We start from the raw sequence: 72,089 nt of genomic DNA, 5'->3' as shown, positions 1-72,089 counted from the left end.
ATCAGGGAAGTGAAAAAATGAAGTGGTAAGTAGTAACACAAATTTTGGAAGCTGCAAGAGAAAAATAGAAGACAAAAGGAAGAAAAAATAAACACAATTTTGAAGAACGACTCAAAAGAGAGTGGCACAAGGCATAGTTCTGGACCTAACCCTTTAAAAAATGCCTGTCTGTATTCATGGTGGCAGGGCTGAGCGCTGATAGCTGTCATGTTTGTAGAACTGTTGAGGCCCTTTAAGACGTGCTGATTTTTTAAGAGCTTTGCCTTTCTCAGAACTGCTTAATAACTGCAAATTTAAGTAGTCCAAAACACATGATAGCATGAATCATGGTTCCTGTGGTAAGTCTGTGGTAAAATGTTGTGGCAGAAGTAGTATAACAGCTTATTAGAAGGTGAACATACACTTTTCATCCAAACATGGATATAGCAAAGATATGTTGAAGACTGAAAGTCCGTTAATCAAAAGAATATGTTTCTGTTGGAAACATAAAAACCATTCACATACCCCAAACACAAATTAGTGCACCTACCGTGTTGGCCATTCCTATTAAACAAAGTCTTGTTTTGTTTTGTTTTCTGTTTTTCTTCCAGAGGGAGATAGAACTTGAAGTTCTGAAGTGTACTCAACCCCAAAAATATAATGTTTTCTCTTTAACTACACAACAATTTCATTAAGTTAAACAAGGTCACCTAAAGAACTGAAATTTGCCATTCAATAGACCATCAACAACTTTGAAACATTTTATATAGAAACATAATTTCTGACTGAAGAGTTCTTCAGTTAAAGGTAGAGGATCATATTCCTAGATGGCATAAGAATGGAGTAGGTCCAACTATATTATTCTCATTTATGATCTTGAGAGTTTTCTGAGATAGTATCCTAACTGAAGCTTGAGATACTTTTCTATTAAAGGCCTCCCTCCCAGGAGACTTAAATAGTAGTATACTTTTACTTTTATAGTCTTTAAAAACAAAACAAAACAACTTAAAAAGTAAAAGTGATAGGTTCTTATTAAGTGAATAAAAAGTGGTATTTCTCACCCTAACACATTTTACAGCTTTAATTCAGACTTCCTTTCTTTTCTTTACAAAAGAAATGGGCAGCCCTTAGCCCCTGTGCAGCTTGTGTGGCTGTTGTAATCTCTGCCAGCCACCAGCAAGCAATCTTCAACCCAGCAATGCCAGGCAGAGAGGTGTTAAGACCTGTGATGATGAATTTTCTGGTGGGACAGTGGTAGGCTGAAAGCAGAGGGGAAGCTGATGACATGTCAGGCACAAAATACTGTTATGTTCCTAGATTTTGTTGCCTCAGTTTCTAGGCAACAGTGAGATATCTAGTAATTTATTAGTGACTTCCCAAAGTCCTGGCTGAGGTAGTTTAACTAGTGCCAGTTAATAATTCTGTTGCACAGGCAGATCTCCTGTGTACAAACCCACCTTCTTAATCAAGAAAAAACCACGATTCATTCCCTCACAAATATTTCCTTTCCTCAGTCTCTTCACAGCAATGCAATCATATTCAACAGTGGGCCTAAGTAGAAGAGCCAAGCACCAGGTCTTTCAAGATAGCATCCTAAATGAAACTTGAGATACCATTCCATGAAAGGCTTCAAGATCTTTGGGATAAACAGTATTCTTTAGGCTATAAATACTTATTTTCCTATATGAAAAACTACATGCATTGTTTGCCCTGTCAGAAATGTTTTTGTGGCAACTCCTGGACTGCCTTTCCTAATGGTGTAGAAAAATAAAAATAAAAATAAAAATAAAAAAATGGTTTATCTGGTTTAAATTGCAATCTGTCTCTCACCTCAAGTAGTCAAAAATGTTTTCTCCACCCCACACAGGTCTGCAGCAGAATTTGAATGTGAACTGCACCATAGTTTTCAGCCTTAAGATCTAAGGTGCAGGCCAGGATATTTGGATTTACACCTGACTTCTGCATGGGAAGGTGATGCCATCAATTAGTGAATAAAAACAGACAAACTACCTCCAGTTTAATTAACAGACTTTAGCCTCAAACCCAATTCAGAGACTTCAGGTTTGGGGCCATTTTGTATCAAAGGGGTGGAAAATGCAGTTGCATTGCTCCCTTTAGAACTGCAGGGCAGTTACTTGCCCACAGCGATGTAAAGCTGGCATTGAACGGTCTTCAAACAGAAGTGCACAGTGCTGAATTCCCCACAGCCCTGAATCATTGCTACATAGGTCAATTTTACACTAGAGCATTATTCCACTGACTGACTAGTACAAGTCAAATCACAGTGTTATCTAAAATCTCCATTTTCTGTCTGTTGTGTAAAGAGAACAGAATCTGCAACATGTTTCTGAGTAAAGCTTTGTTGCTCAAAAAGGTTGTTTTAATACTTTTTTTTTTTTTTTTTTTTTTTTTTTTTAATCTATACTTGTAACATTTAACCTCTGAGAAGGAAAGAATAGTCTTGGTGTTTAGATGCTATGAGAGGTGGTTTTGCTAGTAGTCCCATATAACAGAGCTTATGCAATGCTTTTGTTCCCAGAGGATTTTATTCCTATGCAGTTCTGTGTCTCTCCCCAAAAGGTCTGAGCATCTTCCCATAGAGAACACAATGCTTGTCTTTTTCGTCTACTACAATGACAATGGTAGCAAGTCACAGTTGTTACAGTCTACATGGAAAAACAGTAGCAGAGACTGAACAGGTCAAAATAGATATGGCTTTACCAAAATCACAAAATTTACACCGACTGAAGGCTTGACCTGCCATCAACAGAGCAGTGCAGCTTACACTGCTGTGGAAGGGAAGGGAAACAGCAACAATTTAAAAAATCCTTGTTCCCCCATGGTCAGAAGTGGTATGCTGGAATCATACTAGCATGCAACCACATTTAAACATAGCTATGGCCAGCATGGCTTGAATTCTAATGTGGACAGTGCCTAATTTAGGAAAGACACAGGAGAAGCTGAATGTAAATGTGCATAGGGGAATGTAAATGACTGGCACCAGTGTCACTTTCACTTTGTTATTAAAAGCAGTCTCAGTGCTTTGGAAGCAAACAGGCATCAGTGCAGCAGACTGGCTGTTGCCTTTAACACAAGGCCAGAAAAAAAACTCTAATTTTAGCTCTTTGTGAATGTACCATTTGAACAAGACACCCCTATGAAACAGGAAAGGAATCTCGCCATTAGCTCACCATTCTCTGAATACAGGCAGTTCCAACCTGAGGTAGCATCATGGATTGGAGGCAGTTACTTAGGTTTTATGCCATGCCAGTGGTGTTTTTTTTTGTTTGTTTGTTTGTTTGTTTGTTTGTTTCACCTCTGGCAGCAAAGCTATAAAGTGATTGCAGAACAGGTTTCAGGTGAGGGTCACTTCTCAGCTGTTAGAGGTCACTGTCATCTACAGGAGGGCAGGACACTTTGGCAGCTGTGTTTTCACCAATATTTCACAGTGAAAACTTTTCTGTCCCATGGCAAATTGCCTGAATGTTTGGTCTGATGTTCCCTCCTTAGCTCGCTGCCTAAACCAAGGATGGGGGAACCAATCTCCTGGGGCTCTGCAGAATGGAGGTGAATGGTCCTACCTGCATCCCATACACCTCTGTGCCCTAGGGGAGACAAGACCAGGGCAGGTGGACACAGGACTGAGTAATTCACATTCACCACAGAAAGGTGATCTGGCTGGAACTGATGGGTCAATGTCAGGTAAGGTAATGAAAAAGGTAGGTTTTATATCACTTTTATTCACCTTCATTTGCCTTGGATGTTTTCCAGTGCAGATAAAGACCTGATCATATTTATTTCTACACATAACAATGCTTTAAAAATATATATGTATAAATAAATAGTACTATATACATCTTAGAAAAATGTGCTGCTATATGACTATGTCATTTTTAACAGGGTGTTAATAAGTGTACAGGTTGGCCTTGTCACCACTTCTGAAATAAACTAGGGTTTCCTTTGTTGAAGCTTTTATTAGACTTTTGGATTGGAACAGTGCCAAGATGGTCACAGGATCGCATGACTCAGAGGGTTACTGAGATTTAAAAGAGTTTTAAGAGTTTAAAACAATAAAAAATAGCTCTACTGTGTCACTTTTAATAGATATAAATGTGTTACACAATTCAGACGCAGAAACTCCTTTCAGTAATGAACAAAGATCACCATAATAGCTGACATTTCTGAAATGTTTGAGAAGTAAGTTCAAGGTCATGTTTAAATGCAAACATGTTACGCATAGCAATTATCATGTGTTTGTTGTATTTATTGGTACAAAGTATTCAGAGAGTCGTGCATCAAGTAAACTAATGGTCTATTACTGAGCAAAGTTTAACGTCAAGCAATATGCTATGAATTTTAAAGCTTTTTTTTTTTTAATGTTAAACTGAAATTGTAATGAGAAAAGTATCTAGATTATGAAAGATTTACGAAAGAGGAGAAGAGGGGAGAGGGAAAGGAGAGTAGAGGGAATTGTTTTAAAAAAAAATCTTTTTCTTAAATCTTAGTGTTTCAGTCCAGTTGTATACCTAACAGGATGGAAACTACAGAAGTGATTCAACTCTTGTAATGTATGTTAGTCTCTTAAACATCCCAAGCCAGGTGAAATTCTCCCCTCTTCATTTCCAAGCCTGTACATTTTGACCCAGTGTCAGACTGAAACTGTGCTTGGCCTTTCCGGGAGCTTCTGTGAGTAATGCAAAGTCTCATCTCCTGACATAGGATACCTTTGCTGGAGGCAGTTTCAGTATTTATCAGCCTGTCGTCGCTATGGGCTACAACCTGCTAACAAAAACCTTGGGCTCTGATTCATTGTCAGCGGTGCTGTTATTTAACAGGGTTTTAATTTAACCAATGTAATTGCCTCCAAGAGTAGTCTTTTTTTTTTTCCTAACTTTTTTTTTTTTTTTTTGACAGAAGATATTTATTGATCTTATGGTCTTTTTCTTCTACTTGATTCATATTTGTACTGTAATAAAATTTGCCTTACTTTTCTTTTAAAATCCCTGGCAAAACATTACTAATATCATGGTAGGGACAAAACACACCTGTCCAGGAAGATACATTAATATCTATGCTGGGGGATGTCACTAGACCTGCAGACAAAGTGAATGGGCTGCGTGTGTTCAAGCCATCTGTAACAGCAACACAGCCACATGGACTTCATCAGTATTTTGCAGTGTGGCCCTACCCCACAAAGCTCCTAGGGGTGAATTTCACTCAAAAAGAGGAAACAAGTGCAAAACCCAAATGCCATTGCTGTGGTTATTAGAGATGAAGACAATGAATCAGATTCAGACCTGAAGGCCTAGACTACCCCAGAAGAATTAGGCGTATGATTTAGTTGGGTCTACAAATGGGGTTCAGCAGTGAAGTGCAAACCCAGCAGTGGGCTCAGTAGCTCCACCAGGGAATTAAACAAAATGTTAGTTCCCAGCAAATAACTCTGAAAGACGTGATTCAGCAGAGAATTTCTATACCATTTAAGTATTTTTCTTGGCCAGGAACAGGCTGCAAAGAGGTATCCTCTAGGAATCACAGAAAATACTAACCTCTAAATAAAAGGAGAAACAGATTTGCCACCCAAGAGATGCAACCAATACATTTGCACCCAATTGGGGTCCATCTAGTAAAGGATTGATTGCTAGGTTGGTACCAACTTTAGTGTTTTAAAGCCCTGGGAATGACTATTATAGCCATTGCAACAGGCCCTGCCTTCTTCCTGTGACAGTTTTTATTGGCAGATCTCAGTGTGCTTTACAAAAGGCGTCATGATCATTAACTCCCTCTTACAAATAGGATGAATAAGGAACAAGCAGGGAGGGAGGGGGCAAGATCTCTCCTGAGTTCAAATAAGGACTCAGACACAAACATGCACAGTGCCAGACCAGTGATCAGCTGTGGAAGATCCTAAGCTAACGCCTCTACTAGTCTGCTTTGGGCCTCTGGTTTTTATTTTTAAAGAAAAATCTTGCACACAAATGTAAGACTAACACATAACTACTCACTAGCTGGTAGAATTGATGGATTTTCTACAAAGTCTCATGGTTGTCACATGCCACTCTTTTTATTTCTCCCACAAAAAAAAAGATCACTGCTTACTAGACAAAGAATTGTTAATAATGCTAGAAAAACCTGTATCTATTTAATAGTATTTCATTTTGCAAAGCCACTCCCAAGCACAGTGGCATAATTTTCATTTTTAAAACAAAGCGTTTAACTTATTGGTCGTGGCTGCAGATTATCTCTAAAGATACTGCAATACCTGGAGGTACTGGGGAAGGCCTTTTTAGAGCTGTAGTTGATGAAGCCACAGGAAAACAATAAGATCTCCATTTAATTATTATTATTAATAATAAAACAATAATGATAAAGAATAATAATAAAAAATAATCCAGCCCTAGTACTGGAAATAAAACAGGAAAACGTGAACTTGGGAGACCTGAACATTGAAAAGAATTAAAGTAATGAAATACATATGAACTTTTACCTATTTACTTACTTCTTTATGGGACTTCCTGTTTCAGCAAACCTTGCTCGTCATTTCTGATGACTCAAGACTAGTAATAGTGTAGCTCCAGAGCATAGGTTCTTTGTCTGTTTAGTTGTGTTTTGTTGTTGTTGTTTGCTTTGTTTTTCTCCAGCTTTCATTCTTCTCAGGTGTTACTCATGGAGAATCATGGATCTGGTGGGTAAAAATATACTGGGGAGAGATTTCCTGGGAACAATGTGCTTATGGTGAGAGGGGTTTGGTTCTCCACAGGTCTTTTATTAACATATTTCTACATTACTGTACCCAACTCAGGTAATAAACCTACCAAACAACTCTGGGATAAAACCAGGGGGGCAGGGAGGAAGCATGGGTACAAGGCAATGCACTAGTTTGTGCACAACTTAATTTCGAATGGTTATTCACAGCTTTGTCAGAGTCAGAAGGCTAAAATCTAGGTGACAATACAATTATTCGGAAATCAGTGACTTAATTCTTAAATATGTGCCATGTCTCTGAAAAGCTGTTTCTTTTATCCCTCACACACTGCAAGGAACATATCAATACGTTCTTCAGAGGAGATGGATGGAGAGCTTAATTCACTTTGCAGATCTATGGAAGCAACACTTTAGCACTTTGGCACAAACTGTCTCTGACATTGAAAATTAGTAAAGAAAAGAAGTGGTAAAAATGTCAGGAGCAGGAGGACTTCATTTTTCTCTTGTTTAAAATGTCATCTGTTATCTGCAATCAATGCAAGGAGACAACATCCTATACCATAATGATTTACAGTATGTTTATAGGCACAGATAGAAGTAATCACAGGGTTAGGCGAACATCTCTTGGTGAATTCCTCAAGTGTCAGAAGTGCCTAGTTCTGCAGTTCCCTCTTCCTAAGAATGCAGGGGAGATAGGCATCCATAACTGTGTGATTTCTGTATTTCCATATACAAAACTGTAATATCTGCAGCCTATCTGGCCTCAGCTGCGTATAAACATCCTGTGACCAGATGACTATAACTTAAAAAAAAAAAAAAAAAAAATACTGCCTTTGACACTGAAGAAAAGGCAATAAATATTTTTCACTCTTTTTATATCTAAAGAAATATGTACGAAAGGAAATACACTCATGGTCTTGGTGCTAGATTTAATGATTTAAACTTTCCATTGTTTGGAATTTCCTGTTTCAGTTCTTGAAAATAAAACTTCCAGTACTGATTTTTGTTCTTTCCCAGCAAGAACGCATTGTCCAAATCTTTTAAATGGTGCTGAGATGACTAAGTGCCAGTTTATTCACTTCCTTTGTGTCCACCAGAACTTGGAATACTGTGGGCTATAATGTCTTCTCTGCCCCCAGAATTCCTGTTTAATATTCCTTAGCAACAGAATCCTGGATGTTTTTCCAGCTTTGGTGGCCACACTACTCCACAGTCATTGCCTGCTCTTTTCCACGCAAAACCCTATGTGAATCAGGGAAGTGTTGCAACTCCAAGTTATAGATGGTAAATTAAAATAAAAACAGCTCAGCATTTAATACTTCAGAGAATTTTTTCCAGTCTAAGGCCCAGATCTTAGAGGTAGAATAAAGAATGAATGCCAGGCTTTTTGCATCTTGGACCAGTGCCAAAATAACTTGTTTGCCCTTCCTGTCAGTGAATGAATGATGGTTCTTAATAAATAAAATAATTCCTGCATCTTGCAGCCACTCCCCATCACGTTAGCACAGTGGTTCTTAAGAAGAGTTACTCATACCCTCCCCTCAGCTGCGGCTGGTAGCTCCACGTTCTACAGCAGGAAGAAACAAGGTGTGTAAATAATGTTCAAAATTAGAGATGGACAATTTTCTTTTCTTAAAGTATTGGTTTTTTTGTTGGTTTTTTTTTTTTTGGTTGGTTGGTTTGTTTTTTAAATAAAGATGTTCTAAGTTCTTACATGTGCTATTTCTTGTAGAACATTCACCTCCAGTTATTTTAATGAAAAATCCAAAGAATCATTTGTCTTCTTTTATCCTCTAGAAAGGTTTCCCAAACCAAATTAGTCACAAAATTTAAGTCCAAATCTTTCACACTTTCAAATACTCTATCCATTTCTTTCTGGCAAGCTCTTTTGTCTCTTGTGTGAGCAGTTACAGAGCACCTGAAGCTCAGTACAGGGAGCTGTCCTTTCTCTGGCAGCCGTGCTTGCAGTCAGCACATCTGTTCATGATCCACTTCATAGCCAGCTCCTGCCCAGCACCTACCAGGTAATGATCTAGTTCATACCACCATTTTTCCCCCCAGAGCCTGGTATGTTGTTAGTGTTACAGGACATACAGTAGGTTAGCGCTTGGATTTAATTATTGACGTAGGTCTATTTTACACATCCAACAGTTCCCTTCAAAATAAAACATATGCCTTGGTCCTTGGCATTTTCTCAATGCTCGCTTGACATCTCAGTATTTATTTGTTCCCAGCTTGCTACTTGCCTGTAGGGTAACCTTGAACAAGTATTTTCATTTGTCTGTATTAGTGCACTGTTTCTTCTGGTTTTGTCTTCAACCACTTCAGAACAAATATTATTCAGGAAATGTACAGGCTGTTTGTAAAAACTGTCTCACTGAAGCAAAAATATACATTAATATTATTAGGGGAAAATAATATGGGCAATAAGTAGTAAATAAGTGGCATGGCCTGAGTTATAAATGGTGAGGTCCTGCCTTCTGCTTATTTTACTACTCCATGCCAATTTTGAACAGAGTCTTGAATATCCTCCCAAAATAGACCATAGAAACACAACACACAATACTCGGGGGAAAGGAGAAAAAAAAAAAAAAAAAAAAAAAAGAAGAAGAAAAAAAAAAAAAAAGAGTATAAGAGCATAAGCTAATGCAATATAAAAATCAGGATTCCTTCACAACTGTAGATAATATTTCAACCATGTATACACATTGCTCAGCATATATCCACTAATAAAATCTAACTTAAAGATTTATCTATGGAAATATGTACCTGGAAATTCTTAGTATAGAAACATTTTGAAAAACAACCATGAAGGCAGGGGATCGTTTTCCTTCTGTTAACAGTAAAAGCTTCAGGATCTCAAATGGATAAACACTCTGCAATTTGAGCTTGGTGAGTCATGCTTAAAAAGGCAGAAGTGTGCAGAGAATCAGCCGTCTGCAATGCATGGGTTTCCCTAGTCTCACTGGACTAAATTGCAAAAGACAAAGCAGGCAAAAAATGCAAAGACTCAAGACACAATGTGTTCCTCTTTGTCTAAGGACACAGAGATCACTCTGGTAATCATCACACAGAGAAGGCTGCAGTGAAGGAATGAGCTATGAAGCTATGAGTCTTTCATTCAGAGCAATGTAAGCAGGGCACCAGAGCTTCACCCAGGATCAAGGGACAAGGATTAGGCCCTGGGACAGCCTAGAAATTGACTTTGAGATCAAACTGAAGGCTGAGCCTATAAATCATTACATCTGTGAGCCCATGCTCAGGTAGAGATTTCTCTGAAGGCAACAGCTGCAATGTAAGAAAATGAAATTAAAGGAATTATTCACCTGTGTAAAAGCTCCATCTCAAATGGAGAAGAGAAAGAGCTCTGCATGTAGCAGAGAAACCACATAAACTTTTACCCCATCCAACCACTCCCAACTTTCAAAATCCAGCTTCACCCTTAGCTTTACCTCTATCACCTTTGTTTCACCCTTGATCCTGAACTTTCCTCAGCTGCTATTTTTCCTGTATCTATTAATCTGTCTCAGATACCCTCTGTGACTGTCACCTTTGTTTAAATTCTCATGTATATCACTCTTCTCTCACCTTGAATGCTGCATTCCTTTTTCTATGACGTTCCCAGATCCAGCATGTGGCATCCATACAATGATTCTGCCTTACTTCCAGGGCATTCTGAAAGCTCATCTCATCCTACTCTCAAATAATTCCACATATCTCTGTATCAATTTCAAATTGCCTGTCCCACTACAAATCTACTGTTCAGTTTAGAATTTTCATCTCTTTATTATGACCCATTTCCTTCCTCAGCTATTTCATGGTTGTTTCTTTGTTTTGTTTTGCTTTTAATAGAAAGTCACTATTGTTTAGAAAATTCGGTTCCACCTGGAATAGCTTTTCTGTCTATTGTTATCCCACTGAATTTTTGAGCCAAATTTATATCTCCATTTGAAGTCAGTGAGATTTTGTCCATTCGCTATTGTTTTAACCCACAGATATCTCTTAAATGGCAGAAGGAAAAACATATTTTATCCTCTTGATTTCTCTTTCTACAATTCTGAAATTGTTATTATATATATACATATATTACATAGAGTGGCTTATCCTTTCAAGTGCTCTAGAAAAGATATATATGAAATTGTTGGTATAAAACAAATTTGTCCTCTATCTCTACTTCCGTAAATCCCTGTGTTATCTTTGGCTACATGATACATCTTAATCATGGAATTACAGCTGAATACTAAATATTTGTACATGTAAGCCCCAAGGAATGCTAAATTTCTTTTTTTTTTTTCTTTCAACTAGGCATGCTATTAATTAATGCATAGCAAAATGATTAAAAGCATTTTTCAAATAATGAACAATACAGAGACAGATGAGTTAATTGATTGATTGGTGTATGAGCAGGGTCCTAATGGACTAGTATTTGCATATTAACACAGATCCAATCTCTCTCTCTTAATGAGCTGCTTGCCACATTTTGTCTTCTTTTAAACAGCAGTGAGCATGATAAAACAAATAAACCCACTGGATTGCTCTCTCTCAAGGGACCAAAATACAAGCTTAAAAAGGCCTCTCTCCAGCACTGATTTATAGAAGCACTTTGTACATCAGTGTAGTGGGTACACAGGGACAGTCACGCTTTATCGCAGGTTCCTTGTGAAAAAAGCCTTTCTGCAAATCCTGGAAATTTACAGCCACTGGTTATAAGATGCTTACAATGTGATTTTCCCCACAGTGATCTGGTGTTTGTCTCAGCTGGTTCTGCTGTGCAAGAAGACAGAGTGAGATGTCACAGACTGGCTCATTCCATCTGTGGCCTTTCTGCTGCCATCAGCAGCAGGGCTGTGCATGTCTGTCTGATCTAGCCTTCTACAAGGAAGAGACATGAATCTTTTCAGGTAGGCAAATGGTAACTTTTAATCACTGGGCTCACTGAGAAGGATTTCAAACCTTCCAGCATTAATAGTCAAAGGCTAGATATGGGCAGTGCCATGAAGACAAAAGCAGCAAATGCATTTCCCACCAGGAACATGTCCACAATAGCAGGGCAAATCTGTTTTCCTTACAGAAGCAGAGTTCATTCTTGCTTGGTCAAGAATAATTAAAACCAAAACAAAATGAAACAAAATATGTTCATGGTTTTTATGCCTGTCTATTGCTGTCACCAGGAAGATCTGTGCGACTTTCCATGCAGTATCATGCACAACTGCAGGGCACAAAGATCTGCTTAACACCATACACATACAGCAGTACATACACGGCCATACCCATGACTTCATGTTGCGAAGTTAACTGGCAATCTGAGGGGCTTCTGGGGCCCAACTTAATATCACAATATGGAATTGCACCACTGTGCCATATACCAACAGATCTGAAGCCAGCTCAGAGTTCTGAACACACCACTAGTTTGAGCGATGTAGACATGCCCTTTGTGTTCTTGGCCCACAGCCTCCATTAGAGTCAATTGGCACAACAGTATTATAGTCACTTCCCTATTTACACGGGATGAGGATCTGGTCCATTATGTGCTTTGGCCGCAGAGAACAGCTCTGCCTTCTGCTCAGCTGGCGGGCTGTGAAGACAGCAGTTGCTGGGTTTTGAACTTGGCATTCAGGGTCAAACTGGGTGACACTTCAAAGCCGCCAGGCTTGGGCAAGTTTCCAAAGTTTCTAGGAAACCCATGCAACCTCCTGCTACCTGGGATTCCCTTGGATTTTTTTACTAAGCTCCCATGGCTATTGAGGTCAACATTTGCTGTGGATGCATGGAAAGGCTTGTCCAAGTCCAACCCAAACTGGTGCATTATGGGCAAGACCAGCTCCCAGAGCTGGATGGGAAGCAGCAGGGAGCCAGCAGCTCAGGTGGGATGCGCTGTCTTCAGGATGAATTACCAGATGATGAACTAGCTGCAGAGTTTGAATGACTTATTCAGCCGCGAAGAGATCTTGCTGCTGTTTTGATTGTCATGGTTCTTTAGATAAGAAGGGTATTTTCATCTAAGGGGTACACTTTAAAGTGACCTTTAGAAAATGGGATCATTTGTGAACCCTATGCCAAACGGATTTTGGCCCCTGTTTGAGCAACATAGTTAATTAATTCACTTAGTTTTTTTCTTAATGCAATTTTGTTTCCTGTGAAAACAAATATATTGTTTGAATTGGATTATCCTAAATTTAATGTAAATCTGTGTTAGTTTAATGCAGAACATTGTACTGGTCCTTTTCTTTCCTATACAGATGCTTTTTTAGATTCTATCAATCTACCCGTCCTAATCATTCAAATTCTAGAAGAAATCGGAAGAAAAATCTCAGAAGAAAAAACAAACAAACAAACAAATTATTATTCTAATAATGTTTGTGTTATAAATTATAATTACAGGTTGTGGATTCATGATTAATTGAGACCATAAAGAATTTTTGGAAATCAGTGCTGAAGTATTTTGTTGCCGTAATAGTGTCTGTTAATATCTATCACTTTTTTCAAGGAAAAAAAAATATTCTAGGCATGTGCATCCATCTATCTATCACCTGTCTGTCTGGGCATGATAAATGCAACAAAAAACAAAAAAAAACAACAACAAAAAAATGACATTGATATGAGTTTTCCATTGGATTGATTTCCATCAAACAAGAAATAAACCTAGAACAGGGGCCTCATCTCTACTCATAAAAACAATTTTAAGTCCTTTTTTCTTTTTTTTTTTTCAGTTATTAAAAAATAGGAAGAAATATATACAGACCTGATCTCACTGAAATGCCACACATTTTTTAGATCAAATCTAAAAACTAAAACAAAAACAGGAAAACTAAAGTCTGCAAACTTATTTGCTTTCTTTTTCTAATCTTCTTAAAGGAGCTGCTGAAACAATTGGAGCCTTTTAAGATTTTGATGAAATCTTGTTTTCCAGATTTTTGCAGAGCTGAAAGAGGCATAAAAAAGCATGGCTGATATTTATATATTGTTCCATTCATCTCTTTGTTTTTGACCTGCTTTAATATTAAACAATTCTGATTACACATTTAGCTGGGGAGAAAAAAGAAAAAAAAAAAAAAAAATACTACTCCATCTCACTGTGCTAAGGTGTTAAGGAGGCTGGTGGATAAATTCCCACAGTGTGATGTATCTGTGATCCTGCTACTTCACAGGCCCTTCTCTCCCTCTAGTCTACCCCATGGCTGCATCACATCTGTGCATAATCAGGCCCTTAATGGGAGGAGCAGAAACCTTTCTTTTACACTGCCTTATCTCCATATCGTTTGTTCATGCCAAGTAGCAGCCTGTGAATGCCAGCCACTTTTCTCTACTTCTATCTCGCAAAGGTTGGGTTTTTCAGTTCCAATGGGGGAAACCTATCCTCCCCAAACAGCTGAAGAGATCTGTATCCAAATATACATGTAAACAAACAAAAGCCATCTGTAGGGAACATGCAAATGTTTTTCTCTGGAGCTGCAGTCCCTACACATGTCCTTGAGCCCTGAGGGCCCTGCTGCGGCTTCTGCAGAGGTCCTCCCACCCCCGGAACCAATTTTAAGTGGTGGAAAAGCCCTTCTTGGGGCTGGAGGGCATGGTATCAGAGTAGATTTCATCCCTTTGTCCCTGCTAGGACAGGTAATATGGAGAAGGGATGAAAAGGCAACCTACCCAGCAATGGAAATCCCCTGCTGCTGCTGCCCATCTGCCTTGGGTTGCCCAAGAGGAGTGAGGGGAGGAGCAGAGGTCAGCTGGAAGGGTAGATGTGTGCATGTTTGGAGCTGGATGGAAAGAGTGTCCATGAGCAGGGGAAGAATCATGTGTATCAGTGGGAGTCAACTGTTCAACTGCAAAAAAAAAAAAAAAAAAGAACATGTAAGTGTTTCTGAAGCCCAGCCTAAGAACATCACCCTTATCTAGGTGTTTCCTCTCACCCTTAAACCTTTCCTCCACTTAAATTTAAATCTTCCTGGCACTATCTTCAACTCATGGCCTAATTCTTTGCCCTTCTACCTGATAAATCTTCTTATAATGTCATTTCCATTCTGTCAGCACTTTTTATTCCACAAAGAGGACCACAGACTTGTCTTGGTCCACTGTTCTCAGAACCATTTCTGTGTTGTTTCCCCATGGAGGTTTAAATGATGCTACTCCTGTCTGTGTGGTCCATTAGACACCGGGAGGGGTATGTGCAGTTCTGCTGGTGTGACTCCTCTCCAGTGTCAATTATATTTTAATTGCATCCTGTATAATAAAGAGGTTCAGAAACACAAACTATGTAGCCATAAATAAGCAAAGTTTAGCTAAATTAAATTTTATATTCATTCTGAGGTACTCCAGACCAGAATATACTGAACACTTACGCAACCTCTGACAAGTAAATTCAATGTAAATGTATGAGTTTATATCTTATCCTCTCATTAGAAATCTAATTACACTGCCAGGAATTTGGGTCATGGTCTGTACCATTTCATTTCTGTGAAGTGTCCAGGACAGTTGCTGTAGGTAGTAGGCCTTTGGAGTGACAAACTGCTTTTCCAGTATGCTCACTGTGAACAAAATAGGGCCATAAACAGTGTAATCAGGCAATGCCCTGTCACAGCATGGCAGATAGGAAATATGAAGTATTAAACAAGAATCGGAAGCTGCCAACACAATTGTCATCAAACAATTAGCTGTTGCAGGGAAGACTCACAGCTGATGTAACTGCAGTGATGTATACTGCGATACACTGACAGAAATGATCCAGCAACATATCCTTCTAGGCTGATAACCTTTATTAGAGGGGATATTTTGCTGTCCTTTTATGTACCACATTACAGGCTATAGTATCGGACTGGTATCCTCCACGTCATGGAATTATTGTACTGAGACAGGGATGCATCATCTCAAAATGTTCATCAGTTCAAAACTCTGCTTCTTTGGGAGAAGCAAACCAAATTACCAGCAACAAGAACAAACTACATAAGAGAAGCTGGCATTTCACTCCTTTGCTAATGGTTATATTCTGATAGGTTATATGTCAGGAATAATTAGACAGTTTGGCTTATTTCCCATCATATTTTCTCCCCGGTAAAATACAGTATAAGCCAGTCCATAAGAAATGGACATTTTGGACAGAACTATTTCACTAAGACACATGAGGCAGAGTGGTCTTTTATAATTCTGAGTGCAGAATTAAATGTAAACACTGTTTACATTTGAATGTGAATGCTCATAGCGAAATATCAGAAAGGTGTGATTTGGCTCCTGCAGATCTCCGGAGCTTTCTGTGACTGGCATTTCTCCCTGGGGTAATTTATAAACTAATATTCCCTGTTGTGCGAACATTGGCAGGCTTGAGGAGAGAATAGCTCCAATTTTCACTCTAACATGGCTGGCTCACATCCAGAAACTGCAGAAGGAATTTGCCACAAAAATGAGATGAAAGGGAAATTCTTACATATATAGTGTTAATGATACTAGGCACAGTCTAAGCAAAGGTGTATAAAGACAGCACATAGATAAATGAAGGTCTATAATGTGAATTAGCAAGGCATTTACATTAACTGTGTTTACATCACAGCCATATATAATTTGCATGTTGAAAAAAAAAAATAGTATAAAGAAAATGACATAAATGAGAAGAACAGCTTGCTAAACCACAACACTAAGTGGACCATGGAAGCTGTGTGGATTCTCTTTTTAAATATGGGAATTTCTTCATCTAGGTCAAAGGTTTCACAAGCTACATGAATCAACAGATATAGTAGGTTTGAAGATGTATACTGAAGCTCTTTGGAACTTCTTAAAATAGAGCAACTGTTGAAAGAAGATACAGTAGCGTTACTGGCTGCCTAGACACCATTCTATTTTAATAAGTGTCAAGGATGCTTTAGGGCATATCAAAAATAAATGGCAGTAAGTAGGTAGGAAGCCAAGCTTCTGTGACTTCTAGCAGAACTGCAATGCAAATAAACTCCAGTGAAGTCTTTCACAACCTCTCCAGGGTTATCTCTGCACCATTGTTTCCAGTCAACAATTTATAACCTCAGATTTGCTGATTATCCTTGTCTGGACTATAGACTCCAGCTGCTAATGCTTTATACAATGTCAGACTTCGGCAAGTGATTAACTGACTAAACTTACTAATTTCACTTCCTCAAAACCATAGTAGTAGGTTTTCTTTAAAAGATTTAATTTTCTTTTATCAGTTTTACCTCTGTGCAGTTCCACTGACTTCAATGAAGCTGAATACCATGTATTAAAAAAAAAAAAAAACTTCCAAAATGAGGGAAAAAAGATATTATATCAGGCATTATCCTTCTCTCCTGCACTTCCAGTCTTGCAGTCTGGTCCCATTGCTTCACATAAAAAGTGAAAACGTTTTCAAAAAAAAAAAAAAAGCTAGTATTTTAAACAACATAAATACATTTAACCGTTTATATTCAATTATTAGACTTGTTTTCCAAATTGTTAATAAGATTAATTAGTGCTTCCCTATTACTTATGTAATTATTATTTTTTAATTCTAATTTTCTCTATGTAATATACAGTAGAGTACTTATTTCTACGTTACAACAACTACATGAAACTCTGTATATGTATAGGCGCATGTGGAAGAGATTTTGTACAAGAATACATTAAGCATACCAGAGAAGATGTATACTCAAGAGGGAATGTTTCAGTAATAGTGAGGTGTGATAAGGAAATTTAAAACCCCTTGTATGATCACAGTAACATTGATTTGTTTTTATGCAGGAGACTGTGAATTGGTGTCACTGTAGAGAACAGTTAAACACATGGACAGAGCTTCTTTAAGGAACATTTTATTTCCAGCTATGTACATAAAAGATGTTTTATGAGAAGAAAGTTGCTGTAGTCACAGCCTAGCAAACCAAACTTATTAATTAACTGCAGTCTGCACCACTTGCACTTAGCTACGTGCCTTGGCTGACAACACAGCATTCAGTGCTGGTTTGCAAACAAATTTAAATATTCAGCGCACAGCTTCTGGGAAAGAGGCCATCTTTCTTCATGCTGTAGTTTTGGGATGTAACATTTATTAGTGACTTATGTTTATTTCTACTGGCTTTGTGATGCCAGGAGAGTTAGCAGCATTTTGCATCCTCTAAATACATGTATAGGAATGGGGAAGAGAAACATGAGGGATGTAGCAGGGGGAGAAATGTGAAGAGATGCCTGTGCAATGATGGTTGGCAGCACGGCTCTGCGGTCTGGAAAAACAAATTCTGTTTTGTAGTAAACATAAAGGTTTTAAATTCTCTATGTTGGAATGGAAATAATCTCTATTGAAAAAGTTCAAAAAATTAATAAAAGCAAACCCCTTCCCACTCTGAATATTTAATAATGAGCCTCAATCTCAGTTTTATCTGTCTCTCCTTTTGCCACTTGACCATTCACCTACTGCCAGGCTCAAAACCTTGACCTCTGCTGTTCCAACTCACCTTCCCTATCCCTTTTCAGATACAAATGATGTTTCTGAAAACATCTTCCTTTCCAGAAAAAAAAAAAAAAAAAAAAAAAAAAAAAAAGATGCTCCTATTATTTATTATTATTATTTATTTTAACTTATTTATGTATTTATTTATTGGTTCCTCATCCTGAGGAGAGCTGTATTTAATTTGCTAGGAAAATTGTGAAACCTTTTGTCAGGCTGTTTGTCATGAACTCTTGTAGATGACTGGTGTTAACTTCATGCTGCACTCTGCGTAAAGGGTTCATGAACAGAATGACACTTCTTCATACAAATAAATGCATATAATTTTTTTTTTCTTTCTAAAACATAGTTCCTTAAGCAATGTCTTGCTTAGTCCTTATAACATTTAGAACAGCAAGTTGAATGGTATAGAAAGTAAAAAATACACATGAAAGTGAAAAAAGAAAGAATAATCCTAGGTTAGGCAGAGTAAGGCTGAAGTACAAACAATTCTTTAGAAACTTGACCTTATTCCTGGATGAATAACATTCATCCAAAGTGATTGCCATAGTTTAAATCTCTGGACAGTGAATAAAAATAATGTATAGACTCATAGCACCTTTGCTAGTTAAGACCAAGTTTTCAGAAATTTTCCATGTTTGATCTGAAGTCATCAATTTGCAGCTTATACTTCATGAAATTCATCGTGATTCTTGTTTATGTGTATACCCTCTCTTACACTCATGCTTCATCTGTTTTATACTAGCCAAGACTGAATTCATATATTCTAATAAAATTTGTGAAGGAGGGTGCTATGATGGTACAACGTACTTGTAGTGATAAATGAAGTGATCCTTACAGTGTATAAACTTCAAGATGATATGGTGTGCATCTATAAATGTTAGGTACCATTATATGCTCTTCTAGGCCATGGAGACCATTTCTGCTCCTTAGTGTCTAATATAATTTGACTCTAATTTCCTCTACAGAAGGGATTAAACTGGAGTCACCGCCTACCTCCACCTCCTAACACCTCTCAGAAGTATTTGATGTATGAGTTAATTTATTCTGTCTCATAATTAATCATATTCTCCCTCATTGTAAAAATGTACAATGTCACTTACATTGCCTGTGTTCATTTTACCATCAATATAGTAAATGACATTTCCTGTAATTAAGTAGAAATATTACATTAAACAATTAAGATGCACATCTAACAGAAGTAAGAAGTGGAACAGAACCAATTTGATGTGAGCATGCCAATGCCCACCAAAATTTTAACCTCTGTAATCCACACTTGAAACTGCACAACAAAGAAAATAAGTACACGTAAATGGCATTGCTGGTAATTTGGAAAGTTTGGCAGTCCATCTTGAATCACCTTTAACAGCCCCCATAATTTTGAGAGAGTGTTTCATCAAAAATATAGCATAACTGCAGTCAGACCACATTGTTATTTAGGTTGTCCATGGCACGAGGAGGAGTTTCAGGATGCTACTTCTGTTTTATGCCATGGTCATTATGGTTTTCATCAAGGTCATTATCCTTTCATGTTCTGTTTAGAATGATGGTAATAAAGATGAAAGATACCCAAAATGTGCAGGACCCACTCTAGGGAGATCCTTGATTTGATTTGAAAGTACTATAAAAATGTTCATCTTTAAAATAAATAAATAAGTAAACAAAATAAAATCAATAAAAAGTCAAGGGGTGAAGGAACAGAAACATAGTTGATGAAGCCGAGAAATGCTGTAATGAAAAGAACTAAACTGGGGGGGGGGGGGATTATTATGATTAAATAAATACATATATAAATAATGGTTAGATGCCTCTATTACCTCCTTTTCCCTTATCATTTTTAACATAGCTTGAAGAAATTTCTCAGACACAGTCTGTTGAGCTAGTAATATACCACACTAAAAGCTACCAAGAGACAATATGTTGAATGTCAAATCTATACCTTTTAAAGGATATTAGACAAATACTTTGAAGAACTGGAACTATCATTTTAGGTTAGACCTGCAGAAAAAAAGATTGTGTCTCTTTCTAAATCCTAATGCTGTCTTTGAGAGTGGTCATCACCAGAAGGAGGCAGAGGACCCTTCTATTACACAGGTGTAATATAAACTGTATCTTCTGTCAGATATCATCTGTTTTCATACAGCAATACTAGTCTCATTTAGATTAAATTGAGCCCTGGAGCACAAGGTTAATGGCTATTTCAATAAGCATTATTGCATTGCTTGTTTACCATTTGTTGTAACTCCAGGAACTATTGTTATCTATGGAAATATTCAGTCTCACTTGGAATCCTCCAAGCATCATTGGTCTCATTTCCTTTGAGAGAGATTTCTACCACCTAATTACACACTGTAGAGAGTTTTCTTATAATGGTTTCCAGCTTGTCTTTTACTTTCCTCAGTGTTATTCTATTTATCAGAGAAAAGGGACATTCTCATTCTACAATGCAAGTAGCATTCACTGTTTCATATGATTTTGGTACATTTGCTTATTCCTCCATTTTCTAAATTAAACTATTTCAAATTTTCAATCTCTTCTCTAGTAAATTTTTTTCTGGTTTGCGGTCATTCCCATCATATGTCTCTGAACACGCTCTAATATATGATATACAAATTCAGGTCTTGACTCTGCAAGATCCTGTACACTTCTTGTGACCCACCACATGCCTAAAGCACACAAATATTCCCTTTTCTCTTGGTAGGACATTTTGTATAATTAAATAAAGGTTTGAAGATGTTGCTGGTTAATGTCTCCCGATATATATAATGTATCTCCCGGTTGTGCCTACAACCAAAAATACACATGCAGTTTTTATTAGTCACCCTAGAAGGACAAACTGTGCAGCTTTTGATTTCAGCCACATACTCACATGCTTAAAAATAAGCCCACTGTTAAGCCTCTGATTCTTCAGATTAATACCAATCTGCATATGTTTGTTTCTGGAAGACCACACACTTACTATAGGCATAAACTATGGCAATAATATACATGGGGAAAAATAAAAAAAAAATAAATAAAAAAATATGAAAAACCCAACTGAATTATGAAACCAAATTACAGCTAAATACAATGACAATAAATACTTTTAGCCACAGGCAATAAAATATTGTATCATTAATAAAGCTAAGTGGAGAAAAATTTTGCTTGTCACTTTCATTTATAACTTAAATTTTATACTTTAGCCTTACTTGCTAGCTCAGTGCATTACACATCTCTCAGGCAATTCCCCTCTGGCCCCAGCAATCATGAGTTACTGTGGTTTCAGAAAGTGGTGAACTGGGTAAATGGAAACTGATTTTCAAGGATGAAATAATGGTCTTCAAGACTGTAGAATTTTTAAAGGAAAGACAGTTGAGACAGAGAGACAGCAAGGAATTGATGATATGGAGGTTAAAATTGCAAGTCCTTATGGGTGTGGGAGACAAACTGAGAGGAACTTATGGAGCATACTTTAGCTGTTCTGAGATTAATCATTCATGAGTTTGCACATGCCACCGATAATAGCTACAAATAGCATTGCTCTTGACCTTTCTAGTGACCCAGACACCAAGCCCATTCCGTGTCCTAGCCTTAACAGGCCATTCAAGAGACTTGACGAATTCAAGAAAAGGATGAAAAAATAGATAAAAATACTACTTAATTCCATCACTTAGTTCCAAGGGGAAAAAAATATATAAAAGAAAAAATAAAAGAAAAAGAAAAAAAAGGAAAGGAAGAAATAGTGGTAAATTATCTCACAGTTAGATATGCAGCATATCATATACTGGAGCTAGTGAAGAAGCACCTCAGAAACACTATGTTTTGTTTTCTTTAGTAGATGTAGATTGGGATAACCCCATTTATGGCCACAAACAAGAGTTATGGCTGTTTGGGATCTTGTCCTATACATTCTTGGTGTCTCTCTACTTCAAACACCCATTCGGGAGAGATTTATTGGTTAGAGACCCAATATAACAAGTCCTTCTCATATTAAATAAATCCAAAGATATTTGAGGGACAGGAAAGAAACAGCTGAAGACAAAACTGTCATTACAACTTTGAAATGAAGCAAAAAACTCAACTGCAATCTTTGAGAGTAAATGAGGTCAACAGATGCAAAAACTAATGGGTAATGTAAAGCTTCCCCTGAGATCTTTCTTCTCCCTGTTACAGAAACTAATCATACTAACTATTGTCCTTTCAGCCACTTGAAAGAATACGGCACGTCTACTAGAACCAGACGTTAATTTTAGTTATGTTATGAGTGATTGAGCAATGAAATAGATCATTTATTATTCTACTGTCTTGTTTTTGTTTTTGTTTTTGTTCTGTGCTTCTACATGAGTTCTCCTTATGCACACACTGTTGTAAACTGCAAAGTAATTTATGGTTTATTCCTCCAATATGTTTCATAGTAAAGTTGAGAATTCTGTTGCAGTAGATAACATTTAATCTAAGGGAGCAGCCTAGAAATAAAAATGAAAAAAGAAAAAAAAAAAGGGGGGGAGGAGGGGGGGAGGAAATTCACAACAGCTGCAGATGAAAGACAAGGTAAAGATTCTGAATAGTCTTGGATGGACTGTCCGAGGGACTAAATAAAAATGTTGTCTATGACTTTGGACTTCGGCACTGACACCCCATAACGTCTATTTCATTTATCCAGTAGTAAAGAAACCCTCACAAAACTATTCCAGAGCAAGAATCCTCACAATTCACAAATCTATAGATTAAACCAGTGCTATTAACAGTACCACTTTATCTGAAATTTCTGTAAATACATCTACCGCACATACATACAACAGCAACTATAGTTGTTTCTAGATTCCTAGTGATTCCCAGGATTATTACTTCAGTTTTCTTCCAACATTCTTTATTTAAGCACTGACTAAAATATGTGAGACTTCCTTGGATCAAGAAAGATTGTTAATGCAGGCTGGAGACCAAAAGGGAAAAATTATTATAAGGATAAACAAATGCATTTCTCACCTGTATCATCTGAACCCACCCAGATTGTAAGAAGCTTATGTTAGAACTTATGTTAGGAAGAGTTACTATTTGCTACACCTACTAATTGGTTTCATTTTTTCAGATAAACCTTTAAACAGAATTTAAAAGTGTCTCTTATAACCTGAGTATAGAATATACTTTTCCTTGCCTATTGCCTGGCATAATTGGCATCTTTATGCATTACCAGGTTATAACAAACTAATCCATCACATATTGTAAGTATATACTGGGGTTCATCCTTCTACTGTAAAATATGCATATATTTAATCTTAAACCTAGTCTTAAATCCTTTAAGTAAATATTTACATGTACTTCTGTATTTATTTAAAGACCTGAATATTAATCTTAAAGATAGAAATCTGCTTATGGAAAACTGAATAATTCAGTTACTGACAGATACTTTCCCATAGGGTTTCATTGGAAATTACCATTGACTTCAGTGGGTGTGTATCAAGCCATTAAAAAGCTGCATGAAAATTAGATATTTGAGTCACATAAATCCGAATTTGATTGAATTTGAATTTATTTGAAGAAAACTTTTCTGTTTGAAACCATGTGATTTACAGAATCACAGAATCACAGAATTTTCTAGGTTGGAAGAGACCTCAAGGTCATCGAGTCCAACCTCCAACCTAACGCTAACAGCCCTCCACTAAACCATATCCCTAAGCTCTACATCTAAACGTCTTTTGAAGACTTCCAGGGATGGTGGATTTAGAACATACTTATACAGCAACAGATTCTGTATCATTAAAAATTGTTTGTATTGGAATTTTGTGATCTGTATGATTAAACACTTAATAATGAGGTCACAGTTTAATCGCTTTGTCTAATGAATAATTTGTCAGATAGTTACAAAAGCTGCCTTTTGCCTTTATACCTTATTGATTCTTACTGAATTCTCAGTGAACAACTCCACACACTGAAGAGAAGAATGTGTCCCCTGTTCCCTGCCTTTTTTTTTTTTTTTTTTTTTTTTTTAAATTCAAGGTCAGTTGTAACTGTGTGTATTTCTTCATAATGAAGAAACAAACATGAACTACAGAGTGACCAATCCAATGAAGTCTTGAAAATGGGTTCTCCAGGCCACCTGCAGTTTTAACTCTATTGATATAACAGATTGCAATAGTATTTCTGCTATTGTTAAAGCAAAACCTAGCGTTAATGTATCAAAAAGCAACTCAGTGGAATGCCTCACCCATTTATGAATGACTGGCTGAGATGTCCTTTTTGGTAGTCATTGATTTATGGATCAAGCTGTCACTTTTAAGCTGTGGTGATGCACCTGTGATGACTTCCAACAAGCACATTCCTGAATGATCTTTGCTCTAATTATAGACACATAGCTGAAGGCAAAAAAAAACAAATGAAATAATCACAGAGCAACTATCAAACAAGGGTACAGAAAGAGAAATAACCATTTACTATGAAGATAATCTACCGTATAAACTCCACAGTCTTGGTCTTGGGTACAATCAATGGACCTGTAAGTTTAAAATGGAAAAAAATATTCTGAAAACTGAGAAAAATATCTAGTTTTCAAGCCATTTGATATGTCTCTCATGTAAGGACTATCCTGGACTGTCCAGTCTTATGGTAACTTAATTTCATCTGAATATTCCAAGGGCAATAACATCTTCTTAGTTCACTTTACATTGTCTTATTTTCAGTGTGTTTTTCTCCATTTCAACTTGTTTTAACATTTGCTTTCAATATTTCAACCCATATTTTCTGTTTTACAAATGATTTTTTTTTTCCCATAAGTCCTCAATTCAGTTAATTTTCCCTGCCAGCAAATACCTGCTTATTATCTTACATAACACAGAGGTCTCAGAAAGCTTGCCTGTTATGAAGAATTACCTGCATCATGGTTTACATCATTTTCATCTCTACTGATCACCCCAGCATCCACATAAGCATTTTGCTCCAGCTGTGCAAAGTATATATTGTCCTTTCTTCCTCACTGGCCAACAGTCTTGAACAGCCAAATGGCCTAATCATGGGCTTATATAATTTGCAAATTAGTATCACATAATATCCTTGCAGATTGTTCTCATCATCTCTGTGATTTGCATGTACTTTTCTTGATAAGACTCATTAGACTTCTACAGTTCAGGATGCAGAGTCCAGTTTCCCAGGCTTAATGGAGCCAATAGATATCTAGTAAACACAGTCAGTAGAGCATAAGATGCCACACCTCTTTTCCTGAAACTAACATCAAAAATACATTGGAGGTAATACATTATAAAAATACCTCTGCCTCTCCATTGACTTTAAAGGGAGCTCACTCACCCACTCAGCTACAGACATTTATGCTGCAGATTTCTAAATTTTGTGGTGCCCCCCCCCCCCTCCTTAATGACCACATCCTTGTTTCCAGTAGCAGTCAGCAAGTAAAGTAAACAAGAAATGACAAAAAATTCTAATCAAAATTTTAGGCTATGAAATAATTGTCTTAAGAAAGTGGTGGAAAACTATTAATAACATCAGAGACTAACCAGTGTAAAAATATGTTTCTGTGATTAAAAACATTTACCATTGTGAAAGCCTCACATAAAGCAGTTTCATGCTACTGTCTAAATAAAAATTACTAAAGTAGTTAAAACCCACAAATCTTTTATAAATATATTCCAAGTTTCTATTCCATATCTTCACATCACCATAGGGTAGTTATGCTGACATAGCAACTGTAGTGAAATGGGAAAATGAAATAATAGAAACTGAAACTACACCACCAAAGTCTGACTTTATATTTTTCTACCCATTTGAGATGAAAGCTTTTATTTAATTGGCAATAATTACCTTTAATTTTCAAACACAAGCTAATTTGCCTCCAGGCAGTTGAACATGAACACTGTTAGGATGAATCCTCTGTCTTTTGAGCATCTTGAGTGAAATTTTTATTTTATATAAATGTGTAGTGATTTATCTGTTAGAAAACCCTTCAGATTCCTCAGGCCTGTTCCCCACTTTAGATCCTAAAAGAAAAAAAGATAAAGATAAAGATAAAGATAAAGATAAAGATAAAGATAAAGATAAAGATAAAGATAAAGGAAAATGAAAAGAAAAAAGAAAAAGAAAAAGAAAAAGAAAAAGAAAAAGAAAAAGAAAAAGAAAAAGAAAAAGAAAAAGAAAAAGAAAAAGAAAAAGAAAAAGAAAAAGAAAAAGAAAAAGAAAAAGAAAAAGAAAAGGAAAAGGAAAAAGAAAAAGAGAGAAAAAAAGAGAAAAAGAAAAAAAAAAAGAAAAAGAGAAAGAGAAAGAGAGAGAGAGAGAGAGAAAAAATGTTTACTTCCCCAGATTGAAAGAAAACACGAGTATGCATTTTACTTCAGATCTTTCCTTGGAAGCATTTATTCTCATGCTCCAAAGACTACTAATAGTTATAGTCAATCCAGAACAATGAAAATAATTAAGCAATATGCAGAAGTAATACGTTCTTATTCATAGTAGTACTGAGATAATAATCACTCCAATATCATAGAATCACGGAATCATTAAGGTTGGAAAAGACCTCCAAGATTGGTCCAATCGTCCCCCTACCACCCATGTCACCCACTAAACCATGCCCCCAAACACCATGTCCAACCTTTCCTTGAACACCACCAGGGACGGTGACTCCACCACTTCCCTGGGTAACCTATACCAATGCCTGACTGCTCTTTCTGGGAAGAAATTTCTCCTAACTTCCAACATGAAACAGTAGTCCAGTAATGTCCCAGCAGTACTTATTCACAAAAGTCAAGTTTTAGTTCAAGCTTGAGTTAGAGGAAGTTGGTGCACTATATTTTCATTTGTGTAATTAAACAGTACCCCACTACCGGAGATTAACAAATTGTGATTGGAGTTTTTTGCTTTGGGGCTCAAAATCATGCAACATTATTTCAGCAATGGATTTGATACACTATTCTAGCACCCAGGCAAATAAACAAACAAAAATCAACTAACAATATTGCCCGGTTTTGTGGCAATGAAACCATAGTATGTTACCTTGAAATTTAACAGTCAAATTACAATGGAGGTAAAGGACATTTATGTGCAGACAAAATAAACAAGTAGTGAGCTGTCATCTAAAAATGATCTTCCTCAGAGAAGAAAAAAATGTGTAGGTTAAGAGATCAGTAGAACACCTCCATGGCTCCATTACAGTTGCTCAGGGACTCTCAAAGAAGGCTAAGCAAATCAGATGGACATTAAGAAGCAAATTAGATGGACAGGAACTAAGTTGAAGCTTTCTAGGGAATGAAAGAGATCAGTAGAACACCTTTTAGACATTACTACAGTCTTCTTTGAAATGTTTGTAGCAGCTTGAGATGTCTCAGAAACACAAGAAACTGTTGCAGAGACAAGGTGAAATGCAAAACAAAGTTAAGAGAGGAGAAGCAATTACTGAAACTACTGTGAAAAACATGATAAAGCTCAATGCTCACTCAAAAGAAGTTATTCTCAGTAAGTTTTTGACCTCACATTAGGCTTCCTCTATGTATGTAAGAGTCTTTCCTTACATAGATTCATGGAGATCACAGCATAGAAGAAGAAATAGAAGAAGAAATAGAAGAAGATAACCCTAGTTGCTAATTTTGTGTTACAGAAATTAAAGGATTAATCACATTCACTCAATGACTGTGTGCTCATGGCACATCCTTAGGAAACAGTATTGTTGCTATCTTCTCCCCCTTTCTGAGAGCTCATCTGTGCTACATGGCCTTTCATTAATTAATAGTGGATGGGCTAAAACAGCACAGTGGTGTCTCTGACAAAGACAAGATGGTCCAAAGTACAGACTGAAGTACTCACATTGTAGAGAAGATGGGTCTGTTTTCATTTGTTCTGTGGGCCAAGGCACGGAAACTCATATCTCTTAAGCTAGTTCCTGAACTCAGAGCACAACTGTGGCATGCTCAAAAGCAGTATAGTATGGCACCATGCCTGAGTGGAGCCCTCAAGAGCAGAAAGACAGAGTATAAATAATTTATAACAATGTCAGGAGCATTTTAGCTGTACAAAATGTGTAAAAGAGCATTCACGAAAATAAGGATCAGGACCAATGTATCTTACTAGATACATGAACAATGCTACTAATCTTCTCCAATACAAAGAGAGGGATTTTTAATGACACCTATTGTGTTTCATTCCCTTTGATTTAAATAATAACCAGGAGACTCCTAGCAAAATGCTCAAACACCCTAATGCACCATTAGGAATACAATTAAATCACAGCAGCGTTAAACATCTCATCAAGAGCTCAGCCAACCTACAAAATTACTTTTCTATCCTTTCATTCCCTAGAAAGCTTCAACTCAGTTCCTGTCCATCTAATTTGCTTAGCCTTCTTTGAGAGTCCCTGAGCAACTGTAATGGAGCCATGGAAGATTGACAGCATTGACAGAAACCCAATTCAGCCTGGCAAAAGTATTTGTCATGCAGATACATAAAGATGCACAAAGCTATAAGGCTTTTTTAGGCAAGTAAGATAAGGGAGCAAGAACAGACTGCAGCTGTGTAGGTACTCTTGTACTTTGACGTACTTTGGATAAAGCAAAGTCTGCCCATCACATATAATTTGCTGTGTCCCTCCCAACCCCTTTTCTCAAGAACACCATGCAAACAATGCTACCTCTGAATCATATATATCAGAGAGAGAGATTACTTCCCTCACAGATAACCAGGGAATTAAAAAAACAGAACCGTGAGTCACAGCTTTTCTTCCAGTCTGTGTCTGAGGTCTTTTGCTGCTGGTCCAAGGCAAAGTCCATAGAGCATTTGCTCCATGGCCACTTCTTCACCGTGACTTTTACACAGGCAGTGGGCAAGTTCCAGCCAACAGACCTCTCTGGAGTACTCTGGCTGCTAACGCAGCTTCCCTCTTGCCCCACTGACACAATCTCAGACCAATCTATAAATAACAAAAAGAATCACTCAGCACTGAAATAAACACCAGGGGCCAGATTGTATTCGTGTAACTAGGACAAGGAATGTATTTGTGCTGATGGTGTTTGTCTTACAATCAGATTGCAGCAATGGGCAGATGTCTGTAACACACTGACCTAGAATACCAAGGAGAAACAGAAGTCAGCCACTGTGTGATCTGCGCTTAAAACTGATAAATGACAAAACCAACCATGTGTTCCTTAGCACCCAACAAAGTTAATTCCTTAGCACCCACTTTCTGAGAAAACCACAATCAACATTTAATTGTCATGGTTTCTTTCTTTTCTTACATTGAGTTTCATCTACTCTGAAGACCGTGCAGCTATACCATTTCCTTGATCTTCAACACTTTGGCCAACTGTTTACTCAGCCTCCCCAGTACTGCTTGAATCATCATTTTGATAAAGATCCAGAAAAAGAGTGGCTGACTTCCCTGCCAAGAAGCACCCCTGAATAAAATAAAATAAAAATGCTTCACATTCCCTCTGTTCAAACACTGCCTGCAGCCGCAGAGTGGGTGACATTACTGAGAACAATGACATCTATTCAAATTTGTAAAGCAAGTATTTGATAGACATGCTTCCTCCAACACAATAACTTCACTGAATGAGCTGTTAGCTTATCTAGCTTTTACGCTTTGAAGTATACAGCTTGAAAAAGTCAAGCACATACCAGCAGTCCTAGACTTCAGTTTATTAGCTCGAGAAATGTTTTAAATTTCACACAGAAAAGGACCAAAAATGTGACAGCTTATTTTATTTACACAGCTTCTGATGATTGAAGGAAGTGACAGCATGCATTAATTTACCATACAGTTACGAGGAGATCTGCAGAGAGCTATGAATTTCTAAGAAATGTCTCTCTTAGTCCACATTACGTAATCTTATTCTTAGTTGTATTCACAATTGACATCCCACAACACTTAATCCTATGGAAGATGTCATTTAACATGGATACATCATGTGCATTTGTCTAAAAGATGAGTGCATGCTGATCAGTGGTATCTCACTATATTTAGGTCTGCAGACTATACCATGCTGATGGCACTAGAAATTATTTTACATACAGTTATTCAAAGGATGCTGGTTATGACAGATTTCTGTTTGGACAGGACAATTCATGAAAAAAAAAAAAAAAAAAAAAAAAAGTAAATAAATACCTTACTGAATAAATAAATAAATAAATAAATAAATGTTTTAAAGCTACCCAGAAGCTACTATCTCAATGGGAAAAAGAGGGAAGGAACCAAAGGAGCTGGCCTTAGCTGAACCAGACCAATCTTGCTTTGGGAAAGAAGATGCTTTTTTTGATAAAAGCTAAGAAAATATCCTTGTTGTAATTTGTAACTAAACTCACAAAATCTAAATTATATCAAATGAGAGTTGTTTTGTGCAAATTTCAAATAGTTTGTAATGTTTTCTACTTTTTTTAACTTAATGGAGCTGGATTATTTTTTTTATTTTTTTATTTTTTAAGTTGGGATTGCCAACACCACAAAAGTATTTATACGGAAAGGGAGAGATGACATCTTCTAAGAACATCAGGAGCATTAAAAAAGATTTGCAAACATAACAAATGAGTTTACAAACTATTCACCAAATGTTGCTGTTGGACCTGTAGCAATTCCAGGCCAATTTCCATTAAGTGAGTGCAGCAACTCCACAATGAATACAAAGATATAAATATATATCTTATCCTGTTTAATATTTATTAAAGCAGTTCTCAAGAATTTCTTCAAAGATCTCCTAATCTTTAATTAGCTAGTAATTTAAAGTATTTTGGAACATTTAATCCCAAACAGTTATGACTATATTGTGATATAGATACTGTTTGCATGCACCATTTAACAATAATCTCTTAGTTAATATGAGTTGATAATATTTTGAGCTGATTTTGAGTGTTCATCTATTGTGCTTGGGAAAAAGGTGGGAGTATCTGTTTTGTTAACTAAGATAGTGGAGCCAACATTCTTATTTTGTAATGAAAATACAGATCCATCAGTGATTTCAGATTCCTGTATCTATGTCCAGTCATCCTCAAATCAGCTGATTAGATGCTTTAGAAATGGCCTGTATCATTTTCTGCAATTACATATATTTTCAAATATTTTATTTTTATTTTTCCATGCATAATTTGTCAATATACTACATATTCTTTGCAATTATTTTGGAGTATTCTGATTTTTCGTTATTATAGATCATATGAGAGTTGTCCTCAACCTCCAGCTGCCTAGTATTAGTCCAGTAATGAATGTGCATTACTGAGTCAATTAAAAATCTATTGAGGTCTGTTGTAAAGTTTGCATTGATAACAACTGGTTTTCTGCAAATAAAAATCTTTTACAGAACAAGAGGAAAATCAGTGCCAACATAGAATATTAATATAAATATTAACTAATAATATTTTTAATATTAAAAACATCTTTTTAAGACTATGACAAGAGCTAAACATCACAGCAATGCCAATTTTGAGGAGGAACACAGGCAATATCTACACTTGGATAAACATTAAAAACAGCCCTTGAATTGCTTATGTAGTTTCACTAAATAGATGGAAAAAAATGGCTTCAAGCACCTATACAAGACAGATCATTAAAATCTAAACAGCTATAATTTCTGTATTCAAAGACTACAAATGCAATAGTTTTGAATGATATCTGTGTTATTTTTCTCCAGTACATTACAGAGAGCTTTCAGCATGCCTGCAGGTATGTAAGTAATCATTACTTACACAGAGAAGGTCAAGAACCATCTAAACTACAGGGGTTCATACAATTCAAACATTTTAACTCTTCAACTGCTGCTGATGTCATTATGAAGCATCTTATCAAGTGAGTCAGTTGAGCAGGAAATCAAGAATTCTTCAACTTAAACAATCCCTCAGCAAGGGTTGACCTGCGCAGAAGTCCTGTTTAATGAACTTGTAAACTGCACTGTAAAGTTAAAGGAAAGTCTGACTGCTCGTTTGCTCATTTTCCTTGTTTATATATTCTTTAGGAAACATCTGCTAGCCATTCTGCTGCTTCTTTTTTTTTTTTTTTTTTTTTTTTTGTTCCTTTTCCTATTGCTATTAGTTATGGGAGTGAAGGTTTAGGCAATCTTTTAGTCTTTAAAAACTGGCATTTCTGGGTTTACTTGAGGTCACCTAAGCAATGAAGAAACCAACTGTTTGTTGGAATGTAAGCAGGGGAAATGATTTTTCCCCAGGGGGTAGAGTTGTGAACTGGTTATATGGATGGAACAGAAGGGTGCTTTTTTTAATGTTTTGCCCCTCTTGCAACTGTGCCACCAGACGTACACAATTCTGAGCCATTAGGATGACTGAAAATGCAGTTTGAAAGATCGACGCAAGCCTGACTGCAACAACGCTGACATTTTATTAACAAGTGTTATATTTGTGAGTTGTGTAGCCCCAACTACACTCTGGAATTTAAAAGGTCACTGCAGACACCAAATAAGGCTTCAGACTTTTAAGACCTGCTGTGAAGGACAGCTGGCAGGGCACACAAAACTCTGCCACAGGGTGATAAAAGAATGAAGTGAATATTTTAGCAGTGAGCTGTCACTAATTAACACAAAATTTATTTACTTGAAAGATAAATATATTTGGAAATGGTAAATGCTCCAGAAAGAATGTTTGGCCATCAATTGTGCAAGTGTTAGCTAAGTAGGAAACACACAGGACGTGCCTTGGCTAGGATCTGAAGCATCAAACCTGACTATCTCCAGACTCCGAGACATGAAGTTGTTGAATCGGTTGATGATTTCACACTGACTCCAGAAAATCTTCTGGGTACAGTGCAATGACCTCTGATTTATACCCTTTTAAAATGAGATTTATACCCTTTTAAAATGAGAGCAGAGTGGCATTTTCTGAGCGTAACACCTAACAGTCACACTTCCCTGAAACTCCGCAGCCCTGTGGCACTGACCTGCAGGTGCTGTGAAATGTCAACACTTCAAAACAGCAATACTGGAGAATTTTAATCCAGTGGACAACAAATATGATAGATTAGTAAAGGTGTTTCTCCTACATTTGGCTCTAAGTATTGGGCATGACAGCAGTGCTGGTACTGCTTTTCCCTTCAATCATGGGCAGGGATGCTCAGGCTCTGAAGAGAGAGGTGTAAAAATGAATGAATTCTTTCTTCTTCAAGAATATTTCATATTTGTTCTTTGCTCATTGAGACTTTTAGTATATCTGAAATTCTCACTTCTGTGTTTTTCTCCTTTATGAATGTGAAATAAAACAGGACTGGGGCTTTTTCTGCTAATACAGAATAATCTTATAACGTTCCTGCTAACTCAAGTGACAAGTGAAAAAAGGCCACTGAAAAGATGAAGGCCATGGAAAGACCTGTACAGATATACTGGGACCCAGGGGGACCATACAAATATGAATAATTAGTTATTATAATTTGAAAGTTCTTCTTTGGGAATAACCTTTAAATGCTTCAAACATGATCCTAGGGATTTCCTCTTGAAAGAGGTTCAAGATGGCCATGTTTCCCTAACATTAAGCCAAAAATGTCTCCTTCAGAATTAAATAAATTTGAACCCTGTGGTAAAATAAGGAGAACTAACTGTGGATTCCTCCTAGGAAGACTACATCACATGCCAGCAAATTGAAAGCATGTGTGTGGACACCAAGAACACCATGTTTGGCCACGATGGAAAATCATGTTCTCCCAAACTCCAGCACACAGGAGTTGTTTACATATACTCAGCTCTGGTGAGGCCGCACCTTGAGTACTGTGTTCAGTTTTGGGCCTCTCACTGCAAGAAGGACATCAAGGTGCTCGAGAGAGTCCAGAGAGGGGCAACGAAGCTAGTGAAGGGTCTGGAGAACAAGTCTTACAAAGAGCAGCTGAGGGAGCTGGGCTTGTTCAGCCTGAGAAGAGGAGCCTCAGGGGTGACCTTATCACACTCTACATGTATATTAAAGGAGGCTGTAGCGAGGTGGGGATTGGTCTATTCTCCCATGTGCCTGGCAACAGGATGAGGGGGAACAGGCTAAAGTTGCGCCAGGGAAGGTTTAGGTTTGATATTAGGAAAAGCTTTACCAAAAAGGGTTGTTAGGCATTGGAATGGGCTCCCCAGGGAAGTGGTTGAGTCACCATCCCTGGAGGCCTTTAAAATACGTTTAGATGTAGATCTTAGTGATATGGTTTAGTGGAGGACTGGTTAGTGTTAGGTCAGAGGTTGGACTCAATGATCTTGGAGGTCTCTTCCAACCTAGACAATTCTGTGATTCTGTGTTCATGTGCAGTGGCCTCTTCTCAGCAAAAATACCTTTGAGAACTGCCATCCCAGGATGCAGACGTGCAACACTGAACCTACTCAAGCTACTCAGTAAGAAGTTAAATTGCAGGACAAGTGGACCACACAGTAAGAAACTGTCTGCACATGTACATCACTCACACTTGTAAATTACCAAAACCTTGCAGGCAATGGAAGACAATCATTTTAAACAGACTTGATGGGCAGCCTACCCAGTCATCAGAGGAACTGGAAAGCACATACACAGGAACTCCAGGAAGGAATCCAAGCCAGTGACAGAGACATGGTGCTTATCAAGGTGCTGACTGAATGGATTCTACTGTGTTAACTGAGAATCTATCTGCTTTTGCCAGATGTTAAATAATTAACCTCATCTCAGCATGACATAATTTATTCTTAATGTCTTTTTTTTTTTTTTTTTCAGACTCTTGTTTCAATTTAAACAATTAACCAAAAGCCAAGAAATAGATGTAGGCCTTTCCATATGTCATCACACTTTGTTCCCAAGTGAGAATGTATATGAGAACTACATATTAGAAAACCCACCAGTAAGATTGCCTTGGTTCTTTGGACCACTAGTATCAACTGAAATCTGTTCAGTGCAAAAAGACTGCAAATGGAGATGAACCTGAAACACTGCAGCAGCACCTCAGGTCGTTTACAACTCCGGAATTATTCAGTCTACAGTACCATTTAGTGAAGCTTTGGATGCTTAGAAGCCATTCATCAGAGAAAATCCACTGGCACATATCAGTGCTCAAGAGCTGCTCCTCTGCTGGAAGCTGTGCAAATAAGAATATCAAAAAAATTCAATATTATCCTAAGACACCCTGTAACAAAGAAATTCAGCAGTCACAAAATCTAGACAATGGATCACCTTTTTGAGTCTCTGGAATAACACACACAGGGAAATTGAATGGAAACATGAGATTGTCCTTTTGTCTGCTTTTCCCTTACATATCTTAAATTCTAAACACATTACACTATACAGTATAATAAAACCTCAGATGCACTAAAGCATAGTCTATAGGACTGAAAAGAGAAGCAAAGAAGTGGGCAGTCTCAGAATGGTTTTCTTTGTAATTGCCTACTGCAGTTGGAATGAAACTTTCTACTTAAATCACAGAATCACAGAATTTTCTAGGTTGGAAGAGACCTCAAGGTCATCGAGTCCAACCTCCAACCTAACGCTAACAGCCCTCCACTAAACCATATCCCTAAGCTCTACATCTAAACGTCTTTTGAAGACTTCCAAGGATGGTGACTCCACCACTTCCCTGGGCAGCCTGTTCCAGTGCCTCACAACCCTTTCAGTGAAGAAGTTCTTCCTAACATCTAGCCTAAAACTCCCCTGGCTCAACTTAAACCCATTCCCCCTCGTCCTGTCACCAGGCACGTGGGAGAACAGGCCAACCCCCACCTCGCTACAGCCTCCCTTGAGGTACCTAAAAAGAGCGATAAGGTCGCCCCTGAGCCTCCTCTTCTCCAGGCTGAACAAGCCCAGCTCCCTCAGCCGCTCCTCGTAGGACTTGTTCTCCAGGCCCCTCACCAGCTTCGTCGCCCTTCTCTGCACCCGCTCAAGCACCTCGATGTCCTTCTTGTAGCGAGGGGCCCAAAACTGAACACAGTACTCGAGGTGCGGCCTCACCAGAGCTGAGTACAGGGGGACGATCACCTCCCTAGCCCTGCTGGTCACGCTGTTCCTAATACAAGCCAGGATGCCGTTGGCCTTCTTGGCCACCTGAGCACACTGCTGGCTCATATTCAGCCGACTGTCCACCATCACTCCCAGGTCCTTCTCTGCCTGGCAGCTTTCCAACCATTCCTCTCCCAGCCTGTAGCTCTGCTTGGGGTTATTGCGCCCCAGGTGCAGGACCCGGCACTTGGCCTTGTTAAACTTCATGCAGTTGACCTCAGCCCATCGGTCCAGCCTATCCAGATCCTCCTGCAGAGCTTTCCTACCCTCAAGCAGATCGACACACGCACCTAACTTGGTGTCATCTGCGAACTTACTGAGGGTGCACTCGATGCCCTCGTCCAGATCATCGATGAAGATATTAAAGAGGACCGGCCCCAGCACCGAGCCCTGGGGGACGCCACTAGTGACTAAATTATGCTTTACTGCTGTTTGGTTGTTGCTTTTATTTATTTATTTATTTGTTATTATTTCAAAAGTGCAGAGACACTGCCAAAATTAAATATTTAGACTGCAGTCAGTGTTAAATGGCAGAAGATGATGTGCTTACATGTAGTACAGTATCTCATTAAATCATGGTCTAATCAAGCCATAAATGAAACATGTCAAGGCACTGGTTAGCTAAACTGTCTCATTATCTGATCTCCACTTTCAGAAAAATTCTATAAAGACCAACATTAAAAGTGGGAAAATTTTTGTTTCAAAGAGAATATCATGGTGAATAATGCATAGTTATGGTAGCAGGTTACTTCAATGTCCTCAGGAAGGGTTTGAAGTTTAATTCTGCACAATGCATTGTACTTCAGAGAATTTTCAACTTATATTAGCTTAATAGAAATTGAAAATAGCAATGAATCCACATCTGAACTAAAAGGTTCCATCCTACCTATTGATCTGTGTTCTGTCGAATCAGTACTTGATTCCAGCAGTCATCAACCTCTGACTCTCAACTTGCAGACAATATGTCAGGTCTGCCTCTGTGAAGGTCTTACTCTGTCCTATATTTCATAGTACATTCTGAACAAAGATGTTGACACTACTGAATGTAGGAAATCCATTATCAGTAAGTCCACAATTCTTTGCAGCTTCCTTTCATATCTTCTGAAACCTGCTCTTCTTCTTTGTAGAGCCAAGGCTAGAAGAGGAGACATGAAGCACAGAGAAATCTTTCTATCATGGCTTTGCTTTAGAAGTGAGAAGAAAGACATTAACAGTGTTGGCATGATTGAGGTGATACATGTATAAACTCATCCCATATTTCTCCGTAAATTAACCTCATTAGAAATCTTCAGCATCTTGTGTCTCCTGGCTACTGTCTCTTAATAAATAGTTCCTACTAACATCTTCTGCAATAATTATATCATCTTTATATCATAAATATATCATAGGATGGCAACCAATTCTTATGTACATTGTAGGAAAAATCTGACAGACAGCATCTTACACAGGAGAGGTTGAGGAAGAGAGGCTGAAAATTCTTATAAATATTATCACGGGATCTTTAAATGTCCAGATGAACTAGACTTGACCTCCATCATTAGCATATGCTCCAAATAGCACAAAAAATACGGATAATAAATGAAAGCAAATACTATTAAGTATAAGAGAAAAGTATAAAACACTGACCATTTTGGAGAGCTGCAGGACTAAAATGACTTTTTTATAATGTTGGACAGTTTTCTCAAAATAAAGGTTTAAGTTTCATAAGCAGAGAGCTTAACTTCCAGCATTACAGAAGTAATTGGGAATTTTGCCATTGACTTAATGGATCATGTTTTTTTTTAAAGTGACTGAAAGGGAGGAAAGTGTGTAATGTAGTTAGCATTTGGAGGAAAATAAAAGAGTGTTGAATTTGCTGGAAGATGTCCTGGAAGGGTAAGGTTGCAAACATGAAGCATATGTGTAATCTGAAGCAAAGAGACTCCTCACATGCATAAAGCTAAGCACATTAACAAGTTGTCATAGAATTAGGGTCTTGAATGTTCTCTGTGAGGTCATATGCCTATGTCTGCTTGCAGCACACCCCTATCACCATGTCTGTCATTTCTAGATTTCATTCAAAGACAGCTATTACATTAATCTTGGTAAGAATAATGCACCATAACTGATTTTTATTTTTTTTTTTCCTCCCAGCTTTCTGAAATCTTGAAAGACTTTCTCTTGATTAAGTTTTTCCTTTTGGAAATGAGACTCTAAACAATGAGAGAGAGAGGTTTACATAACCTTTATGTTATGCTCACAAATTCATCTTATATCATGGTTGGTGGCCAAAAATTGTAAAATTTATCTATCAGAAATACAACTTAACTTTTTTGGTTTTCTGATATCATTATGTTGTACAGTACTTGGGTTTACTTTTAAACCAATTGAACCTTTCTTCCCTCAAAATTAATAAGTTTCAAAACTAATATTCTTAGACTTCAACAAAATTTAATCATTCTGTAGGGTCTTTCCAAGACAGATCACAGATCACATTTAGGAAAACAAACAAACAAACAAACAACAAAAAAAAAAACTCTATTTTTTTAATCACTAAACTGTAACAGCGAAGGTTACCCAGTCAGTGTTTGTTCTAAAACATGAAAGTAAAAGAAACAGAATTAAAAATGTAAAACAGGCAATATATTGTATTTTTCTATTTCCAGAACTAGTTTCCTTGTTTAAAAAAAGGAAAGTCACAAAATGACAGTCTACCCAACTTCCTAGAGCAATGAGTGATATTTATGTCTGTATTAAGTCAATATTAATAATATGCTTAATTACTGGCAAATGTTGGAGTCATTCAAAACAAAATGCTGCTGTTGAAGGCACTGAAGCATATCCCTGACTTTAAGTACAAGAACTGTGCTCAAGCATGTGCTTCATGTCTGTGGGCTTAGCCGCATGCCTGGGACCTAAGTTTTGGTAAGTATTGCCCATACCACGTATAAGCAATGCTTTAGTCCTGATGCTACTATGAATTGGAGCAGCTGCAACCTTCCAAGTTTCTAGAAGCATGTGCAGGAAGCAGTGTAAAAAAAAAAAAAAAAAAAAAAAAAAAAAAGAGAGAGAGAGAGAGAGAGAGAAATCTCCTCATTTAAGGAAATAATATGCCTGTCTGAATGTCCAATATCATATCAACTACTATATACATCAGGCAACATTTTACTGCTTTTTTATCACAGTTGTACTCTTTATTATGTTTGCATACCATCTCTTCCCGACAATGTAGTTCTCCTGCAGTTTATTCCCTTGCTCTATCTTTGTTGTCTTGCTGTGTAAGTATAATAAATGCATAATACGACTGGTATTTCAGCCAGCAAAACCAGCAATCGTTCTCGCTTGCTGACATTTCACCTTTGACTCACCACCTTGCAATCCTGCTAGATGAAGTACTCCAGCAATCCCAGGCTGCGGTCGGGGCTGCAGGCAAGCAGGTGACAGTTCTGAGACATGTCACTGGTGACATCGCCAGGGACTATGCTTGCTGGTGGCCTCTGCTGAACATTACTTGTTTCAGTGGTGCTACAGATTGGACTAAGATGATATTGAGTGTCACTGAGAGTTTAAAAATATGTTTCAGACATCCTCATCACTTTTTTTCAACTTTTGCAAATGGAGCTAAAACTTCACTTCTGTTTGTCTCTTTCCCCAAGTTGAGTTATGTCATGAATCAAGTGACATGGATATGGCTATTTAAATCCCATTCAGATGATCTGAAGAGTGTCTAAAATATTCTGCAAGATTGTTTTGTTCTGAAACAATTCAGTTTATCTCTGCATTGTTGGAATGTTATTTTCAGAAAAAGGCTGAATCTGCAAAGCTAACTCAAGTGCTAGTGTTGTTAGCTCCCATGATGTTATCAGGAGTCTTGTGACACTCGCAGTCCTGCTCAAAGCCTCATTACAGCATGGAAAATTGCAGAGAACATCCTATTCTCACATTAAACAAACCAAACTCAGGCTTCAGGGTTGGGAAGAAAACTCATTACACGTAGGTCCTAGAGCTCAAAAAGCTGTATTCATAACTGTGGGAGGGAGAAGGAGGAGGCATCTTAGAGACGTATATATATCATTGGTAATGCTGGCACACAGCCTGAGTCTGTGGATCTCGTACACATGATGGCCCCATTACAAAGACACCAGTCAGCATCAAAACTCAGATCCAAACCAATCTCTAACTTCAAATGCCTCCAAGGCTGGGTTAGGCCCTTTGAGGACAGCAGGTGGCCAGAAGTAGTGTGAGGTTGCCTGTCACCAGAACAAGCAAGACAAAGCCCAGAAGAGCTGGCAGGCATGAAAAATCTAAGTAATTGCTCACTTCCCCATGTGATGGGCAAGATGTGAGAGGGAAAAAGTCATGGTGTTGCATCACTCACCCTTTATCCGAGAAGTAGGATGGGCGCCTTGCCAGGACCTTTCACTCTATTTCTTTCATGCTGTACATGCTGAAAAGAAAAAGGAGAAATCCAGCCCCCAAGTTTCGATTGTTAATAAGTTATCACAGAATCACTAGTGAAAGGCATGCCTAAAAACGTCAACATTGGCACCCACTACTTTGTTTTGCAAAGGGCTTCGTCTGTCGTCCCCCTCAGCCTCCAATCTATCTATCCGTAAACACACACATGCGCACACAATTCTGGCATTTTTTGTTCCTGTCTTTTTCCATACATGATCTAAGAATGCATCCAGCTTCAGTTTCAACACATTTTCTTAAAAGGGAGCAGATACAGACTTACTTTCCAAAACACCCTTCACTTGCATCCTAGCTAAAAACACCAGCAAAGAAAGTTTGAGAAAATGAGAGAAAAACTACCTCTATCCCACAGCAACTGTGGTAGGGAGAATTTTTCAGCCCTTAGAGGTCCCCAGAGAACTTTGAGCACGTTTACTAGTATCAAAGCAGGGCAATAGTTTTTCAATGACATCACCTTCCCACTCCCTGTAACTGAGAACTCACCGTTCCCTAAACTAGAGGAAAGCAGGAGGTTTGAGTGCCAAAGGTCTTACACCATAGTATCACCTACAAGAATTAGGATTTTCAGGCAATCAGTAGCTAACATGCTACATGTGATAAAATTTGCTAGTGGCAAAGGTTTTTTTTTTGCTGTCTACACATCAATAATCAAGAATTACCCATGTCAGGCTGTAAGGTTTATTTTAAGAAAGCCCTAAGAGGCTTGAATTCAGTATTAAAATTATATGTGTTCCTAAAAAATGCATGAGATTCTTAATATCCAAACTTAGGGCTCAATTATATTCACAGATGTATTCTGGGAGTGAATCAGTGCATGTACAGGGAAAGTTGCCCACAGCGGAATGAATGTTCAGGGTATGCAGCAGCAAAACCTCCTGAAAAATGAAACTTTAGGCTGCACTGATACTCTCAGAGTCTGATGCGTTACACTGAAGACAAAGGCAATCTCAGGCAAATACAAATCCTTTCCACTGATATAGCCTGGAACTGTAAACTGTAAATGCAGTTTACAGCCAACATTTGTTCTGTTTTAGGAGAAAGAAAAAAAAAAAAAAAAAAAAAAAAAGAAACGTATACAAACAACTGTTCTTTTTCATCCTAAAACAATGGAATAACTCATGAGAGCTCCTTTGCAGTGGTGAAATTCTGACAGTGATCTCAACAGCTGCTTAGACACCAACCACAGCATTTACAACTGGTTCATTACAGACACCCAAACCCTTGCAACACATTTTGCTTTCATGGCCCAAACAGTATAATCAGTGACTATATCCAGGACTGCACAATAATGTCTCTGTTTATCAGAGAACATAAGCTGCATAGCAGCTTATCCTCAGATTCATTGTGATCAACTTAAACATATCAACTTGCATTTTCTGTTTTGTTTTGTTTTTAACTAAAAAAGAAACAACAACAACAACAAAAGGTATTTTGCATTTGTAAGAATGCAAAAGGAAGAAAACTGCAGATTAAACCTGGCTAGCCCATGATAATGTCCTTGTTCTGCACCATGACTATAACAATTTGATTTTGAAAGTGGGAGGATGAAAATTATGTCCAAATTGACACACTTCAGATCAGCATAATGCCTTTCCTTTTCTGAGTAGTTTTTCTTCACAGGTACTCTCATTCATTTTGACTCCTCTGGATTTGGTTGAAGAACAGAAGCATAAGAGATGTAGGGTGTCTAGCACTATCCATCACACTGCTCTCAGGAAGAACTAGCATAAATGATCCTGCAGGAAGGATATTAATCATAGTAAACAGAGTTAAACAAAACCAGAACCCAGGGAGACTAGGCTTTTGTTTACTCGAAAAAAACTAGAGATCTCTGTTGCATAGTGCTGTGCTGCTCATCTGTGCATAACAAATTAATTCACAAGTTTCACCATTTCTCTTTCCCATGGGGGAAACTGAGGCACAAAAAAGTACAGCTTAATTTTTCACTTGGCCCTTAATTTTGAGGACCTGATATATGACACTTGATTTTTAGGGCAAAAGATAAGGAAGAAAACCCTAAAGGAGGTTTATGCCCTCCTCTGTTTCTTATTCATGGGCTCAGCACTGAGCCACACAGGGTGAGTCAGGGACTGGGATTCACATACAGATCTGACTGGTCATCTATCCAGAGCCCCCGCCTGCCAGACACCGCTCCCAGATACTAACATTTCCAACTCAGTGGGGGGGGGAAAATGTAATAATAGTACTATAATAGTACTGAAACTGAACACTGGATTGGGTCTTTTTTTCTAGCCACTATAACTGCAGAAAGGGCTTTTGCCAACTTACTTTGCCCAGGGATTGAATGATTGAATTCTGGTCTGTTATGTAAAAGCCCAGACGAATTCCTGCTCTGCTGCACCCGAGGCATGAGCAGATCACCTCTGCCCACCGGCTCAGCCCACACCAGCCCTGTTAAGCATGGCCATAGGACGACCAAAACCACTGCAGGTCTAATATTTTGGAAGACCACTGAAACACATCTTTAAAAGACACCACAGTCAAGAAAACACCAGCGGATATCTGCTAGGTGACAAAAAGAATGAGCTTCCAGATATTTTTCAAATCTTATTCCTGTAAATAAGAAACAGCTGACTATGATCCTGCAAATTCCAGTTGAGAAAGCCCTGATGATATTAATGTATTGTGCTGTGTCCAGAATCCCTTGATAGAATTACAGCATTACTGTACGCAGCTGGGTGGATGTTATCATGTTGCACCAAAAAAAAAAAAAATAAAATAAATAAAATTCAGAGATTGTACTATCAGGAATAAATGAAGCCGAGATCCAGCACTAATGCACTTTAACACAATGCTGGCATCTCCAAATTTAGTACAGTGTGTTTTTTCAATGCTAACTTTCTAACAACATGGACAAATAAAGCCATGCATACACTGGCAAACTAGTCTGTGGCAAGAGAAGTTTGCTGATGACAGTCTTGTTATTGTAACAGGAAGTGACTCAGCCTTGGCAACAAGAGATCAGATATTTTATTCAGAAGCATTAGGTCATTTTTTTTCCCCTAACCAACCAACAGTTTCACAAGGCAACTGGTTTTGTTTGAAAATAAATATCTATCTTGAAAGTGATTTGCTGAGGGAGAGAAGTTAAACATTTATGGTCAGGAATAATCACTCGGTTTAATTCAAGGCATCTGGAAACCTCTTGTCCTTTTAACTCTCTTCAATGTGCTGCCTGCACAAAATTCCACCCCCTCAGGCAGGAATTCTCCCACATGGTTGAGTAAAGTATCACCAGCTACATTATTTTCATGAGAGTGAGGATGAGTGAGGAGATTTTTGCCCGGACCAGTAACTTTCCATGACAATTATTCATGACTGATGTCATCATTACAACTAAAGTAAAACTACTTCACACAGGCATTACAGCTGAAGCAAATGCATGCCTTGTTATAGTAGCATATTACATGATCTTGCATCAGTTATTTATAAATGGCTCATGATGCTTCTTCTAAAATCAGTATAAAACAAAGCTTCTCTTCATATTTGGCATTTAGCCTTGCCTAGGACAGTTTCTTTCCTTCCCAGTTCCTGCACTGTTATGTACTGTGTGTTATCTTTTGCACTCATATAAGTTCACACGACTGTGTGGAGACAAAATAAATAGTTTTCCTTTCAATGTTGCACTGGTATTATTCATTTTTGCTTCAAGTAGCTTTTATCTTAGTTCCCAACTGTGTAGAAGAAACTAATTGTTCAAACCAATTGAAAATTATCCCTGTAATAATAAGGAGTAAACACGCCAGCAGCTGCAGTGCTCCTAGAACAGGATTTTGTCATCTTCCTAATATTTTCCTGATTCGCTTCAGTTTTGTATTTTTATAATACCAAGGAAGCATAATACTCCACAGGACAATGACTCAAATGTCCCATAAAAACACATAAATAACATATAAATAACAAAGCCAGCATTTTATCTTGGGCATGGAGCAGGCAAAAATAAGTTCATGGGGGTATCTTAAAACCTCTATAGCAAGTGTGTTTATCTGTTGCCTCCACACTGTGCCCGGAGCCTAATTTTAGGTATTAAAAATAAAATTCCAGACAATTTCCCCACATGAGGCACTGCAAGAACACAATAAGGCCTCGAGCATTTTTCTTTGACATCAAAACACATTATTTTTTGTAAATATGTGAAAAATTAAACTTCTTTGAAAGGCCACTACAGTAAATACAAATTTACAATTCAGCGTTAAATGAAATATATCCTGAGAAACCTCAGCACCTTACATTATTTTGCTGTTATCTTCCTTGTGACACAAGCAGTATTTTATAATTCCAGCCCACTAAAACAGCAGATTTCATAATTTTGCTGCTAAAGCAACATGGTTTTCTGTGCTCTGTCACATAGCATTTTTATCTTCTAGCAGGAAAATATAGCTATCTTGTTCCACCATCTGCCAAAAACTACTTAACGCAGGGTAGTGCTCCTGTGATTTCAAATTGCAGCAGCTTAAGTAACTCCAGTATTATACCCATTAAATATACTGACAATCAGACCCTAACATTTTCAAAGTAGTGTGGCATGCTATTTAAAAAAGGTATTTCTACCATACTGTTCCAGGGTTTAACTGCTAACACAGTCTACATTTCAGTTAGCTGTCCTTGCTGAACACCATCATATATTAGACGATTTTAACTAGATAGTAATCTTGAAGTGCTGGACAAAGGTTCGCTATCCATACACTAAATTTGAGAAAACAGGTTTCTTTGTCCAACTATATGGCCATTGAATACAATAAGAGCACAATTTCAGCTTTCCTGCAAAACTTACTATTCTGTATCTAGTCTCATGGTACAGCACCCTGCTGCAATTGTCTGACAAAACTTACTGCCTGAGAACTGCAATTTTATACATGAACACTCAAGCATACACATATATATGTCATTTTTTTATATATCTCATATTTGTTCAGATAGACTTGAAAACAGAAGTCTCCAGTGTTTTAACACTTGAAGAATAATTAAAGGAACATATATATCTTATTACCCACATTTCACTACTTCAAAACCGATGTTGTGCTTTTCTGGGACCTAGCATTTAATATATGAATGCTTGGAGTCAGCTTTCTCTGCATTATAGTCAACATGCACAAATATATTGCTATCTTTCATTGACACCATGTCAGTTTTATGATTACAAATCATCCATTCGCATGTGTTCTGCTCAAAAGTACTCATGTTTTAATGGGCCTCCATCATACATGAAGCCTTCATCTAGGAACTGACAAGTTTCAAAACTGATGTTATATTTCTTGCAGAAGTAGAGACTCCAGAGCTCTGATTTAGCACGCTCAGTCTGGAACAGCAAATGACAGGAGCAGATAAACCATTCCCTGCTTATTGCTGTATGCAACTCCCAGCTTTATCTCTGGCCAGGCTGACCCAAGGACCTGGGGATGTAGAAGGAATTTTGAGTTTTTCAGATAAATGGCTTAAATTTTTTCATTCTTTGTGGAACAGGATATTATTTTAATTTATTATGAAGCACAGTAGCAATGAACAATATTCATGATTTGTAAGCTGAGAAGACAATACAAGTTACATTTTCATAAGGACAAAATATTTTTTCCAGTTGGGTACATTTGTGATGCTACTGTAATGCATTTTAATGGACTCAAGCTCTAAAATTAAAAGTTCTGAAAACTCATTTTAGGCATGCAAAATGAATTCCCTATAAAACGCACAGGCTTTTGGTAGAATATGAATATCAAAGATACATGGAGAGACCTGTTAAATCATTTTCTGATCATTTTTTCTTTTCACTATGTGAGCATATAAAATAAGGAAAAATATAGAAATTGTGTAGAAACTCTATAGAACAACAGAAAAAGAAAACGTTGGATAGGAGAAAAGCTCTTCCAGGAATTAAATAAGATGCAGAAACTGTGATTAGAAAAAAGTATTTCAGAAAGTTGCTTTAATTTGCCTAATGCACTCTAAAAGTGATCTAACAGGGTCATGGCAGTAGTAGCCAGGAGGGGAGAAAAATGAACTCTCATAAATCATGAGAATGAATAGAGAAAATGAACCATATTGAGATTATATCCTAATCTAACTGTAGAAAAATTATGCTTGTCCTAATATTCTTCATTTGCCTGAGGATTTCACAGTATAATAATGTAGACTGTAATATCTTCAAGGAATTTCAAGCATATGGATCCAATGAAGATGCAGTTCTCAGATATCTTACCAAGGTTGTGCATTCCCTCTGTAATTATCCTCACAGTTTTGATTGGTGGTGTTTTTTAATCATTATTATTATTATTATTATTATTAATATATGTATGTATTTTATAGTGAATTTGTATGGAACACATGCCCTCTAAGAGGCCTTAACATTAATTTTTCCAAGACTCACAGACTTTTTGTATTTAGGTTTCAGGCCCATGACTAAGGGACTGGAAAATCTTTTATATGAGATGCTGAGAGAGCTGGCACTGTTCTGCCTGGAGAACAGAAGGCTCAGATGTCAATCACACATCATCATGTGTGTACATACCTGATGGGAGGCAACAAAGAAGAAGGAGCTAAGCTCTTTTTGGTAGTGCCCACTGTTAGGAGAAAAGGTAATAGGCATGAAGTAAAACAAACAAACAAACAAACAAAACACCAATAAATTAAATCTGAATACAACAAAGCACTTTTTTTAACTCTAAGGGTAGTCAAAGACTGGCATAGATTGCTCAGGGAGTTTGTGGATTCTTCACCTGCAGAGATATTCAGATGTGGCAGAACACGGTCCTGTGCAACCTGCTCCAGGTGACTGCTTGAGCACGGGAACCGGACAAGGTGATCTCAAGATCTCCTTGCCAATCTAAACAATTCTGTAATTCTGTGAATCTTTTTGTATTTGTTTCAGGGTATTTACAATACATGACTGTTTTCCTAGATGTACCAGTCTAGGTTTGCCTTCCCTAATGACTTCCACAGCCAACAAGGTTAAGAGCCAAGCTCTGTAAGCAAGTAGTCTGGTTCCTGAGGGCTAGATAGGAGCTCACCTTCTTCTCTACTCCACTGTGTTTCCCAATTCTGCATCATTCTGATGAGAACTTATTGTAGTATGGGTCTTCCTGCTTTATTTCATTTGCCAAGGTTTTCTTCATAGTAAAACAAGTCCAAGGTAGGGCACATTGGTACTAATACGAACTCAGGAAAAAGCTAAATTGCACTGTTCAGTCTTGAAAGCTCAGAAATGTTCTTGGGCCCTCCCAGCTTACATGCAGAATTTACAAGACTCACTGACTAAAGCCTGTGACATTCAGCTGATTTAAAAGACGTGAAATCTTCCCTTGTCTCAGTTCCTGATGTGACCATGATCTGAGGTTGTGCATGTCTGTAAAAGGTCATAATTTCCTCCAAATCCAGCCCTTGTTTATGGAGAAATACAAAATTTTGTGTTAGTCCAGTGTCCTTTTTGGGCTCTGTAAAATCTCCAATATCCTTAATTTGGACTGTGCTTGGAATAAATAGAAATTACTGAAGGATGAAAGAATTCAGGAATTTCTGAGTTCTGCAGATTGACACATGGATGTAATATTGCCCTGAGATTATCCTCTTGATTTAAGCACTGTGGACACCTTTGTAGTCAATAAGAGAGTGCAATCTTATTTTTGCTTTTTTCTTACGCAATTCAGAAACCCTTCTATAGAAATGTTACTAAACAGCTTTTTTAATATAGTGCATTATTCTTGCACAAACATCTTCATTTACCATGTTTTGTTGTTTTTTTTTTTTGTTGTTGTTTTGTTTTGTTTATAAGGAAAGAGGCACACTTATTTGATTTGAAGTTTTTTACATAAGAGCAGTGTTCTTTGAAACTCACCCATACTGTCACAGCCACAGATCCATGAGCCACAGGTCCACCACCTACCAGAAACTCTGGATCTCAATTACATACATGGATACTTTGCTAGTATAAATAGAATTTCAACTATTAATTCATGTCTTTCATGGGAGAAAAAATAATATATATATACGCATTTATACATATATATATATACACACTAGCAGTTTTTCATAAGTTCTAAACTACATGTTATTGTTTACTTACGGCTATAAAATCATATCACTTATGCAACAGGCTTTCCTGCTCCCATTCCCCTTCTGAGTTGTCTATTTCTTGTTCTGCACTTTAAACATATTTCCTGTTAGTCATAAAATAGTCAGCAATCATCATACACAGCTCTTAACAGCAATGATGTGTTTCCAACTCTGAAGAGTAAGAGCCTGTAGACCAGGTACATAATCATCATAAATGCCTATTGTGAAGCAGTTCAATAAATTCAATTTACTTCTTTTTTAAAACTATTGCAACAAAATATACTTAATTACTAGCAGAAGTGAAAGCAGACAACTTTTCTGCCTATTTATGAAAATATTTTGGTTTTGTTTTGAGGAAAATGCTATATTATAGAGCAAAGGGGAAAGCAAATCTTATTTAGGAAAAAAAAAAAAGGAAGGGAAGGGAAGGGAAGGGAAGGGAAGGGAAGGGAAGGGAAGGGAAGGGAAGGGAAGGGAAGGGAAGGGAAGGGAAGGGAAGGGAAGGGAAGGGAAGGGAAGGGAAGGGAAGGGAAGGGAAGGGAAGGGAAGGGAAGGGAAGGGAAGGGAAGGGAAGGGAAGGGAAGGGAAGGGAAGGGAAGGGAAGGGAAGGGAAGGGAAGGGAAGGGAAGGGAAGGGAAGGGAAAAAGAAAAGAAAGGAAATATCAGGCCTTTGAAAAATGTTTGCAGGTTCCCAGAGAGACAGTTTCTGATTTTTTTATGACTACCAGAAACTCACAAAGAATAAGGATAGGAGTCATGGCCTTAAATGTAACGTTGAGTAAATATAAATTATCAGAGGAAATGTGACATGTAAAGACACCTGGCAGGTACAGTAAAAATGCCAGTGATTATGCAGAACAACCACCCTAAACACACCAGCAGTCCTGATGAAAAGAACATGCTAGACAGTGGAATATTCACTCCCATGAGAGTCTGAAAACTAAGGTGTGTTGGAGGTGAGTAAGTGCCAGCTCAGATCTAACCCCAGGCCCACTGTCTGTAACTCGGGCAAGGACAGCCTTGACTGTCTTTTAAACAACAGCACTGTAAATTACATAGAACTCCCCTCTCTTTTCTGCATTGTACAACGTGCAGATACTGGGCAATTATCACCACTCCTTGCTTTTTGATAGGACTTGAAATTGAGAACTGAACTAACAACTCCAGTCAAGTGGTCATTTCAAAAGACAAAAAGCCTATTTAAAGGCTGAAATATGTCTGCTATGTATCTTAAAAGGTGAACGCGTGCATATTTGTTTTAAATATTGCTTGATGACTTCAGAACATGTGATACAATCAGCAAACTAGTTCCTATCCTACAGATACACATTATATTTTGCTCTTAACAAGCTAAACATATTCCTGCTCAGACCTGTAACATGGGTGGTAAGGCACAGACATTAGCACAACAGTTCTGGATACTCGGGGAACACAAAGACAACTGATTGCAGAAAGTGGATAGTCTCATGTACTCTTGTACCTGAAATTATTGTCACCAGATTATTCCTCCTGTTGTCTTAAAAGGACAGTACAAATCTAGTACTTCCTTATCACTGGTTCTGAAGTTGAATTTCCTGCATTTCTGTATACATTTTATCATTGTTGGAAAGAGAACACAGAACTCAATAGACTGTTGCCTTTATCCAGTTGTACTGGGGGTCTGGCTGGGATGGAGTTAACATTCCCATACAGTGGGGAGTTAACAGCCCATACAGTGCTGTTCTCTACACCTGGAGATAGAGCATCGGTATCACACCAGTGTTGTGTCTATCTCTGAGCTGTGCTGGAACAACACCAAGACTCCCTCCAACCACCACAGAGCTGGTGGTGGGCAAGAGGTGGGTAGGGGACATCACCAGGGCAGCTGACATAAACCAGCTAAAGGGATCTTCTATAGCGTGTGGTGTCACACTCAGCCATAAAAGGTGGGAAAGGGGAAGGAGTGGGGGGGCTCTTGTTGCGAACCACTGTGTGTATTGAGGCCCTGCTTCCCAGGACATGACCAAATATTGCTCACTGATGGGAAGAATACTTTTTTTTTTTTTTTTCTCTCTGTGTTTCCATGCAGCCTTTGCTTTTTTTTTTTTTTTTTTTTTTTTTTTTTCCTCTTCCTTTACCTTTTAATTAAATTATCCTTATCTCAACTTTTAGCTATTTTTTCTTTCCAGCATACTTTCTCCTCCCCCTCTTCTGAGGAGGAGGAGGTGTAAGAGAGTGGTTGTTGTGGAGTTCAAGTACCCAGCAGGGTAAAAAAAACACACCAGCAGGGCCACCTTCTATTCTTAGCACTAATTAATGGGATTTTTGGTCCACAAACCCCACTGCAAGAGTTAATACACATCCTTGTTCTCAATAACCCAAACACCCCAATTTCCAGTCTAGACCTTCCTGTAACCTCTTCTTGTGGCTGCACTTTGTTTGTTAAAAGGTCCTTCCCCTCTAACATCTATTTCTAGAAATGCCTCTTGCATCCCATGATTGCATTTACTGTTCTGCTACTGGCTGAAATTCCTCCAGTGACCAAGGTGATCTCATGATCAGGTGATCTTATGATCAGTGATTAAATAGCCTGTTTGTTCTTCTGTCAAGTCTAACTGATGACCTCCTGAGGTGGAAAATAAGTTCTTGGGGTTGGTACATAAGTGCATGACCCCAAATTTCATATTATTTATTTATTTATTTTTCTTCCCATTGACATTACTCCAGCCCTCCAGGCCATTTCTTTTTCTGTGGTATTACAGCACAATCTGTCCTGTATTGACAACATCTCCAACCCTTGTGCCATCAGTATATTTCATTATTACACTCCTACTTATTGTGTCAAGGTCAGGAATGGAAATATTAATAATTCCCCGTGCAGTTTCAATTCAAACATTTTCATGAAGTCCAGGAAAATTAAATCTGTCAGAATTCCCTTGAGAAAATCCATTGATTTTCTCTTGATAAGAAAAAAATCTATTCTCTTATCGGCGAAATGTCTAATTAATGATATCATGTTAGCCTAATGAAATCTAAATTAGACACCAGAGAAGTCTGTATGGGAGCCAGCAGAAGGATCATAACTCTGTATTTTTAATTTGATTGAGATCCTATCTGAAAAGATTCCCAATGATCTCAGAAGGAATGCAGTGAAATTTATATCATGATGATTGATGACACCTTTAATATAAAAACTACATCCAACACATAAATTAAGTCCTAAATATTATTTGTCAGTCTTCTTAAAATTCATGATTAAACTTCTTTTCCAAAGTTGGTGGTTTTTTTTTGTTTGTTTGTTTTTGTTTGTTTGTTGTTTTTTGTTTGTTTGTTTGTTTTTTTTTAATATAATACTACTTCCAATTTTTGAGTCTGTGAAAGGCACCTTGATTGCAACTTTAGGATTTTCTCAAATGTAGAAAGGCAGTGATGGCTTATTTTTCCAGTGCAACTCAGTTTTGACCTATTCACATGCCTCCAGGAAACATAAAAAAATAAAATAAAAACAAATACAGTTAAATGTTTTAGAGCTGTGTGAGTGTGAGATACAGTTAGGCACATGCAGAACTTTTGAGGTGCTAGGGAAAAAGGGCATTTTATAAATAATTAAATACCATGCTAAATGTTGCCATCATATTGAAATTTCACGAGAAAGGTCATTTCACATAGTGATTGTTGCTCTAGAGATTTTATATAAGTGGTCTGTACTATTGTAATTGTACTGAAATGAGAGTACATCCACTGAGATTATGATGGATGAAGGAATTACACATGTTGTGTATTCATTCAGCTCTGTCCTACTGCAGCCTCCTCGTAAGAGAATAAATGCTCTATATGTCATTTCAAGACTGAAGCATGGATGATGGATACGTGGACATGTTTCAAGCTTGAAAAAAAAATATATATATATATAAAAATATAAATATAAATAAAAATAAAAAATAAATAAAAATTAAAAAAAAAAAAAAAAAAAAAAGAAAACACATCAGGAAATAACTGAATGGACTGGAAAGGACTCTGTTTTTGAGGACAGTTTGAGAAGGGAGATTTTTATTTCAGGGAACTATTTAGACTCTGGGATGCACTTTGAGAGTTAAATAACAGTTGTGGCAAAGACCCCTCTCCTTGGTTAGGCAAGCACAAACATTTATTCCAGCTGAAGAGGCTGATGAAAGTATCCTGTTCTTTGGCAGGATACAAATTAAGCTACTGGTGCTGGGTTCTCTGAAGGCACACCAAGAATTATTCAGCTAGAAAACCTCTTGCTGAATGCAGCTGTCTGACAAAGCAGGATTTCATGCAGCAAGCTTGTTACACCTGAGTTTAGGGTTTGCAGGAACTATTTACTTGTAGCTGATATTCATATTACATGGTGTAGGCAGTAGCTGATAAAAAAGCATGTTTCTTCTCTGTCTAGAACGTGTTTTGAGTCACATAAGTGCTCAGGCTAGTGTCCTCTTTTTTAAAACACTTTCCATAGCACATTTTCAGCAAGGTATCTTTCACTCTGAAACTATATCCAGAGTCTACATTCATTAACCTTCCAAGCATGCCACAAGGTTCATCTTTTCATCCCACAGGGATTTGGGAAGATTGAAAGCTACTGGGTTCAAAGAAATTTTACTTGAGCAAGCAACACTTCTATTTCTGAAAAATCTCAAGGAGATTTTATTTACATTTAATTGCATTTAAAATAATAATCATCATCATTTTTATGTCATTTTAATTTGTTAAGCAGCATCTATAGCACTGTCTGATATTTTACAGATGTACAGAGACTTCACATACCCTGAGTTACAGCTTGTGGAGGCAGGGAATTGATGGTATTTTAACTATCTGTATACAAGCACCATTGTGTGCTGGTGTCTTTAAACAGATAAGAAATTTTTACTATCCTTTGAACAAGAAGGCACCTTGCAACACCCAACAATTCCGTGCTGCACTTTCCACTCTGCTTTCCATAATGACCAGTTATTCTTTTTCCTTTTTGTGACTTCTTCCCTGTGATCATGTTTAGGCAGATTCCCTTTTAAATTATGAGACAACCTCTCTGAAAGAAACACGGTCTTTTCAACAGTTGCTGCCTACATTGCTAAAAAATAAAACTATGAATACCAGCCAAAAGCTAGAGAGCAGTTCTGCAGTGCTTTGGACCCAGCAACAGCACAAAGGAGCAAAGGATAGAAACACCCAAAGCTCATACTTCGGAGGACATTCCCACCATGTAGCAATAATGAGTCACAGTGAAGCAAAAGCCATCTGTTCATCTGGACACAGATACCACATGTCAGTTAACAGGAAACATTTCCACTGAAGACTCTAACTGAAATGTTAATCTCCCTGCATAGACAAACTCCCAGCATTTCAGATCCTGTAGTCTGCAAATGGGGAACACCAAGGCTTCTTTTCGCCTTTCTTTGCCTGGCTTACCTTTTTTGAAACCAGGCTTGTCAGGCAAGGGATATTTGGATGCATCTATCTATAAAGCTTGGCTAGTACCATGAGGTGTCCAATTAATGAGTCTAACCGTCCCCATCAAAAACTAAGCATTCAAAGCCAGCAACACACAGCATCCCCAAATTTCAGCCAGAGGCAGTGCTCTGGAAGCCCTTTGGCAGCAGCACCTTCCCACTCCTTCTTTCCCTCCCCACTACTGCACGACTCAGCCAAGTTGGGACCCCTCTTAATTCTGGGACAGTGCCACATTAGTTCTTTCCCCCTAAAGATTCCCCACCTATCAGCTATTGAAGAAGCTGGGGAAAGTGCCTCATAATTAATACATTACATCTTGAAACAATTAACTTCAGAAATACATTTTGTAAAGGGACCAATCAACACTAACGAAAGTCATGTTTAACTAAGCTTTTTAGAACGGGGATTGTCATTTTGTGTGTGTTCCTGCCACACGTAATACAAGGGGATTCAGCATTGCTGTGGCCTTCAGGTGTTATCACAACAAAAAGAATGCAAAATAATAACTATATAAGAAGAAAACCCTTAATTTCCTAGCATGGCTGCTTATGGAGTCATCGTATTTCAACTCCCTTGACGACTATACAGTTTGGGTCATCACTGTATAAATGTTTAGCTCCATTGGAGCAACACACATGTGCTGGATGGGTGGGTAATTTATTTCACGTGTGTAATGTTTTGGATCAAATTATTTCCACATTCATTTTGATGGATTAGGTTTCAGGTGGATAAGAACCAAAAAAATCAGATAAACTCTAAAAGACCCTGCAGTATGGAGGACATTCTTAATAATGTAATTTAGAGTGAGAAAACACCTCTTCTAATAAAATTAGATTTAATACATGTAGGCATGCAGATAAAATAAATATCTCAAAACACTGTTTTTCTCAAAGAACCATCAGCATTCTTTGAAACAAGAGAATGATTTTGTATTAAATCAGCCGATACTGAAAAGATCATCTGATTAAAGATTTTATCCCTCAAGTTAAAGCAACAAGGCAATGTACTTGTTTCAAAGAATTTAATTTTTTATTTCCACCATGCCTCTGAAATCCACGATTTCTAAACTAATGCCAAATAAGATTTAAAAAAAAAAAATAAAAAAATCCTCCCACAAATTAAGTTCATAAAATGCAAGAGCATGGAAAAGATCTAGAAACAAATATTTGGGCTTTTGTGCATGCTTACTAACTGAATTGTTTGCCCCTAGAAAACAGCAAATAACCTGGAGCATCTAAATCTTAAAAGTGCTCAGTTAAAGCAAAACATTTTTATTTGGAAAAAATAATTTAGGAAATCTCTAAAAATGTCTTCAAATTTTGGGGATAGAAGGATTAGATACAAATGGCAGGTAAGGAAAACAAAGAACACTGTGTAATTAAAAAATGCTAATGTTGATTCCACCACCAGGTGAAAATCACATAGCATTCACGTCTAAAGAAGACAAGCAAGCTTTCCTGAAGGTATCTTGAAGAAAACTGCCTATCTCCTGGGATGGGGGGGGGGGGGGGGGAGAAGAAAGGCTTTCAAAGGCTTGTGAAATTGCCAGCAGGAAACAAGGAAATGAAATGACCACCACAGATAAGAACTCCATCAGGTTTTAAATGTATAGGAATAGGGTTAACACTTTGGTTGTTATTCAAAAGCAAGTGAAAGATGAGCTTATGATAAGCTTGGATTAGGACTCAGAAGATCTGAGTTCATTTCTTGGCTCTGCCATAATCTCTTTTTGTGATTTTTGGGCCAAAGCTTACATTTGGCATAGACCAAAGAAAGGAAGCAGTATCCTCTTTGTCTAGTTAGGGAACTGAGACCCAGAGATAATAGTTGCCAAGGATTCACAACTTTTTATAGGCATTTATATTTCCAATAAATTTCCCTGCAGAGAAAGGTGACTAACCGAGAGCTGAGAGCTACCTTTGTGGGTCTGATCCTCCAATTACTTCTGTGTTTCTATTTCCTCATTATAGCATTCTAATAATAAATCCTTTCTCCTATACCTCAAACAAAAGCTAGTTTGTGTGTGTTTTTCTTTTTTTTTTTTTTCTTTTTTTTTTTTTCTTCTCACTACACTGGGATATAAACTCTCATTTTACACAGTCACTTATACATTTCTAACAACTTCACAGTCTCATAGCAAGGAGCCAAGAAGCTTCTATGAATCAACCAGTAACTAGTTATTATGTGTGTATATATGTATATATATACCCATTCATCTCAAATACTTACAGAGTAAATCTCCTTATCTTATTATTGTTGTCATCCAAGTGCACAATAGCAATAATGACAATAATGTGACTATACGGATGGGGTCTGTCTTGGGGCTTACAAAGCAAATAATAAGTTCACAATTTCCCATGAAATGGGCTATGTTCTGACACTGACTGGGATTGAACCCAGAGCACTTCAGTGGAAACTCAGGATGACTTCATCACAGTCACTTGTTTTTCATTTCCTTTCCCCCCAGATCTTCGGAAGCTACTAGAGTTACACTGATGTGAATGGGTTCTGAATCCTGCCCATTGGCAACAGTTACTCAAAACAGGAAATGGGATATTTCAAATAACAATAGGTGGGAACAGTGAGTAAAGGTTCACTATGTGGTAACGGTGCTGACTCTTTAACGACTATGTTTATTTCCTTGTGTCCCAAAGAAGGGTAAGGTACTGAAAGGCCACAGTTCATTTTGCTCTTGAATGTGTATGTATGTCTGCATGTTTATCAGATGCTGTATCCAACTTTGCAGCTGAGGGGAAAAAAATAGCTCTGTCTCCCACTTCTCATCATAAGGAGACACAATTGCCATGGCACCGAAGGAACAAGTCAAGCTGCAAGGGCCAAAAGGATCATCCCATGTAGTGTTAATAGGGAAGCTCCCCATTGTTGCGGCAACAAGTTAGGTGTTTTGCTTTCCTCCCATGCACCACAGACAGGGGTACTGTAACATAGAGAGAAACCCTTTATAAACCTTTACAAAACCCACATAATACACATGGCACAAAGTCAAAGCAGAGATGCTGTGAGTTGGAAAAGAGATCCTGGGCCATGCAGTTCATTCCGAGCAAAGGCCTACCACTCTTGGCTGAGGCCTCTATACAACTCCTTGCCTAGTCTTGCCTTAACTAATTCTTAGGAAAGGCAGTTTCACAACCACTCCAAGCATGTCATTCCTACACTAATTGGCATTACTGCTTAGAAATATTTCTTTGCATTCTTCTGTGAAAGTTTGCAGTTATAATCAAACTCTATACACTTTTATTCATCCTCACTTGGACAGAAACTGGCAGCAAGACAGTCCAGATTATTTCATCATTAGTCCTCCAGTCTCTTGCTCCACAAAATGATTGGTACATGTTGGGTTCCTTTTCTCACAACTTCCAAAACTTCACAGAATCACAGAATGGCTCAGGTTGGAAGGGACCTTAAAGATCATCCAGTTCCAACCCCACTGTCATCGGCAGGGATGCCACCCACTACATCGGGTTGCCCAGGGTCTCTTCCAACCTGGCCTTGAACACCTCCAGGGATGGGGCATCCACTGCTTCTCTGGGCAACCTGTTCCAGTGCCTCACCACCCTCATAATTTAGGATTTCTTCCTAACACCTTATATAAACCTGCCCTCTTTTAGTTTAAAGCCATTCACCCTTGTCCTATCACTACACTCTCTGACAAAGAGTCCCTTCCCAGCTTTTCTGTAGGCCCCCTTTAGATACTGCAAGGCCACTGCAAGGTCTCCCCAGAGCCTTCTCTTCCCCAGGCTGAACAACCCCAGCTCTCTCAGTCTCTCTTCATAGCAGAGTGCTCTAGCCCTCTGATCATCTTTGTGGCCCTCCTCTGGACCCGCTCTAATAGCCCCACGTCCTTCTTGTGCTGGGGCCCCACACCTGGATGCAGAACTCCAAGTTGGGCCTCACAAGGGCAGAGCAGAGGGGGACAATCACCTCCCTCATCCTTCTGGCCACCCCTCTGTTGATGCAGCCCAGGACACAGGTGGCCTTCTGGGCTACAAGCACACACTGCTGGCTCATGAAGGGCTGCTCTCAATGAGTTCTTCTCCCAGTCTGTACTCATGTCTGGGATTGCCCCAACCCAGGTGCAAAACCTTGCACTTGGACTTACTGAACCGCATTAGGTTCACATAGGCCCACTTCTCAAGCTTGTCTGCACAATTTGTCTGATTTAAGTTTCCAGCACAATGCACCATTAAATAATGGTCACTAATTAGCAATGGAGAAAAGGAAGAGATGGTCATAAGAAAATGACAAAATGTCCAGCAACACAATCTTTTTCCCTCTATCTCAAACTGCTACTTTTACCTCTAAACTGCAATTTCTGACCCTCCACCTGGGGAATCAGTCAGTAATTTCCTGACAGCAGCCAGTGACTTGGTGTTCAACAAGTCCTAGTTGCTTGTTACTTCTTATGAGCACACACAACCTAAAATCAAAGACTTTCCTAAAGATGTTGTGCAAAGAGTGTGCTTTTCTTTTTCGCTCATATTTAGAAAGAAATATTTGAAAATCTGTCTTTATTTACTTATCTATTTATCTATTTATTTAAGATTAGAAATTCGGGTCTTGTAAATCATGGGAAACTTTATGGATGGCTACAGAAACAGTCATCCTAAAATTCAGATACCGCAAAAACAAAAAGTGCCAACTTTTTGAAGTGCAATTTGTATTTACTCTGGATAGGACTTAAGCTTTTAAATACTTTAAAGACCCACAAATGATATTTGCCATATTAGAAAACACAAACCACCTATTCAAACGAGACTTGTAACTACAACTAATATTGCTGTGTACTGCTAAGTGGACTGTTCACTGATCCTCCTCTGGAAATAGGGTCTCATACTTTGCTAATGCTCTCACCTAAGAAAAAGGTGAAAGTAAGCATACTTTCTGCATAAATATGCAACTATGCATCAGGGAGGAAAAAGAACTATTTAAAGCAGAAAAACAACACTGACCCGTGAAATAAGCAAAATAACCCGGCTATGAATAGGCCTGGAATTAGGGAACCACCACCAGTAATTACAGCACTGCCAGTATTGCCTTTCCAGTGTCTGCTACGGGAGCAGGAAGTGTACCTGTCTTCAAAATGAAGGTGTGCATACTCAAGGAAGACACTCTGTGGTACACCTGCATGAAGAAGGATCATCTGTTGGTATCTTTTATTCTAACACTGTTTCTGGGTGCTGATGGGGATCACAGGCCAGTTCTTTCTCAACAACTGTTTATTCACATCTGGGAGTATAAAATAAAAACAGGTGCTTAAAGACATGCACTCCAAGCCTCCATAGCAGGTGAAATATTGCATAGTTCTGGGTTTGGTATGACAAGTGAAATGGGAAAAAAAAAAAAAAAAAAAAAAAAAAGCAAACAAAAAGAAAAAACATGTAACGATTTATTTTTGACTTTTAACTTAGTTGTGGGTCACTGGTTCATGTTCTATTCACATTAGCTAATAACAACGTTTTTTCCCCTCTGTTCTGTTTAATCCTTTACCAGTACTTGTAGGGCAACACCTCACCTCTTCTAACTATCTTCTGTCTGCTGTACAAGTTACATTTACCAAAATTATTCCATATTGTATTTTTGTCATTATTTCTTTTTAATTCTTTTAGTTTTCATTCTATGCCAGCTCATGTTCTGAAATGTAATACTCTAATACTGCTTCTGCCAGAGTGACAGATCAGGAATCACCCTACTTGCTTGCCTACTCATAACAGTTCTATTTATATATCCTCAAAGAGCATTTACTTTATCTGTGGTAGAATCACATTGCATGCTAGTTTTCGATTTAGCAACTTACCACCTCGGAAGCAGATCATTTCAAGTAGTGTTCTCTGCTAACTGACAATGCTTTCATGCACTTGACACTCTCTCTCTCTTTTCCCCCAAATAAAGTCCATTTATCCTAATCAAACCACAAGCTATTGATTCCTGCCCATTCCATCTAAACTCCCTGCATCTGCCTGCACATGAAACATTTTCAGGAGGTTTTCTCCTCTTCTTTCTGTAAGCCCTGAATACGGTACAGAGATAATGTGCCCTCTAAAAATGCACGAATATTCTCAGAACAGAACAGGTGCTCCCCCTGCCTCACACAGAGCTCAGCCCACCTGGAAAACACCGTCTGTCGCCTGCTATGCTGGCTAGCATATTTTCCAGGAACATTCCACTGGCCCCAACAAAGCGGTTACTACAGAGGAGTGGTGGGGCATTTAATGTGGTAATATAGATTTTCAGACAGAACCTTATTAAAATTAATGAGCCAAAAGAAAAAAATTAAAGCACACAGGGCTTTTTTTTTTTTTTTTTTTCTTACATGTATTTGTAAATCAATGACCTTACGGGGATAAATTGGCTGATTATCCTAACTTGTGGACGGTCCTACTTAAAAGCCATTGTGCAAGACAGAACGCTGGCATCTGGAGTAATCCTCTATAATCCATACCAATTTTGGCCACTTTTATAAGTGACCTAGATCATAAATAGTTAAAAACGCTTTATATAGCCTTATTCCTTCCCTATCTGTTCAGTACAGGCACTTCAACCTCCTTCACCACGACCAACAATGAAGAGCCTTCTGACCTAAATCAGGTTGCCGCTGTCCCTAGTTGGCACATCTAAACAAAGAGGTGTGGTCCCAAGGGAGCAACTGATTTGAGTACGTCTGTTTGTTTGTTTGACCTAGAACATGTTTTCATTTAAGGTTTTCAAGGCAAATTCCACCCTGGCTCATGATTCAAAAAATCCCAGTGGTATAAAATGGTTATTTGAAACTTTACTCCTATGGAGAGATTGACGAAAGTCATTAGGACCAAATTATGTTTGTAAGTATTCCCACTAGTTCAATCATTCATTTTGGGGTCTATGAAAATTTGTCCTCATGGTTATTATCCACAAAAGACCACAATAAATTCTCTTCAATTCACACTCTTTTTCTTCATCCTGGCTTCTATTGGCACAAATACCTTTCCCCTCGATTTATATTCCATGCAACAGTCTCCCAAACAACAGCATTTTATTGACTCATCATTTAATTTTAATTCCAGATAAAAATATACTGGGTAAAAACACTATGTCTGTTTACTTCACTCTGCACAGTCTTACCCATTCTTTCTTATCTGGAGTTGACTTCAGTTTACACTTTTTGTTATTTAAGACTAAAATTTGTTAACACAGTTATAACCTAGAACTAACATGTCCAGTGATAAATGTTTTTTGTTGTTGTTGTTTTTGTTTTTTTAATGGCCATAAATAGTGGCCTAATCTAAGACAGGTTGTAACTTAAAGAGCTTTTACTGCAATTTTGTCACATCTATGTCATGGTTTCCTTTGATTTGCTTATTTTTTTTCCTCTGACAATCTTAATCCAGCCCAACCAAACACAGGCTGGCAGACGCGCAAAAAAAAAAAATCACTTGTCAACTAAAAATGAATTTTATTAAAGGACTTTTTCTTTTTCATATTGCATCTCCACCGATTTACATTTGGTATCCTCAGTTGTCCTTCACCGTGAGGTACTGTCCTTTCAAAGATAACTACCAAATAAGACCCTTATGCTTCAAATTCCACATGGGCACAATAAACCTCATCCAGACCCCTTAGGAGTTGAGAACCCTGTTACACGAAACATAGCTAAAACCAGGCAAACTTAAAATAAAAGGGTAAACAAAAGCGTGGATAATGACTGTCACTTTGTTTGAAACTGAAATCTTATTCAGAAAGGGAGCAGGTCACCTATACAAACACTAAGGATTTCCAGAGTAATGCTACCAGATTGTATTTGTCTGGAACCCACATGGCAACTCAGGCCACAAAATACTTCACTCTACAGAACTAAAAGTAGGCTCAAGTTAGGTGTGTAGCTAATATTTTTAAGACTTCTTTTTCCTTCTATGTTTTTCTTTGAAGGATTGGGTTTTGGAAACAAGTAGACAAAACTATCTGTTGTCTGCAAGGTAACATTGGAAATATATTCAAAGGTTTGGCCCTCTGAAGCCAAGTAAAGAATTATTAATTACTAAGTGAATGTAGTTCTCTGGATTTGTATGTTTTGAGTCTTCAACACCAGCTTGTGTTTCTGAACATGCAATAATGCTATAACGAACCTTTAGCTTTTTTTTTTTTCCATAGACAAGGGGAAACTCAAGCAGACACACCAGCAGTATGCTTACAAAATGGACATATTAACAGTTTGCAAAGGGCTAGAGGATGGAAAATTAGACTTCGACATTTTGACTCCTACAATCACTACTTTTCAGAAGACAGTGGGCAGAACAAACTTTAAATACGTTAGCTGCCATTTGTAAGTAACAGAGAAAAGTGTGGAGATGGAAATAACTGAGAAGAGATTACGATGGAAACATCAGCGGAAAATTAGAAGTCCTTCAGTAAAAGCAAGACATTAGGAGTGTTTGTTCCATGCCCTGGACACTCCTTTGGAAAGCTAACCACAGAAAATGTTTTTCCATTGTACAAAGACAGCCATATCACCGACGAGCTGTGTTAGGAATGAGAATGCTATGATACACACCAAAACAGGGTTTTTGCTGGATGTAAATGCTGCATGAAGTGATGCCTTGAGCCGCCGGCCAGGAGGGCAGGCATGAGGAGAGGTGTGAGCGCAGTTCCCACTACACTTCCAGACCCTTCACTCGATCGAGGGTCTCCCCAAAACCTTAACCCCCAAGCCCATAGGGACCTCATGACCCTGCCTGCTATGGGCACCCTCTGCTCCCAGCCTCGCAGGGAGACGACATGGCGGCTGCCCAGAGCGAACCAGGGCACCCTGACACCGCGGTGAGGCCCCCCCAGGCCTCCCGTCCCCTTCTGCCCCACAGAGCGCAGCGGCCACCTCACGGCCACCCTACGCGGGTGGCTCCGCAGCGCCCTCGGCGCCCGCCGCCGGCAGCGCAGAGAGCAGCGGCCTCCTTCTCCCCTCCCCCGCGCGCTGCCTGCTCCCCGAGCACACACCTCCCCTCCCGAAAACACCGCCGCTTCCCCGCTTTATATACCCTGCTAAAAATAGCCTGCCGCCCAGCACTCCAATCAGGAGGGGACGAATTTCGAATCGGGCCAATGGCGGGAGCCGTCACGGCCGGGCTCGGTCACGCCAGGAGGAGCCGCGATGCCTGCCGGGCTCCGATTGGGCGGCTCTGACATCATTGGCACGCGGGGCTCAGGGCGCGCGGCGGGGATTGGTGGGGGGCGAGCGGGCGGCGTCACAGGATCACGAGGGGCGGGGAGGCGGAGGGCGGGGGGGGGGGAGCAGGAGGAGGAGAACGGGGAGGGAGGGGGAGAGAGGAGGGGGGGCGGGCGCGGGGGGGGGCGGGGGCGGCGGCGCGGCCGGGCCGGGCTTTGAGCGGGGAAGTTTTGCAGGGGGCTGCATTCGCAGCAGCGCCGTGTTTGCAAATATTGAGCCCGCTCCTGCGCCAGGGTCCTCCGCCGGCCGCCTCGGGAAAGCCGTCCTTTGCCTTTGCCGTGCGATTAAACTTTGCATGAAACTTCGGGTCTTTTTTCCTCCCTAAGCTCCTCAAGGAATTAATATATATATATATATATATCTGCATATATATAAAATATTTTTTATTTTTTTATTTTTTAATATTTTTTTTTTCTTCTTCTCTGGAAGGAAGAGGGGGGGGGGGGCTTGGAAACTGAGAACTGAGGTTTTTGACACCCCCCCGGCACACCCCCGTCGCACATAAAGGAGGCATCTCTCGTGGTGTTTTTGGTAACCAGCAGTGACTTTTGTTGTTGCAACTTGAGCCATGGATGTGCTCCCCATGTGCAGCATCTTCCAGGAACTCCAGATTGTGCACGACACGGGGTACTTCTCAGCCTTGCCGTCCCTGGAGGAATATTGGCAACAGGTAAAACGAGGATGTCGATGTTGTTGTTGTTGTTGTCGTATTTTTTTTTTTTAAAGCCGTATTAAAGGATGAGCGGATTGAAAGAGGAGGAAAAAAAAAAAAAAAAAAAAAAAAAACAACCAAGTGTCAGCGGCGAGTTTGGGGAGATCTGAGCACAAATACCTAGCGACGTTTGGAAGCAGGTGTTTCGCTTTTAAATAACACGGCGGTTTTTTGATTTTTTGATTTTTGATTTTTATTTTTTTTCCATTTTTTTGAGAGTCCCGAGGTGAAGGCGAGGAGCTGCCCGTATCCTTGCCCGGCCTCGCAGCTCCCCGGTCCCTCGGCTCCGCACCGGGTCCGGGCAAAAGTTTTGCTCCGGTGCCGGCTCCGGGCTCCGCAGCTGGGTCTTGTCAGCCCAGCTCTCCGCCTCGGCCACGGGCTGCCTTTCCACTTCGGCTGTTTTTATTATTGTTATGCATTATTTCCTAGCGATGATGGAAAAAACCATCCACGGGTGTACATGCACATCGGTACACATATATATATATATATAATGTATACATATATGTATATAATGGAGCTGTTTCCCAGCGCAGGGAGCTTTGCAGAGTTGTCAGTCATATGACAGCGCTCCCCTTGTGCTAATTGCCTTGGTGGGGAAGGAGGAAGAACGGAGGCTCCTTCCCTTTAATGGACATATTTCGTTGCCTTTTTTCCTTCCCCTCCTTTCTCGCCCTAATCCGCTCCGAGCGGGGGGCTCCGCTGACAGCCCCACTCCGGGGGGCGACGGGGACCACGGCCGGTACCTGCCGGCGGGGCGAAGGAGCCTACCCAAGAAGGTCGGAAAAACAAAGATGCAAAGTGCTACAGCCTTCACATGCCTCCTCATTGTATGCAATCACCCCCCCCCCCTTTTTATTTTATTTTATTATTATTTTTCCTTCCCTCCCCCCTTCCCCTTTCAAAGAGGCAGCCTCATAGTACGTGATTGAAATGGAGCTAAGTAGTTTCCTTCAGGCATTTGGGTTTTTGGCAAGGGGCCAGCCCTCTTTCCCAGTAGCCTTCAGAGGCATTTAAACTCGGGGAGAGAGAGAGAGAGAGAGAGAGAGAGGTTCGCTCCGGTTCCCATCACTATAATCTACATAATGAGGAATTTAAATTAGCCAGGAATATTAAAGTTTAACAAGATCTTAATAAATGCTTCCTCCCCCCCCCACCTTCCCCTTCTGTTTTCTCAGAAGATCAATACACTATTGTGTCGTCCCTATCAAAAACCCTTTTTTGTTGTCAACATGCATTGCAAACGAGTTATCTAATTACAGGCAAATACCTAAATGCCGTGTGCAGCGCCGGGCTTGTTTTCGTCTTGTTTTGTTGTTTTTGTGTTGTTTTCTCTTCCCCCCCCCCCCCCCATTTTTACCCTCGCTCCTGGCCTGGTCACAACATGTGACCCAGTTTACTGGGGGAGACAGGAGGCAGATGGGAAGGGGCTGTGAGGGGAATGTGTGGCATTTGGGATCAGGTTTTGCTACCGGGCTGGGAAGGGATGATCTTGCTAAAATAAGTAGAGTTTGGTATGGAAACTTGGTGTGTCTTTTTTTTCCTGTGTAATGCTTCCATATGGATCGTTTCCTATAGTGGAAAGAATAATCCCAAAACATCAGCTTGTTGCCATAACAGTTCGTACCCTTTTTTGTTCTCCTCTGCAAATGGCTAGAAAGTCAGCAGGGTAATTGAAATTGAAAACCGCAGCTTCACCCATTTAGGGTGGTTTTGTTTTTTGTTTTGTTTCGTTTCATGGAGTGGAGAGGAATGCGGCTGGGGGGGGAAGTGGTCCATGTACTGTTGCATGTATATTTGAACAGAGTACTTTCTTGGCAGATGGACAGGATTTTAAAAGGAAGTCTCCTTTGGCATTGCGTGAAAGAAAGCGAGCGATGACTCATACAGTTGCACTCTTGGCCAGTAGATAAAGTTCTTGTTCATTGTGGGACTCCCAGCAGGACCTCAGAGTAATTTCCCGTTTCGCATCCTATAGAATAGGACGTTTCTATTCGGGAACTTTTCTCTCCCCTCTCTTCTGTCGAAAAAGTTCCCCCCCTCGTTCCTCCAACCATGCAGGGGAGCAGCCTGAGCTATGTGGCGTGCATGCCAATATGCTTGGAAATGACATTCTTTGAAAGTCGAGCGTGCGGCGTTCTCATGCACAGGAAATGGGAGGACGTCTGCTGCTCCATTGATGGCCCCAGAAGACAGACCGGCAGCTCCGCAGCCATGCTGAAATGTGGCTTTGTTTTCTGACACGGCGTTCGGGCTTTAGCTGCCTGTCAGAGCACATTGTGTTCGCCTGGGTCCCTTCAGCCTCGTGTTTGTGTGAGGGAGATGCAAAACAACTTGACGTTAGGCAGGGCGCGAGAGTGAAGTGTACTTATTTGTTGTGGCTCTCTGTGGTCCCTTTTCAATGTCAGCCTGCTAAAACACAGATTTTTATGATGAGAGTGATGATAATTTGAGTGACTCATTAGAATGCTATTTTGCAAACCCAAGCTGACTTGCACCTTCAGCTGTGTTTGAACTCCTTCCCAGGTCTCAAGAAGCGTTTTCTTTTCATCGTAACAGTCACCTAGTTACGGCTGGAGAAGCCTTTAATTTGTTTTGAACCTAGAAACCTCAAATCGAACGTACTACATTCCTGCATGCTTTTTGAAGTGTAAAATACAATTGGGTTTATTTTGAGCAAGCTTGTAACTTTCCTCTTTTTTCTTCCTCTCTTTCACCTAGACGTGTTTGGAGCTGGAACGGTATCTTCAAAGCGAACCCTGTTACGTATCTGCATCTGAAATCAAATTTGATAGCCAAGAGGATCTCTGGACCAAAATTATTTTGGCACGTGAGAAAAAGGAGGAATCTGAACTGAAGAGCACGTGTGTGCCAAAAGAGGACAGCCCTACTAGTCAGAACTTAGAGACCAACAGTTTGAATTCTGACGTGAGCAGTGAATCTTCGGACAGCTCCGAGGAGCTCTCGCCCACGACCAAGTTTACCTCTGACCCTATAAGCGATGTTTTAGCCAGTTCAGGAAACTTGAGTTCATCTGTCACTTCCACTCCCCCTTCGTCTCCTGAGCTGAGCAAGGAGCCTTCTTCTCAGCTATGGAATTGTACGCCGGGTGAGTTGCATTCACCGGGGAAAATTCGTACCGGTACCGCTGGAAAGACTGCAGAAAAAGGTACACCCGCCAATGGTGACACCTCGCCAGATGGCAGAAGGCGTGTTCACAGGTGTCACTTTAACGGTTGCAGGAAAGTTTACACCAAAAGTTCACATCTGAAAGCACATCAGCGCACTCATACAGGTTAGTAACTGAATGCTTGTTAAGAGTTGGCAAGTACGGCAGGGAATACCCCTGACGGTGGTGGTGTCACGGCCTTACACAATCGCTGGGTGGGAGCCCAGGTTTGGAGAGATGATGTAATAGTACAAGAGGCTTACCAGCATGGGCGACATCACTTCCTCATTCTCTTCGTAAGCTGGCTGAAGCCAAGGCAGTTGGCTGTGGAGGAGTCTGCTGTCACAGCAAATATGAGCCACTTGTTTAACTAGGCAATCCTTGGGAAACTGCAGAGGCATGTGGTCTTCAGGAGCACTCACTAGCCAAAAGAGATGCTACACCTCTGTTCACTGTTCACAATTTATTTCCAAAGCAAAAGCTAACTGAGACTTTCTTGAGAAGAAAGGAAAAAAAAAAAAAAAAAAAGGAACGGCATATCCAAAAGCTGGATGGATCGCAAAGTAGCATAAGAGCTTGTCTTCATGGTCCACTGGTCCACTGTACGTTGGGTCAATTCAGCCAGACATCCCAAGGCCTTGATTATATAAAGTACAGCTATAGTTGTAAATAATTTAACAGTTTTGTGTGCCCTTGTGTCAGCAAAAATCTTGGAAAGCCATGGTGCGTTGTAGTTCTTCTAACATATCTGCCTAATTGGACTTGCAAATGTATGATTGACTGTATAATTTTATCCCAAAATACTGAGTAACAGCATTTTATTGTTATGGAATCTGAATGGAAAAAAAATAATCCCGTGTGTTATTGGGAAAGTGAGAAAGGTAGACACTTCAGGGCTTCTATAAATATTTTATGGTTGAAGTAGCATGCTGATTTGCTTGCTTGAGTATTAATATTCAACATCATTTTATGACAGCAGTTAGATGTGTAGAGCTCTGCCTTGGCTCAGTAGTCATCGCTTAATGTGAGGAATTGGTTTGTCATTCTTGGTGTGCAAATCCAAAGACCTATGCAGTTTTTTTCCCCATGATGTGGAAGGAGAATTCACGGAAGAGATCCTGTTTTGACTCATGAGCTCAGCATTTTGTGGCTTTTATGGGAAGTCTGAGCAAGCTTGGATGCTCCCATTGTCAGGCAGAAGTCCGATAAAACGAGATTATTTTCAGAGGAAAGAACAACTTCCACTGAAACCATGGTGGTTGAGCAGACATAAATAGCTGCTGGCCTCAGAAGTATTGCAGAACTGTTGTCCTGGTGCTGTCTGGCTGAGAACGTTCCTGTGAATGGAAGTGGTATTTCTTGAATGCTGAAATAGCAATGTTCAAAGTGGTGTGCAGGCTTTTCCAAGAAAATGTAGCTCAGCAGAAAGAGGTTGCATGTTATACAGATGAGTGAGTGACAGAGGACTTTGATGCAATACAGTAGCCTAATTGCAACTGGGAGCCTAGCTGCGCTGTCTTTAATCACCTTCATGAGGTCCATGCTACCTGTTTGGGAGTCAGGGTGCTATTACAGATGAACAGGAATGGTACAAGGTTGTATTTCTTTGTTTCCTGAGAACCTGTTTAATCGCTTTTTTAAAAAAGAATGAGATTACTTGATGTACTGTTGCAGCACAATAGTTAAGTAGGAATCAGGTGGATGAAATCTGCCTTCTTTGCCTGCATGTTCTGAAGCATTCAGATATGTTAAATAAAATTGACTGTCTTTAGGGGGTGGAGGAGGTTTACATAGAAAATGAATGGGATAGCACCAATCTTCGTTTGAATGAAGTCGTGACTAACATATAATCTGCTTTCTTTGTAGGGGAAAAGCCTTACAGATGTTCATGGGAAGGGTGTGAGTGGCGTTTCGCAAGAAGTGATGAATTAACCAGACACTTCAGAAAGCACACTGGTGCCAAGCCTTTTAAATGTAGTCACTGTGACAGGTATGCGACTGAAATGCACCTTTTAAAATAGTTATTTTTAACACTTACTGGAAAGTGAGTCTAGGCTGCCTTTCACAAGGTTCATTTGTGAAGGAATCGCTTGGGGACACAATTGCATCTAGTATTTTTAAGGGATTATTATGTCTTCATAGTGGGGGAAAAAAATGTTTTACTAATCACCTGGATATAGTTTGTAGCTCGATGGTGCAGATTAGTGTTGTGAAATCCCCAGTGCTACCTGCAGAGCACCCAGGTGCCTGGAGACGCCTTGGGCACTCTGGTGTCTCTGGGATTGCCCCATCCCTCCTCCCCTGGCCACAGTATGGAACCACAGAGCACGGGGGGGCGGTCTCAACCTCACAAAATGTGCCATGAGTGTACCCAACCCTCATCTAACACAATGTCTTTCTCTTCCCTTGCAGGTGTTTTTCCAGGTCCGACCACCTGGCCCTTCACATGAAGAGACACCTCTGAGTGGGTCACGAGGTGAATCCTGTGGGCTAAGAGGCGTCAAGGTTGAAGAGCCTTGAGCAGAGGGATGCGTGTTCCAGCCAAAGCATGCCATTTTGCACCCTACCCAGTTGCCTCCAGGACCTCTCTTCCTTGAAGGTCTTTTGAGGGCTAATAAGTCATGTAAGAAACGGCATAGCAACCGCGGTGCGTGATGTTTGGGGTTTCCTGGACTCATACACTGGTATCTAACCTTCTGAGTGGCTCCTAAGCCTTTTGCCGTGAGCATGTGCACTGAGAATGTCAATGATTGGGCGACTGTGTGCTATGAGGATCTATTGATGACTGTATGCTGAGGCACATTTTTTTTCTTGTGGTTGTTTTATAACTGTAAGAGAAAAAAAATAGTCTGAATGTCTTGTATGTGAGGAATATCTCGTGAGATGGGACGACCACCAATCATTTCCAAGGGGTGGGGGGAGGGGTGTCTGCACCTTTTTCAAGGGAAAACTGAGAGGGGAAGGGGGGAATAAAAAGAGTCAGGATGCCAGAATGGAGATGGGGACCTCCCCGTTCCTGTGTGAGAGGAGCTTTAGGTGTCTGGTGCAGCTATTAAACGTGCAATGTGTCAAGTAGCTTGTTTTACTTGCTACAGAGCTCATTTGTAATCCATTGTATAAGCTGTGTATTTACAAATGTAACACAACTATAACTTTTCATTATAATACAAAGGTTATTGCATGGTTCTGGGGAACTATATGCTTTTCCATTCTTTAATCAGGACTGCAGTTTTGATTCCAGTTAAGAGCAGCTAAAATACAATTGGTCTAATGTTACATAATGTATGGAACATGAATAATTTTTTCTGTTGGGTGGATAAAACCACTATTGGTTAGAAACTGATTTTTCTCATGCAGCTAATTTTTCTCTTATTTATGCCTTGAGGACTAACTTCTGGTTTTCTAGCTGTTAATGCACTGTTGACCTTAATAATGGTGCCTTATGCAAGTGACCTTCTCTTGTAGAGGGTCTTATACAGGGGTATGGGTGATGCATGCTTTATTAAGGCTCTCTTTTCACCTGGCATTGTACTGTATCAAATGTATAATATGAGGGGAAAAAAAGGTTACTTCCAGGGTCCTCCTTCACAAAGACAAATATAGAGAAAAGTCATTCATGTCAGTACAGTATTTGTTTAACTTAGACAATTTGACTGTGTTACAGTATAATGCATATGCCAATTGAATACCTGACCAGTTCTGCCACCTTGAGACTTTTTTTATATTGACCTTGCACAACAACTGTGTATATACACACCCCAACTGTACTTAATATGTCAAGTTTTCATACATATTAAAGATACAGAAGTATTAAAAGATGTATTTGCTTAAAAGGCACAAGTTTCACATCTATATATCTAGCTATCTGTTGGTCATACAGAAAGAAACTATATTACTTTTTTTTTAAAAAGTGGGCAGAAAAATAATTGTGTATGTATATTTGTGTGTACAGTCTGTGTATGTGTGTATATATATAGATAATATATAAATATTTTTTTTAAAAGGAAAAAAAATTAGAACACATAGCTAGAAAATGCCACAGCCCGTCAAAATATCCCCTCCCCCCCAATATGATCATTAAGGAGACAAAGAAATGAAAGATACAATTATTAAAATCTAGCATTTTTAGAGGCTTTACCTTTAGTTTAATGCTATGCTAAAGGCTTTGTTGGCATTCAGTTCTTCTCAGATTGCTGACTGTGTTTTGTAGTTATTAGGTTGTCTGAAATAGCGTATCTGTGGCCATTTAAGAATGATATGAACCGAGTATTGGCATGCTAAAAGAATATTAGCTGTGTGCAGATGAAGTACACTCATATTTTGGCCTTCCGGCTTATGGGAGGACCTGTGAGTGAGCTAGTTGTTGTGGTGGTTGAGCTCTAATTTTGCATAGTTCAGCTAAAATAAAGACTGTTTTTTCCTAGAATAGAAATAGTCTGTCCAAAAGCAGTATTTTTTTTTTTAAACCAGCTCACTACAGTTGATGCAATGAAACACGTGATCTGTTTCTTTTTTTCTATTTATTATTGGTCTTGCTTACTATGCTAATATTTTGGTATATCTTCCTGGAAATGTATGTAGATAAGTGGTTTAGGAAAAAGTATATGCAAGTGATCTGGTTCTAAGGAACATGCAGGCTTAAATCATTCTCATTTCATTTTTGTTTTAAATTGCCTGAAAATGCACTTTTTTTTTCCCCCCTGAAACAAAAGGAGAAATGGATTTCTATTTAGGTGTTTTTGTTTTTTTTTTTTCTTTTTTTTTTAAACTCCTTGTTTGCAATGTCCTTGGTTTAGCCATATTTCTGAAAAATAAGAAAGTAAACAAAAGTGGAAAAAAAAATAACCCCAAACAAACAAAAAAAACATTAAACTTGCACTGGCTTGTCTCAATTGTGAAATACCATCAGACTTGTGTGGATGGGGTGGGGCTGTGTGCCATATGTCAAATGCCTGTAATTTTCTTAATAAGCAAGTACATTTTGTTCAGGTGATAACTGAGCCTCAATCAAGCTGAAAAATAAAAAATAAAAATAAAA

At 38.8% G+C, this 72,089-nt stretch overlaps 1 protein-coding gene and 1 long non-coding RNA gene across 2 annotated transcripts in view; one reads left to right on the top strand and one right to left on the bottom strand.

The window, feature by feature from the left end:
• Positions 1–13,040: 13,040 nt before the first annotated feature.
• LOC311432789 lies at positions 13,041–40,553 on the bottom strand. Its single transcript, XR_014690334.1, has 10 exons — positions 40,344–40,553; positions 39,334–39,502; positions 36,873–37,121; positions 34,837–35,072; positions 25,886–26,061; positions 24,944–25,243; positions 24,525–24,567; positions 24,282–24,429; positions 14,329–14,504; positions 13,041–13,606 (listed from the first exon to the last, which is right to left on the bottom strand). It is a non-coding gene; the product is annotated as an uncharacterized lncRNA (long non-coding RNA).
• A 22,781-nt stretch (positions 40,554–63,334) lies between these two features.
• KLF6 (KLF transcription factor 6) overlaps positions 63,335–72,089 on the top strand; it is an 8,982-nt gene continuing 227 nt past the window's right edge. The window contains exons 1-4 of the mRNA XM_084508461.1: positions 63,335–63,840; positions 66,604–67,177; positions 68,918–69,041; positions 69,464–72,089. The exon at positions 69,464–72,089 is cut by the window's right edge and continues 227 nt beyond it. Coding sequence (XP_084364587.1) covers positions 63,739–63,840; positions 66,604–67,177; positions 68,918–69,041; positions 69,464–69,515 — 852 coding nt within the window. The 5' untranslated portion in view covers positions 63,335–63,738 and the 3' untranslated portion in view covers positions 69,516–72,089. The remainder of the gene's footprint in view (positions 63,841–66,603; positions 67,178–68,917; positions 69,042–69,463) is intronic.

Source organism: Aythya ferina (genome assembly GCF_964211825.1).
Source record: "Aythya ferina genome assembly, chromosome: 2".
Taxonomy (NCBI): domain Eukaryota; kingdom Metazoa; phylum Chordata; class Aves; order Anseriformes; family Anatidae; genus Aythya; species Aythya ferina.
The sequence above is the reverse complement of the archived record's forward strand: the minus strand, read 5'-3'. Positions and strand labels throughout refer to the sequence as shown.